This window comes from Lissotriton vulgaris, chromosome 9 (assembly GCF_964263255.1).
Source record: "Lissotriton vulgaris chromosome 9, aLisVul1.2, whole genome shotgun sequence".
NCBI classification, from domain to species: domain Eukaryota; kingdom Metazoa; phylum Chordata; class Amphibia; order Caudata; family Salamandridae; genus Lissotriton; species Lissotriton vulgaris.
The window spans coordinates 1112659456-1112731544 of record NC_141697.1 but is presented as its reverse complement, the minus strand read 5'-3'; the positions used below and the strand labels follow the sequence as shown (position 1 = coordinate 1112731544).

The 72089-nt window shown below is 46.9% G+C and overlaps 1 protein-coding gene across 1 annotated transcript; it reads right to left on the bottom strand.

Annotated features, from left to right (window-relative positions):
• Positions 1-39359: 39359 nt before the first annotated feature.
• On the bottom strand, positions 39360-53733 carry PDE12 (phosphodiesterase 12). Its single transcript, XM_086939113.1, has 3 exons — positions 52392-53733; positions 48560-48638; positions 39360-40136 (listed from the first exon to the last, which is right to left on the bottom strand). Exons 1-3 carry the CDS (start codon positions 53610-53612, stop codon positions 39694-39696), a joined length of 1743 nt encoding a protein of 580 aa, XP_086795239.1. The 5' UTR covers positions 53613-53733; the 3' UTR covers positions 39360-39693.
• Between the last annotated feature and the right edge of the window lie 18356 nt (positions 53734-72089).

The window sequence follows — 72089 nt, the reverse complement described above, 5'->3', positions numbered from 1 at the left end:
AAATAACCCAGGTAGAAAGACAGTGGTCAGTGGGGGGAAGGTTGGAAAGGCAGAAGGACCATTTGTGAGGTTGCAAGTTGATTTCATTCAGTTACTACCATGTAGGGGACTAAAATACATACTAGTCATAGTGTGTTTATTCTCACGATGGGTGGAAACACACCCAACCAGGAGAAATGACAGTATAACAGTTGCCAAATTATTGTTGCCGGAGATCATTCTGCGTTTTGGTTTTCCAGTAACGGTGTACTCAGACAGAGGATCTCACTTTTAATAATGAAATAATTCGAATGATTTGTGAAGCATTTAAGATTGAACAAAAGTAGCACTGTGCTTATTGCCCAGAGGTTTCTGGGATAGAGGAACAATTGAATGGCACGATATAATCAAGATTGGTGAAGGTGTACGTATCCACTTCACTGTATTGGCCAGATGCATTGCCTCTTGTTCTGATCGGACTCCAAAACATTCCTGACAAAAATACCGGGTTGAGTCCCCATGAAGTACTCATGGGAAGAACATTGAGATTAGCTTTCATACCTGGACACAGATTGTTAAGCATAACTGATGATCAGGTATTGGATTATTGTAAAAGATTGGCTGATCGAGTGCATTCTGTCTCTCACCAGGTTGGAGAAGATGCAGAGGCCAGGCAGTCGGATCAAGCACATGATCTAAATCCAAGTGACTGGGTGGTAGTGAAGAATCACACCTGAGAAACGTGTTTCGCACCCAGGTGGAGTACCCCAAAACAGGTCATATTGGTTACAACAACCACAGTGAAATGTGCAGGTTTGCCTAACTGGATACATGCCAGCCATACAAAGAAAGTACCAGCTTCTGATGAAGAAAATCAACAACAAGAAATTTAAGTTGAAGGTGCAGAAGGTTGTACAGCTGAAGAGCCTAGAATAACAAACTCTGAAGTAGCTGATCAAGAACAACCAAGCACTAGTCAGGGGGATTGGGTACCAGCAGTCAATTTACCTGATGCAGAAGTAAGAACAAGGAGAAGAACAAAAGCAGAAAAGTTAGAAGTTGTTAAGGATCAGATAGAATTCAGAAGGTGAAGAAAATCAAGTTGTGCCACAACCAAATACAAATCAAAGAATACTTGAAAGTGACGAGGAGAGTGAAAATACAGTGCAACCCAAAAGAGTCAGAAAAGGTGATAATTGTCCCAGATATGTCAAAAGATTGAGGTATCACCATAAGACTACCGATGAAGAACCTGAACAAGTGAATGAATTAACCAATCAATCGGGACAGAATAGTGAGAAACAAAAGCGAAGAATTCAATGACTAAGAATATTGAATAATAAGTTCAAGGGACCTGAATGGACTTATATTATTCTTGAAGATCTTGAACATTTAGATTTAAATGAAGAAAGTGATGAAGAAATAATTGCAGTTCAAATTAACGAAGGAGAGGTGAGACCTCCTTGAAAACAAACCAATACAATTGTGAATTTCTGAAAGAAAAAAGAGAAATCTCCTTATTATGGATTAAAAAAAAGTTACTGAAAGAACAAAGCGAAATTGTTTACAAAAATGTTTTAGAATATGTATATACTAGCATTCTGGTAGTGATTATAGTATGGTTAGGATTAACCATAGCAATAACATTTTTGATGAGTATAGAAAAGAAAAATGTTACAGTTATAGATGGAAAGCCAGCTAACATAAAGGGAAATAGAGAAGAATTAGAGGCATCAGATGAGTTAGAAATACATCACACAGTAACAGATAATAACACATATCTAAATGTCTTTACAAAATTATTATTTGAATATGTAGATACTATGGTGATTGTTATGTATGCATGAAATTACCAGCTTCAGTAGCAGAAGGAGTCACATATCACCATTTACCGTTAACATATGGCGCATCATGCAGTATACTAACAAGTCTGTTCTATAAAACAAGAAAATTGCAGTATTATTATTTAAATTTAGATGTAATATGTTCAGAAGTTCCTGTTAGAGAGAATATGAATCCAGTACTCACTAGTTTAGCTGAACAGTTTATGATAGAATTTTTCTTAGCACAAAATGCAATAGATATAGCAGAAGCTCATTAGCACAATCTAACATGTTTACTAAAAGAAGAAGAATATATATTTTTGAATTTAGTAGAAGACAGGAGACAGGATTTCCAGAAGAAAAGAAACCCAAAATTCCACCATGGGCGGAGAAAGGACATTAGTATACACCTGGCAAGGCTCAGGCTGCAATGGTACTAGATTTTGAAAAGAAGGGGAAGATTTGTCTCCACAGGTTGAAAACTGACTAGAACAATGTATTTATTGGTTCCAGTGAATGTGAGCATAATGTTTTGATGATGGGGACTAAAAGGAGGAACAGATCCAGTATTCCTGGAATTTATTATATATGTGGGAACAAAGCTTATTTTAAGCTACCTGAAAATTGGTATGGGCGTTGCTATTTTGGAATAGTATTTCCTAAAGTTTACCATGTAAAAAGAAGTACTGGAAGCAATGAAAATAATAATGAACTAATACGTAGTAAAAGAGCTAGTTTTTCAGAAATTGTAGGAGATATATTCAGTGCATTGATACCTTCAGTGGGAGTGATTCTGAATAAACAAAGAATTTGTAAATTATCCACAGTAGTTGAACGCTTATCGAGTGACACTGCTGAAGGGTTTCTAATGATAAATACTGAGATGGTTGCTATCAGATCTATGGTTTTGCAAAATCGACTTGCCCTTGATATATTATTAGCAAAAGAGTGTGGAGTCTGTAAAATGTTGAAAGCGCAACATTTGTTGCACTTACATTCCTGACAAAAGTATAGAAATTGGGAAATATATTAAAAGGATTACTAATTTGGTAGAATAATTAAAAACACTGGAGGTTGATGTTGTATAGAAAAGACTAATGAATAGTTTAACTTCAATAGGGTCTTAGTTTACTAGTTTTGGTAAAGGAGTAATAGCTCAAATAAAACTACCTATACTTGGAATAACATCGATATGTTTTATACTAATGATTTGGTGCAAATGCACTAAAAGGCGAAAAAAATATTAGATAAATAAGCAGGGAAAGAAAAGAAAATATGAAGAAATTAGGCTTGAAGAATTAAAAGGTGAATTATATAAGAAAATAAAGAACATAGAAGAGAAAGAAGAAATAGAAATGGACAAATTAGAGAAGGGAATAGAAATATGCTAAAAGTTGGCATTTGATTTGGGTATGGGTAGTTGTTGATCAGAGAGGGGATTGATGGAGCAAGGATTTGCATATATGCAACTGAATCCTCTCATATAATCATAATAAAGTACTAATTAATGTTTGTTATACTAATTTACATGAAATTCATACACAATGTAGAAGCAGGGGAAGCTTGCTTATGATTGAGACTAAAATGGCCGCTGAAAAACGCGGGAATTGAAGTGTGCGTGCGCCAACTGCATTATGTCATAACGTTTAGAGGGAAAGCTTTGCTTCTGCGCACTGACGTCCAAAATGGCCGCTTCAGAACTCACATACTAAGCATCTGTTCTGCTTGAAACTAAATTGTGTTTTATACTAAGTGCTAATGCATAACGAATTATTTTGATTAAATGGGATTAGAGTAGACATAAGTGGTATACAGTGAAACCATTTTATGTGAATCTAATGTCTTGTCTTTTTGACTTCTCTGTTAGTTCGTACTTGGGCCTAAAATGAGAGATGGGGCTTAAATCCACGTGGGTAATGCGCGCAGTCGCACTAGACAGCAACCCTGGAGTTGTGATCTCAAGTCTTGGAACCTGATCAAGGACGATCTTTCTCATAGGCTGAAAGATGACGGAACATCCTGAAGACTCAATGAACAAATGTATAAATATTATACAAAGTATACAAGTTATTATGAATATGAATGAGAATAAAGTTTAGATGAAACAAATTAATCGGCGGGAACATAAGACAATGCTCTTAAGAAAAGTAATAAACTTAGTATGGTGTGATGATCATTCCCTTGGCTTGTCCAATCAGAATACACAAATAACACAGGTTTGAAACATTTGGAGGTGGAACATGCCACCAGAAGGTATAATTGGGATAGTTAGCTAAATAAAGTAGCCTGGTCGCTGCCAGAACGCTGAAAGATAGAGATGGTGTCTGATTGCTGATTGATTTACTTGAAAGCAGACTTAGAATTTTACAAATAAAATTTAGGAACAAGATTGTGGAAGAGGACTGAGGAGGCAGGGGAACTAGGAATGAGATGCAGAAGATATTAGAGGAGGGAAACTAGTATCAGACAGGGGTTTGACGCTGGCATTAAATCCAGAAGAGGTGACCTGTCCTATCCTAATCCTGTCCTGAACCTGTTAACTGTTATTCCGTGGGGTCCAAACTCTTGGCCAGAGGGGTCTGAACTCACACCATCCTAGGTAAATATAAATGTGTATTGTGTCAATGTGCCTTTTCTCTCTGTCCTCTCTTCTTGACGTACTCATCATTAAAAAATTATAGTCTAATTTAGGTAACTGAATCTTACTTTTTCAGAATGATGGAGTTAACACTGTAATTTGTACTTCATTCACTAAAATAATTCAGATAAAACTTTAAACTTAAAACTATTTCTGCGGTTATTCGATGAAATAAGATAGATAAATGTTTAATTTTGTTAATTACCAACTCTAACTCCACTAAAATAGATCCATGAGTAAGGAAGGGCTTAGTAATTAAATAGGTTGAATTCTTTAGGCAAATGGACATATAGAAAAGCCCTAAATTGATTCCCGGCGGGGTTTTCATCAACCGTATACTGTAAGTGAGAGTGGTTTATGGGCCCGAATGTGTGTATTTTAGTGATACTTGTCTGCAGGTGGTGCCCCCGCTGGATCAAAAGATACCCTGTGTGTTGTGCCCTGATGTGAGGTGGGTTATGTGATACCCACTGTTTAGGAGTTCAAAGATACCCTGTGTGCTGTGCCCTGATGTGAGGCGAGGTGGGGTTTGTGATATCCACTGTTCAAGATTTGAAAGATATTTTGTGAGTAGTTCCCAGAAGTTGCTATTAAGAAGGCAAAATCTGTGTTTTTCGCACAGCGGATTAGGTTGGTAATCAACATCCTGAAAGAACTATTTAATACAGTGCATTCCCTTTTGTCTCCTCCTACACACAACCAGTAGAACATGTGCAATTGTTCTGCAATAGGGTGGCAGAGTTCTTCAAAGATAAGATCATGAAGATATTCGCAGATTTTCCTGTACTTACTACTTATGTGATTTAGGGATGGTAGAAGGTAAGGGGAGGCCCACAATTTCCGGAGTGGAAGGTGCGTCTCCTGAACTGCCAAACCCCAGTTGTTTAACCAGGTTCTTCCCACTGCCTGTGTCTAAAATTAAGACTGTTAAGCGGTATCCGCTCCGGCTCACAGGATGATCCCTGCCCAGGGTCCTCCAGTTGGCCATGGATTTTGTTGCAGAGACCCTTGGGCAGGTTTTTTCTCTGGTTTTGGAATCCAGGATGTACCCCCAGGGCTGAAGGAGGCAGTGGTTATCCTACTGTAGAAAAAGCCGGATGTCGATATCAGCGATCTAAAAAACCTTTCCTTGCTGCTTGCTCCAGCTACAAGCCCAGAGAAGCATATTAACCAGGACCTAGCTCAGTATGTTCTGGATCAAGATCTCCTGGCCCCTTCTCAAAACAGGTTCAGATGGAATCCCAGCACAAAATCTGCGTTTATAGTGACTGATGATTCCATTTGTAGGTTGGTTGACCAGGGAGGTGCGGATATCCTGGTACTGCTAGACCTGTCTGCAGCATTTGACACCATTTAATAATAATAATAATACTGGAGCTTGTATAGCGCAAACAGCTACCTCAACAACAGAAGTGTCCTGGCGCTCTAGCAGCAAGCAATGCATGCAGGGAAGTTTGGGCACTGGGACCAGACCATTTCTCCATTTTGTTGATGCATAGGCTGCACTAGGTTGGGCTGAAGGACGCAGCACTTAACCTGCTGAAGTCCTTCTTTCAGGATAGGACGCTTACTATCAGTTGTGGGGACTTCAGAGCTAACCCATTTCAGCTGCCCTGTGGGGCCCCTCAAGGGTCCTCCTGTAGCCCTACACTATTTCATTTGTACGTCACTTCTCCGGCAAAGCTGGTGCGTTATTTGGATTTCAGGTGTCGTCCTATGCGGATGACACTCAAATCATTATTTCCATCTCCGATGACTGGGAAGAGGTGGTTGACTAGTTTAGGGCTTGTATGGGTTAGATCAGCAGGTGAATGAGAGAGAACTGGATTAAAATGAACAGGGAGAAAACTGAGATTGTGGCATTTGGAATGGATTGTACTATTTGGACCAACTGGTGGTGGCTAGGAACTTGTGGTACTCTTCCTGTTGTGGCAACTGCTGCTAAATCCCTTGGTCTGATTTTTGATAACACCTTGACTTTTGACACCCAGCTTAACAGAACAGTGAGCTCTTGCTTCTGGATAATTAAGATCTTGAAGAAAATGTTGCCTTTTCTCCCAAAAGAGCTTAGGGTGTCAGTGGTCATCTGAGAGTGTCAGTGGTCCTTGCACTCGTCTCTTGCTTAGGCAACTGCAGCACCCTGTACATGAATAGATAAACTAAGCACAACATCCACAAACCAATTAAACAGCTAATACAGAAATGACAGTGGCAATGAATTATACACATTCAGATGATTGGTGAAAGAGTTACCTGTTAATGAATACACAGTGTCAACCATGGGCTCCCTCCTTGATTAAACTAGCGTCTTGGTGGTCACAAAGACTGATAAACATAAATAATGTAAAGAAACATGTGACTGTCTGGAAGATTGATCCAGTAGCAATAACATACAAATTAGGAATGCAAAAGAGTTCACTGAGAGAAATAGTATAGAGGCTTTTAGTACTTTCCACTTTGTTGACATATATTACAAGAGAGAAGATTTCAAAGTGTAAATAGTTTGAGCACAGAGTAGGTAGCACACACTCTTCACCAAGAGCACATCCAAGAAACATGCTCACAAAAATGCCATCATTGGAACTCGTAGGATTCTAGGGAAAGCAATATAATCAATACTAAATCATGCATTATCAAACACCCAGGAGAAGGTAGAATTATCCTGGAGTTCTCTGAAGAAGTTGCAACTAGTTACAGCCAAGAAGAACCTCTATTAAAAACTACTATTAGGGGATGATGGGAAAGAAACAGAAATAACAGAAAGACAGGAGATGGCACAACATCAAACTGTTGAGAAAATACTCCCCAGCACTAACATACCAGAAAGGAACACTAAAAAGGTGATTTAAATATTGCCAATGGGGGTGAAGGAGGGAATACATTGGCCATCGGTTTGAAACACCTACACACCTGGGGATTTCTATTCCCCACTCAAAGATGTCTATTAAAGGCTAGTTTATAAAGCCATGAGTGTTTGTGTTAAGTATTGGGGATCGGTAGGGGAAGGACCAACTCAATACCTAATAACCCGTTTGGTACGCATGGTAAGGTGGTCACAGAGGGCAGCACTCTAGGAGAAATAGGAAATGTGAATATATATGGAAAGACCAACATATCAACCTAAAGTGTTGCATATCTTGTTTTGGAAATAATAGGGTATTAAATTCCTCAATGAAACATAAGATCTGGCAAGCACTCCTATACAAATCCCAACATTATTTGCTTACAAAACATTCACCTCCAATACAAACTTGTGCAATTAATAACACACAGGTTTGACTATGGAGCCTCCACCCATCCTTTGATTGTGTGATTTTTTTAAAACATTTCCTAGATATTGTCTAGGGCCAAATGTGCGAAGTCATTTAGGCCCCAATTACGAGTCTGGCGGTCCAAGGACCACCAGACTCACAGGGTTGCAGCAGTGGCGGTCTACCACACTGCCCTATTATGGGAGGGGTAGTAGAACCGCCACAGCCCACCGCAACCGCCATTCCCTGGCAATGTTGCAGTGGTGTAGAGGCATCCATATGCCTGGTGGGGCAGTCACGATCCTGACAAGCATATTAGGAGTTTCCTCTCCACCAAGGTTTTCATTGCGGTTTCTTCTCCATGAAAAGTATGGCAGAGAAGAAACAAAGGGGGTCCTCTGCGCCTTGTGGATGTAGACAGGAGGCACAGCATGTGCCCCCCTAAGTGCATGCACACCAGTTCCTGCACAGCATGGACTTTTCAGTCTATGCCGTGCAGGAACCGTGTTTGGCGTGAAGAAATCAAAAAAGGTTCCTAGGGGTCCCACTGATACTTGATCCTTTTAAACCAACAAAGAAGAAATTGGCACAGAAGCTGAACCTCAAATGAGTGAGACTACGTCACACAGAAGTCTTAGCAACTGAATGAGGCAGTCTGAGGAGTGCAGGAAACAGAGGTCAGCACAGGAGTCGAATACTATGCAAAACAGCTAACGCCCCCCTGGTGGAACATTTTTCTGAAATGGGACACAACGAGAACGACTTAAAATGGACAATTTTGAGCCCTAAAACTACCACCTCGAGGCGGAGACATTTCCCAGTTATTGAACAGAGAGGAACTAAAGACTATGATACAATTCGACACAATAAGGAATGGCCTCAACAGAGCCGAAGATTGGACTACTCTGTTTTAGCTCTGACTACAAGGTTTATGGTTGAATTGAAACATTGTCCGTTGAGTATATATATACCTGCAGAAGACCTACATTTCTGTGGTTTTAACTAAACTGTTCCTTTTTATCAGTTGCTCTGTACAGTTATTAAGTAACAGCACCTTTTGTCACTTGAGCACGAATCACAATTTCACCTAAACTCCTAAGGCCCACACCCTGAACATGCTCGAAGATGGCGTGCACAATCCCAGCCCCAATGCCCGTTCCAAGATGGCCGACGGAATAATTTATCTGTCCTCTATTTTCTAGACGCTTACTTAAGCCCAAAGGATCTTTACCTGGTCACACTGCAATCTAGGCACCTACAGACGGACCGGACATCGTTCCCGCCCGATGGATAACTTCCCACGGAGTCATAGCACTCCATAGGTAAGCCTCCTCGCTCACCACCAAAACGCAATATCCGTGTTGCCCGTAATTATAAGCGTCCCGGAAACTGGTCCCATAACTCCTGTAATCTTCCACAGAGACACCCTTGGAGGTTTACAAAGCCCCCGGAGACAGACCGAATTGGAACAAACCAGGTATGTCCATGGTCAACTAAGTCGGCTCTCACTTACTCACCCCCCAAAAAATCCCCCGACTTAATAAAGTTCGACTTTCTCCTTTCTGAGAAGTCGAGGTGTCACAGCTAGGATAGTTACCAGGATGCCTAGCACCCGGCCGCCCAGGTAATTTGATAATCTTCACCAACCCTTAAGGACTTTGATGCAATGAATTATTGACACCCCACTTCCGTTCACCCCACAGGTATTACCAAACCGCGGCCCCAACTCTTCCAGCAACCGCTGAATATACCAAACAACCCTGATCACCAAAAACGCTATAGCGGGGTAAGCGAGCCACCCACCCTCACTTATAAACACTGTATGTAAGGGCACGTATGAATGAACACAGAATGGGTCTCCAGTGGAATTTTAATATTTTCAACCAAAGATATCAGAGATGCACCCCTTTACAACCAGAATGAGCGACGCAATCATGCACATGAAAACTGCAATGTTACAATTGAATGAAATGCCATTCTAGCTAGGAACCTTGTGATACACACTTGTCACTCTGCACAAGTTCCGGTATGCTCGGTTTACGCACAAATAGCAAACACCACTTAGAGCACGCTAAGCCTAATCCGAATGAAAATGTATTAATATTGCGTTTGCATATTTCTGTTGAAGGACCAGTCAGTAACTTAGCTCCTGCTTTTCTTTTCCACCTTTTTCCCCCAATTTCTTCCTAAACAGGCGTGTGTAATATTACAGGCAGGCAAATGTTTTCTAAACTTAAGTCCTGATGATGGTCTCATAACATTGAGCATAAGGGACCGAAACGTCGACCCCAAATAGTGCTTTCATAACTATACCATTGTGTTTTATTTTGTTATGTCTAGCACTTTCCTGGCATTTCTTCCATTCAATCACTGATTTACAAGTGGCCAGTTTTGCTCCTTTATTTGCCTGAAAATTTGTCCTTATTTGTTGTTTGTCCTTCTTGAGTAAGGTACAGGATTGTGCCTAAAAATCACTTCTTTTTTCATTTCTTCTAAATAAATGCCCTGTCCGGCTGGACAGAGAACAAAATATAGTCTCCTATCATGGACTATATTTCATTGTTACTATTATTCCTGATAAGCTAAGGACCCTTGTCCCTTAAAGCATAGGGTTACATAGTAAGCATATGACCAACGGGCAGTCCTGGCTCATGTAAGCATGCAAAATGACTAATATGGGTATGCAAGATCTACTTGCTCAACAAAGTGGGAGGAGAGTTACTTCTCCATACAGCAGGAAAAATAGCCTGACAGTTATACTAGAGAAGCAGGTGCATTCTACTAGCTAGGCCCTTCTGGGCATGTGCGAAGATGCTGAATATAGTTTGTCTCTAGGCAGATTTCAAGAGCAGTTAACAGAAAGGTAGGACAGAGCACATGGCGAGTACAAGGCAAACAAAATGGCTGCCAGAAATACAAAATGGCTTTCACAAAGCGGATAAGATGACTTCTAAATACAGGATGGCTTCTGCTAATGCTAACCCATTGCTGCCAATTTACAACAGACGACCGTTTTATCATTAGCTGAAGACATTCCTATGATCCAGTAGGAACATAGAAAATATGTGCTCATTAAGGGCCAGATGTAGGTAATCTCGATTTACCTACTCTTAAATACCGAATCATACCGATTCGGTATTTAAGAGTAGGTAAATGGGATGTAGGTAATTTCACTTTTGAAATTACCGAATCGGAAGGATTCGGTAATTACCGAATCGGTATTTACCGATTCGGTAATTGGCATTGATTCCTATGGGCCTTGAGGCCCATAGGAATCAATGCCAATTACCAAATCGGTAAATACTGATTCGGTAAAATTACCAAATTTGCAAGGGGGACAGGGTGTCACTTTGACACCCTGTTGCACTCCTCAATTGTGCATGGGTGCACATGTTGCTGACATACATGCCCTTAGGGCATGTATGTCTGCAACATGGCACGTTTTTTAAAGCAAAAAAATGCTTTTTGAAGGGTTTTCATTATTTACCACCAACTTCTAGTTGGTGGTAAATAACGAATTCTTAAACCCTTGTAGCACTGATTACAGTGCTACCTACATGTTAAATTACAGAATCGGTAATTTTACCAATTGGGTATTTTACCGAATCGGAAAAATTACAAATTCGGTAAAATTACCGATTCTGTAATTTAACATGCCCCTACATCTCATTATCCAAATACCGGTCGGAAACGGCCTAAAATCGGTATTTTCGGCCGTTTCCGACCGGTATTTGGATACCTACATCTGGCCCTAATTTTCATAAATGTATCAATATCCTAATTCATTGCTAAGTGGGCATTTTCCATTCTAAACATTTCATTAAGCGGGTACATGTAAGGTATAAGCAGGAATACAAAGGGAACGAAGTATTAGGTCATAATAAACATACAGATAGCAGGAGAGAGTAATGACCCCTATCACAAACAGAATTATCATGTTTTAGTCGTAAGCAAAAGCAAATCCTAAAATCATCTAGAAAACATTTTCAGGGCGCCTATGCAATTCAGTGACTATCAATTTCAGTTTCAGAATAGCTAATAGGACATCTTTAATAAAAATATCTTCACTAGACTGTTCCATTTTCTTTTTATGAGAGCTAGAACATCAATTTAATACATGAAAGGAAAGGGCAAAGTCACATTTTTCAATTGCTGAGAAAAATGTTTTTCGTGCATAATAAGTATAACTAATGCAAATATTAAAGCTACTAAACAAATTATTACAAAAACAATCCTGGCTCCAAGGGACCAGGAGGACCACACAGGGCCATAGGAATTAGAACGAAGAGCTGCAAAGGGCTGCTCCTCCTCAAAAATGGGACAACTAAAGGAATACATTATTGAGAAGAAAAAGAAGAAATCCTTGGGAAAATTGAAGTTTCTGTACAACCAAGCCAGAGGGGAGTCTTCTCCCTGTGTCCGTTTGAGCCTCACAGGCAGGCTCTTGTAGTTTCACAGTCCAGTTTCAAGGAAAAAGTCTCTTCTTTCAGGATAGGGCAGTCACCCACCAGGCAAATGCTCTTAGCGATCCCTTCCAGTGTCTCAGGCAGTGCACCAGTTTTCTTCACTTCAATCTAACAGGCACCAGAGACACAGCACCTGTACAGTGGCGTAACGAAACATGAGGGGGCCCCCCTGCAAACTACATGGAGGGGCCCCCCTCCCATCCTCCGTGCCAGTCTAGAGCTCTGAGGCTAGCGACCCGCCATACTGCAGCGGAAGCGGGGCTATTGTTACGCCACTGTCACCAATGCAGCCGTTATAAGTAACACTGGATGGTGGAGTTAAAGGTTGGGCTTAGTCTGCCAGCAGGCTGTCATAGGGGGTGATCCATCCCTTACAGGGCCCCTGCCATCAGTAGGAAGTTTGCCCAATTTTAGGTGGGTTTCCTGATGCAGACTCCTGTCATGATATACAACACCGGGCCCACTTATCGTTCAGTTTTGACAAAAGTGCATCCACTGCTCCTTCTCGTTTCCGTTTAAAAACATTAGACAAAGCGACAATGCAGTATTTCAAAAGCAGATGTAACTACAAAGAGCACATTTTGATAGTACATTTTTATTTTTATTAGACAATAGCAATCTTGAGAGGCATTGCATAGGTTCATACACACTTTGACCCCAATTCCATCACAGTCTCTCTCTCTCTCTCTGTCAGTCAGTATCTCTCTTTCAGTCAGTCAGTCTATCTCTCTGTCATTCAGTCTCTCTTAGTCAGTCACTCTCAGTCAGTCAGTCTCTCTCTCTCTCTCTCTCTGTCTCTCTCTGTCAGTCAGTCAGTCCCTCTCTGTCAGTCAGTCTCTCTCTGTGTCAGTCAGTCTATTACTCTCTGTCATTCAGTCTCTCTCAGTCAGTCTCTCTCAGTCAGTCAGTCAGTCTCTCGCTCTCTCTCTGTCTGTCAGTCAGTCTCTCTCTGTCAGTCTCTCTCAGTCAGTCTCTCTCAGTCAGTCTCTCTTAGTCAGTCTCTCTGTCAGTCCGTCTCTCTCTCTCTGTCAGTCTCAGTCTCTCTCTCTGTCAGTCAGTCTCTCTCTCAGTCAGTCTCTCTCAATCAGTTTCTCTCAATCAGTCTCTCTCAGTCTGTCAGTTTTTCTCTTAGTCAGTCTCTCTGTCAGTCAGTCTCTCTGTCAGTCAGTCAGTCTCTCTCTGTCAGTCAGTCTCTCTCTGTCAGTCTCTCTCTCTCAGTCAGTCTCTGTCAGTCAGTCTCTCTCTCTCTGTTAGCCAGTCTCTCTTTCTCTGTCAGTCTCTCAGTCTCTTTCTCTCTCTGTCAGTCTTTGTCAGTCAGTCTATCTCTCTCAGTCAGTCAATCTCTCTCTGTCAGCCAGTCTCTCTCTCCCAGTCAGCCTCTCTCTCTCCCAGTCAGTCAGTCAGTCTCTCTCAGTCAGTCATTCTCTCTTTACCCCAGTCAGTCAGTCTCTCTCTCTCTCTCTCTGTCAGTCTCTCTCTCAGTCAGTCTCTCTCCAAGTCAGTCTCTCTCCAAGTCAGTCTCTCTCCAAGTCAGTCTCTCTCAGTCAGTCTCTCTCAGTCAGTCTCTCACAGTCAGTCAGTCTCTCTCACAGTCAATCAGTCTATCTCTCTGTCAGTCAGTCTCTGCCTCTCTCTCTCAGTCAGTTTCTCTCTACCTTAGTCAGTCTCTGTCAGTCAGTCAGTCTCACTCTCAACCAGTCTCTCTCTCTCTGTCAGTCAGTCACTCTCTCTCTCAGTCAGTTTCTCAGTCAGTCAGTCTCTCGGTCAGTCAGTATTCAGTCTGAGTCAGTCAGTCTCTACTCTCTCTCCATTCTCTCTCTCAACTCTGTCCACTCTATCTCTGCTGTCTCTCTCTCCACTTTCTCTCTCCACTGTCTCCCTCCACTGTCTCCCTCCACTGTCTCCTTCCACTGTCTCCCTCCACCCTCTCCCCCTTCTCTCTCTACTTTCTCTCCACTCTCTCTCTCCACTCTCTCTCTCCACTCTCTCTCCACTCTCTCTCTCTCCACTCTCTCTCCACTCTCTCTCTCTCCACTCTCTCTCTCTCTGCTGTCTCCCTCCACTGTCTCTCTCTCCACTGTCTCTCTCTCCACTGTCTCTCTACTCTCCACTCTCTCTCCACTCTCCACTCTCCACTCTCTTGCCACTCTCTCTCTCTCTCCACTCTCTCTCTCGACTCTCTCTCTCTCTCCACCCACTCTCCTTCTCTCTCCACTCTCTCTCTCTCCACTCTCTCTCTCTCTCTCTCTCTCTCTCCACACTCTCTCTCTCTCCACACTCTCTCTCTCTCCACTCTCTCTCTCTCTCCACTCTCTCTCTCTCTCCACTCTCCACTCTATCTCTCTCCACTCGGTCTCTCCCCTCTTTCTCTCCACTCTCTCTCTCCACTCGCTCTCTCCACTCGCTCTCTCCACTGTCTCTCTCTCCACTGTCTCTCTCTTCACTGTCTCTCTCTTCACTGTCTCTCTCTCTCTCCACTCTCTCTCTCCACTCTCTCCAGTGTCTCTCCATGCTCTCTCCACTCTCTCTCCACTCTCTTTCTCTCCACTGTCTATCTCCACTGTCTCTCTCCACTCTCTCTCTCTCTAGCTACTCTCTCTCTCCACTGTTTCTCTCCACTGTTTCTCTCCACTCTCTCTCTCTCCACTCTCTCCCACTCTCCCTTACAAAGTAGTGTGCGTTCCATGGTTGTCTGCAGAAACGTTTCCAGGGGGGGCACATTTTTAACTTCATCACCATCCCCCTTGCACCCTTCTCTCCTCTGCCTTGCACCCTTCTTGCCCTCCTTCTTGCACCTTTCCCCCCCTCCCCCTTGCATCCTTCTCCTCCTCCCCTTGTACCCTAGTCCACCTCCACCTTGCACCCTTTTCTACCTTGCACCATTCTCCCTCTGCCTTGCACCCTTCTCCCCTCTGCCTTGCACCATTCTCCCCTCTGCCTTGCACCCTTCTCCCCTCTGCCTTGCACCCTTCTCCCCTCTGCCTTGCACCCTACTCCCCTCTGCCTTGCACCCTTCTCCTCTCTGTCTTGCACCCTATTCCACCCCCGCCTTGCACCCTTCTCTACCTTTGACCCTTCTCCTCTCTGCCTTGCACACCTTCCCCCCTCTGCCTTGCACCCTTCTCTACCTTGCACCCTTCTCCTCTCTTCTTTCCACCATTCTCCTCTCTGCCTTGCACCCTTCTCCCCTCTGCCTTGCACCCTTCTCCCCTCTGCCTTGCACCCTTCTCCCCTCTGCCTTGCACCCTTCTCCCCTTTGCCTTGCACCCTTCTCCCCTTTGCCTTTCACCCTTCTCCCCTTTGCCTTTCACCCTTCTCCTCTCTGCCTTGCACCCTTCTCCTCTCTGCCTTGCACCCTTCTCCCCTCTGCCTTGCACCCTTCTCCCCATCCGCCTTGCACCCTTCTCTACCTTGCACCCTTCTCCTCTCTTCCTTGCACCCTTCTCCCCTCTGCCTTGCACCCTTCTCCCCTCTGCCTTGCACCCTTCTCCCCCTCCACCTTGCACCCTTCTCCCCCTCCGCCTTGCACCCTTCTCTACCTTGCACCCTTATCCCCTCTGCCTTGCACCCTTATCCCCTCTGCCTTGCACCCTTCTCCCCTCCGCCTTGCACCCTTCTCCCCTCCGCCTTGCACCCTTCTCCCCTCGCCTTGCACCCTTCTCCCCTCTGTCTTGCACCCTTCTCTACCTTGCATCCTTCTCCCCCTCTGCCTTGCACCCTTTTCCCCTCTGCCTTGCACCCTTCTCGGCCCCCCTCCTTCCCTCCTGCGGATGCCCATGGTGTGTTCTAACAAGAGGGCTTACCTGAGGGCACCATTTTGCTGCCTCATCCCTTCTCATGTGAGCTTTGCCCTGGAGAATGCTCTCTCTAGGGGCCCCCACTCCCACCCTTGTCAGGGTCCAGAGCACTGCTCTGTGCTGTCTCCTGCTCTTGCTCTCTGAGGCCCCCACCCCATCCTTGTCCCACCCTGTCTCTTCTCTTCTCTTGTGGGGTGGGCTTTGCTTATGGAGAGGAGAGAGTGGGGGCCGGGCTCTGAGCTGCCTCAGAGGAGCAGTGGAGAGCGCTGTCTCTGGGGCCCCCACCCCACCCCATCCTTGTCCCTGTCTCTTCTCTTCTCTTCTCTTGTGGGATGGGGCCCCCAGCCCATCCTTGTCCCTGTCTCTTCTCGGGTGGGGGCCTATCCCTGTCTCTTCTCTTGTGGGATGGGGCCCCCACCCCATCCTTGTCCCTGTCTCTTCTCTTCTCTTGTGGGGTGGGGCCCCCACCCCATCCTTGTCCCTGTCTCTTCTCTTCTCTTGTCCTTGTCCCTGTCTCTTCTCTTCTCTTGTGGGGTGGGGCCCCCACCCCATCCTTGTCCCTGTCTCTTCTCTTCTCTTGTGGGGTGGGGGCCCCACCCAATCCTTGTCCATGTCTCTTCTCTTCTCTTGTGGGGTGGGGCCCCCACCCCACCCTTGTCCCTGTCTCTTCTCGGGTGGGGGCCTTTCACTGTCTCTTCTCTTGTGGGTTGGGGCCCCCACCCAATCCTTGTCCCTGTCTCTTTTCTTCTCTTGTGGGGTGGGGCCCCCACCCCATCCTTGTCCCTGTCTCTTCTCGGGTGGGGGCCTGTCACTGTCTCTTCTCTTGTGGGATGGGGCACCCACCCCATCCTTGTCCCTGTCTCTTCTGTTCTCTTGTGGGGTGGGGCCGGGCCCCCACCCCATCTGTGTCCCTGTCTCTTCTCTTGTGGGGTGCGCTTTGCTTATGGAGAGGAGAGAGTGGGGGCTGGACTCTGTGCTGCCTCAGAGGAGCAGTGGAGGCTGCTGTCTCTGGGGCCCTAGTCCTCTTTCCGGGACTGCCTCTGGCTCTGACAGAAGTGAAACAATGTATATTGATACTTTGTTTCTCTTCAGTCAGAGGGAGGGGGCGAGGGGCTCAGAGCAGGCTGCACCTGCTTCAGACACAGAGGGAGAGAGGCTTGCTTCAGCGCAGGCCTCTCTCACAGCCCTCAGAAGAGCTGAGGGGGCCGGGGTCCCCTGGGGGCCCCCTTCATTAACTGTAGAGAGTGAGGCCCCCCCGCACTGCGGGGGCTGCGGGGGCGTTTGTTACGCCCCTGCACCTGTACCCTAATCTCAAGTCCTTCCCTAACTCCTGTATTGCTCTGCTGGCGCACTGTTCATTCATTGGGGCAAAACATTGCATCCGGTGTGCTGAGGCACCTCTTGACCAACAAACAAAGGAGCAAACTTGTATCAACTTTAGGTCCTGAATTTAAAGGCCTGATGCTAGGATCTCTGAAGCAACGCTTGTTTCAAAAGGGGTCACCTCAAGCAAAGCTTCCTCGCCATTCTGGTCGGTCTATGACTCTCAGCTGGGCATCAAATACAATTTCTCCTTTCTGATTTGTGACTCCGTCTTTCGCCCAAGACAGTGGCAGGGGTACACAATTAATTCCAGGGCTTCCGCCTTCACTGAGGTTCTAGTTGCCAGCAATGCCTGTGCTGGTTACCTTCACTTTGGCTTCAAGCTGGACTGATGCTGACGCTGACTCCCCAGGCTGAATCTGATGTCCGGGACCCTGTGGCAATGATTCTAAAGCAGCAAATATCTATTGGTGGACAGAACAAAAGGTCTTTAGACAAGGCACAGAAACAGTCTATCAACAAAGAGGATAGTTAGAAAATACTTCCAAGTCTTGGGACGCCCCATATATTAGCTAGACACCCAAGAACCACTTTCATCTGATCTATGAGAGAGTAAAAAAACACAGCCTGGACCTATTGGCAAGTATAAAAGGAACTCTTTGGTGAACAAGAGTAATACATCACCCAATCCCAAGCAGCCAAGGAAGTCTGTGTTAATTTACTAAACTCAGAGGAAAACAGCACAGACATACTCTAAATCCTTATATTGGTGTATTACTGTGTACTAATCTGAAAACCCTAAAAAAAAAAAAAATGTTATACACTTTTGCTCATAAACTTTACATTACTTTACAGGACTGCAGACACTTCTAAATTGATTCTTCTTAATAAAAGCTCTTACATACCTACATTGTACGCTTATGACCATGCTCTCATGTTATAGGAGCAGCAGGAAAAATCTAAAACTGCTAATTTCACAGGGGCTCTTATCTATAAAACAACATTTTCTTAAAAATTTTTTTTGCTAAGGATCACATGGGCATCTTCCCTGCATTCTACTTTTCATGATCCAAACTATGCAACATCAGCTCTAATAAGGACTGTCAGTTTATTAACACAGACTAGCTAATAAAAAACTAGCAATGCCCTAGCAAAACTATAATAATGGTGTTATCACCTAAGACTTTTAGAACAAAACTACCCACACCTAGCTCCGCTTAAAGATCAAAATAAGGGAACAGCAATCTAGACTGCTGATCCTGTCGTAATGTCATCAAACAGGATGGGCAGTCATATAACCTATATATTCATTCATTTTATTAATGCTAACACTGTTTAAAACAGTATTACTGAATAGCCAATTAAATGCCTCATTGCTATTTCACAGACAATTTAGACAGGCTAAAAAAAATTGAGAAAGGGAGAGAGCAACATACATATTACCTGGCCTTAATTTGTAGAGGAGCTAGCCTCCTTCCCCCATTTTGACAGTAGGAAACCTGAAACAGGTTTCACTTCTGTCAACACTATCAACCCCTATTTGTAGCAACTGGGCATAAACTTTTTTAGCAAATGTACAAATTTCATTGCCTCATCTTTTAAGCATTAGTGCTGTATAAATATGGCAAAGCTTATCTGTTAATCAAAGTTCACATATACCATTTTCTATCACATGAGTGCATAAAGTGATTGTATTTTGCCCAAAAAAAAGGTAAAACTTCTCCTTTTCCCCTGTCCTCTTTCAAAACATTTCAGAGGTCTAAATGGCAACGCAGACCTTGCTCTGGGAGCCATGCTATGCTTCTAAATATAGAGCTGACATTTAACTCTTCCCAGCTGTCCTATTCTGTGTGCGAATGCAGCTTTCCCTAATTCAAAGTCACTGTTAAAGCAGAAAACTGACCCATTCCCCTGTTTGTCAGTTCAATAACTTCTGCTATGTTTTTTTATACATATTTTCAACTATAAGCAGTGTGCAGTATACTTTTGCAGCAATATAAAGGTCAGCTGTTTGTTTTATACCGAAATGTATGCATTTACTGAAGCCTAAGGCCCTTTAAAAGCTACTGTAAATGGAAAAAATGCTGTTTAAATAGTGCATTTTACCCAATTTCGACTTTGATATTTGGGGCACTTAAAAATGAATATCCTATAATTTCTTTGAATAATATTCATTATCAGAATGTTCATTACATAGCCCAGGAGTTCGAAATTGAAAATAATCATATATACCTTTATAAAAATGAGTTTTTTACGCCTGCGCAGAGTGAAATTCCATATGCAAATATCCTCACTATGCGGTACAACACAACTTAAATTAAATTTTAATGCTAGGAGGTCACAGTATGAGTATTAAGCTTTATAAATATTAAAAAACGAATTTGAAAGCACTTATTTTTTTAAGAATCATTTTTTTCATTATTAATACATTTTTTTATTTTTATAAAACCAATCATTTTGATAATTCCTCATAGGAAAAGCAAGCTGCATCCCTTGCCTATCATTTTTAGACGCATTCATTCACAAGCCTAAGCACAGAAGCCTAACTTGAAACTTAACAAATGTTTGCGCCACTTTTTAAAAGGACAATTATTTGAACATCAGAACCATGAATATGCTTATAAAAAAGCTTTAAGAAAAGGAAATCCTTAATTAAAAATGTTTTTTTTGTAAATGTGTTTATTGGCATTTATATATGGAAAAACATATTAAGCACAAGTACAATCAAAATACTTCTTCCGTTCTACATAGGGGCAATATATCAACAACACGATCCATCAAGAGCGCTATGCCAGTTCATGTTAAGAGTTCGTGGACAGGATATAAGCGTCCAAGTGTGTCTTCTCATTGATAAGCAGAAGTTAACCCGCCCCACCTCTCTACAGGGGAAGGGACAAGCTTGTGCAATCATCCCAACCCCAGATGATAACCATGTTCAATAGAACAAGAACAAAAACAGCTAACTGCGACACTGTCACCAAATTACATTACCGTTTGCCCCAGTTCCCAGCCCCTCCAGCCCAGGTCCTCCCCCCCCCCTACTCCCGCCTATGTGGCTCGCGCAGTTCCGCTGCAGGTGTCACCCCGCCATTGCGTCACCTAATGCGCCAAGGCATGCCTCCGGTGCGGCCGTCGCTGCGCCCCTTTCCATTTCCTCTGTGGTGACTACCTAGTGCCCCGCTACCTCCTCTGTAGAAGCTTCTGCCTCCACCTGCAGAGTGCTTAGCATGTGTTTCCACCTCTCTGCCATAGGTTCCTTACGGAGTCCCAGAGTTTCCTCCCTCTGAATGGCTGTCCACTCCGCACGCGCCCAGGGCGAGAACGACAGAACCCACGCCCTCGTGCTGGGCAAGTCCCTTTCCTTCCATCTCCTAGTAAGAAGTCGTACTGCGTCACCATCCCCAGATCGAGGAACCGAGACGTCGCTTTGTCCTTAGGTGGCCGTTTGAAATGGTGTAGGAGGTACTCTGGCCAATTACAGGGGATGACGCGGCCGATGCCTGGTGCAAGTAATGTATGAATGTCCCTTCAGTAGGCGCCGAGGCCCGGACAGCGCCATAGGGTGTGAAGGAAGTCCGCGTTCACTTCTCCACATCTGGGGCAAGACGCGTCTGTTCTGTGAAAATATTTGTTTATTAGGTCTGGGGTGAGATAGGCTCTGAGCACTATGTATACCTGGATTTGGCGGAACCTCATATTCCTAGGGATTCGTACCGGGCCTCCGAGGACCTTTTCCCACTCCTTGTCTGCCAATTCTCCCGCCTTGTCTCTCTCCCACTTTGCCTGTAACGGAGTTAAGTCCAGTTCCGTATGTGTCCGTAAGGATGCAGCAAACCACCTGACTAAGTGCCTGCCCCTGCCTATTACGTGCAGGTGCTGCACCGTCATATGCTGTGCCGCTCTTCCATCACATCACCCCATTTAGCCACCATGTGTGCTGTTAGGGACCTATGCATGAGGAAACCTCCTGGGGGGAGCCCAGCATCCATGACCAGCGTCTCATAGGGTAGCAGTGGTCCATCTTGGTATAAGTCGCCCAATGTTTGGACTTCCACCTTGTGCCATTGCTCTAGCATGGAATGTGTGAGTGTCCCCCCGCCCCCAGGTGAGCCCTCCAGGGGCACCGCAGGTGCGTACGGGCGCACCCTTCTCGTGAGATAAAAAGCCCTGCGGAAGCACTTGAATGCCACAGCCAACAGTAATGGAGTGGGACGTGCAGGCGTCACCAGCGGGTGAAATAGTGCAGTAATCGCTCTAGTGTGTACGCTGGCTCAGCCGTGGCAGTGTCCTCCCATCCCCTGTCTGCCAGCCAGCGGGCGACCCATTGGAGTTGTGCCACCAAGTAGCACTGCTCAAAGCAGGGGGCGGCTAGTCCGCCCCTATCTGTGGGTAGGAACAGCTTCCCGAGCGCTAGGCGGTGCCTAGATGCACCCCAAATAAAGTTGTGTAGAATCTTGTTGAGGTTGGAGAAGAAGGACGCGGGCAGGAAGAGTGGTAGGTTCGCAAAATAGTAGAGGAGGCGAGGGAGCATCACCATTTTAGCAAGGGCCACTCTGCCTGTGGGCCAGAGCGGGAGTGTGGACCAGAAACCAATTTGGGCCCTGAGCGCCGTCACCGCTCTGCCCAGGTTCCCATCTAATAAATCCGCTTGCTGGCGGTATGTCTGGATCCCCAGATATTTGAAGGTGTCCGCCTGCCAAGCGACTCTCGTACCATGGAGACTGTACTCCGGGTCCGCCACCCCATTTCCAAACGCATAGAGACACGATTTGCCTGCATTGACTCGGAGCCCCGAGAGGTCAGCGAATCGGCTCAGCAAGGGGGCCAGTTGCTCCGGCATGCGGCTCACATCTCGGACGAAGACTAGCAAGTCATCCGCGTACAATGACACCTGATGAACCCCGTCACCCAGCATAATGCCATCTGCCAGGTGTTGCCTCAGAGCCGCAGCCAAGGGCTCCATGGCCAGCGCAAAAAGCAGCGGTGACAGAGGGCAACCCTCCCGGGTGCCTATACCGACCGCCACTGCCTCCGAGACATATGGCCCTAGTCGGACGCGGACCACGGGGCCATCATACAGGAGTCCAACCATCTGCAGGAAGCCGCCATCTATCCCGTACGCCTCCAACAGTGTCAGCAGGTATCCCCATTCCAGGCAATCAAAAGCCTTTTCTAGGTCAAGCACCAGGCATCCCGCCCTGGGCCAGACCGACGTTGCCTCCGCTGCTACCCGGAAGAACCTCCTGAGGTTCAGGGATGTGGATCTCGCTGGCACAAAACCGTTCTGATCCGGGTGCACTAAATGCGGGACCACTGGCGCGAGCCGCTCTGCCAGGAGCTTGGCGAATATCTTATAATCGGTATTCAGCATCGGCAGTGGGCGGTAGGCGGTAGGAGCCTAAGGACATGGGGCTTGGGTAGGGACACTAGAAACGCTTCCCTCAGAGAGGGCGGGAGCCGGCCAGCGTCCATCGATGTTCTGTACATCCGTAGGTGCTAGAATGTCCCTGTTTGCCTTATAATATTCGGCCGGCAGGCCATCCAGTCCAGGTGCCTTCCCAGACGCTAGCGCTTTGATTGCATCCCCCACTTCCTCCAATGTCAGTGGAGCACTGAGCTCCACGTTTTAACTTTCCGTGACAGTAGGCAAATCGACCGACTCGAGAAACCCCGTCAGCAGGTGTAGGTAGCCAGCGCCTCACGACCTGTAAAGTTCCCGGTAGTGGTCTGTCAGCGTCCGGTGGATTTCGCGCTGTGTGTACACCACTGTCCCATTGTTGGAATGGATGGCACCGATCGGGGTCGTGCGCTCTGTCCTTCGGGTTAACCAGGCGAGCAAGCGGCCAGCCCTGTCTGCCTTCGAGTGCGTCCTGGCCGTGTGCGCCGCATAATTGTGGCACCTTAGTCTTTCGAGTAGAGCTGGGTGCAACCCTCGGAGTTCCCTAAGTCTTCGTGCACGCTCACCCGTGCCTTCCCCCTCCCTTTCATGCTGCAGCAACTCCGCCTCTATGCGGGTTAGTGAGTTGGACACCTGCGTGCGGATATTCCATGTGGCACCTATGCAGTGCCCACGGATGGTCACCTTTTTGGGTGTCCCATTCCACCCCTGAGTCGCTCGCCGTGCCCTCGTTTTCTGCAAAGTAAGATAGGATGGCTGTGCCCAGAGATGACCAGAACTCAGCATCTTCTAATGCTGCAGTTTGTAGTCGCCATGTGGGCACCGGAGGCCTATCCACCTCCCAACTGAGATGGAAGCAGAGAGGGTTATGGTCCGAATGCGTCTTGCCCAGGTACTCTGTCCTGGACAGCAACGGGAGTAAGGACTGGGAGCCCACTATACAGTTCAGGCGGACATGGAGGTCATGCACAGCCGAGTAATACGAGTAGATCTTATCCGCAGGGTGCTGTGTGCGCCAAAGATCATGTATGTCCCAGTGCAGTAACCAGTTCCTAAAGGCCTACGCTGCTGATGCAGTTGCCGCTGCGCGTAGGGGTGGGAAGGAGCGGACCAGGCGCCTGTCCAGGACCATGTTAAATTCGCCGCCTAACAACCAGGGGAGCCTTGCATGTCGTTGGAGGATGGAATTTAGGGACGCCAGAAAAGCGGCTTGGTCCGTGTTAGGGGCATAGATGGAACCCAGCAGTATCTCCTGCCCGTTAAGCCTCCCCCTAACAAAGGAGTACCTCCCTTCAGCATCTGTGTGAGCATCCAAACAAGTAAAGGGGACGCCAGCTCTCACCCATATCAGGGCGCTGCGCGCTTGTGATGAGTAAGCCGTGCTGTGTATCTGCCCCCTCCATCTTCTGCACAGCCTTTCCAGCTCTACTTGGGACATATGAGTTTCCTGGAGAAGCGCAATCCACACCTTGTGGCTCTGCATGTAGGCGAAGATAGAGTACCTACGCGACGGGGTTTGCATGCCGCGGATGTTCCATGTCATAATAGTGGTGGACGCCATGGCGTGTGTTGTAATGCAGTCGCCTGGGGAGCTGAGGGGGTCACCCCTCTGGGTCGGGGGCCAGGCTGTTGCAGGATGTTCGCTGAGTGCCGCTTCTGTAATGTATAAACCAATAGTAACATTGTAACTTGACGGGCGTCTTCCCAACGGGGCAAGCGTCCAAACTTAGTAAGGCAATTACTCCTCAAGGTAACGTGTCCACAATTTAGGGGTGTGTGGGGAAGCGCGCAGTCGGTGGTATATCGTGGTGTTCCCTCTCTTAGGGCCCTTAAGGTTGTGGAGGTGGATACGAAGCATCCAAGCAGTGATGCACGTCAAATTGATGTGAGTGAGCCACTCGGGAGAATCGCACGCATAGCGCCCCACCCTTCCCCTACGCCGGGCGCGGTTATGTGTCTGCAGTGTGCTGCGCACTAGGCACCGGGCCCGCTATCCATGTCAGCAGTACAATGGGCAATCAATGAAAGGATACATTATGCAATATGCTCAGTTCAGTCTATGTATCAGGGTGTCCCTCCATGTGTACTCATTAAGTGACTGAATGCCAACTCGTTCAGTCACTTAATGAGTACACATGGAGGCACATAGTAAAATGTCCCATCCAAGCATGGACGCGTAATGTAATACAGAGCAAGTCCTCCTCTAGTCATTATGAGATCAGTCATGCACGTATTCACTAATGTCTCAGAGAAGGAATAACGAGCATGCATCGACGCACAGTATATTACAGAGCTAGTAGGCTTTCAGTTATCCAGTAATTTTGGGTGTAACACTATTGCCATAGCACCAAAGTATACTGTTTGGAGACACTAGTTGTCACGTAATGCTAGTATTAGCTGAAATCCTCAGAGAGTGACATATGTGATCAGTGTGACCTTTTGACTGTGAAACCACCTAATGGGTAGGTGATATTAGAGATTGACACGCCCCTCCTCTTTTTACAGAATAGACGATTTTACCGCGACTTCAGGTGATACTCTTACACTTGGAATCTAGGGTGAGTATGCACACCGCCCTTGCAAGTTGTGAAATCACTTATTCAAAAATCCCCCTCTGATAAAAGTATTTTTTACCCATTTGCAGACTGTCGTGCACATATTCGTCTTGATAAAGACCCGCCGCGACCAACAAGTTGGCGCTTGACAGGGTCGAAACGTCGACACTTCCTACAGGCCCCTTAACTCTAGAACTCCAATGAAATAAAAGAAATTAAAAGGGTTCAAGAAGTTTACACCAGTGGATGGCCTTTGAAAAACAAGAATTTTTGTACATTATTGTATAGATTGTCGAATTGAATGCATTAATTGTGTATATATTGTCTTTTGTATTATTGTGTTGTTCTGTGATCACTATTCATTATTTTCACTCCGTTTTGCACTATATTGGAGATATTGACAGTCTTTGTACAGTCAAAATTATTTTGTAAGAGTGTGATTCATTTAATATAAAGAGAACATAGAGTCTCTTGTAGGCTATTCTTTCATTGATTGTAAGAAGTTGCCCTTTTTCTTTCAGAGGGGGTACCAGTTATTCAGGTGGTATTGTATTTTGGTTTACAAGACCACGCAAAAATCAAATAATAACGTTGAAAATAAGTGTTGTTCGTACCCAACAGAACCAACTTTTCTTTTGAACTATCAATCACCCAGGTTCTGAGGGACACAGAGTCAACCCCGTTTTTGTTTATAAATTGCACCTAGTTCGTCAGCCTGACTCATTTCCCTTCGGCAGCCACCAAACTCACCTGCAGAGTTCCACAAAGATCTTGCTCAGTCCTACGCTGTTAAGCGCCTACATGGCCCCCTTGCAGGCATCATTCACACCCATGGAATCAATGTTATATCCTATACAGATAACACCCAGCTCATCCTCTCCAACAAAACTTCAAACACCTGAACCAACTTCTCCGCCTGCATGTCCGAAATTTCCAGATGGATAAAAAAACAAATGCCTTAAATTCATACAGACAAAAAAGTATACATTTGCAGTAAAAACACCTACCTATGCGACCACCTGGTAGCCTGCTGGTTTCAGACCCACATCCAGCCAACCACCCATGCGAACAACCTCTGAATAATAGTCAACAACCAGCTTGCTATGACAGACTACGTGAATAGAGTATCCGCCTTCTGTTTCTGCAAACTCATGATTGTCAAGTGGCTTCCCTTCAACACCTGCAATACTGTCACCCACATCCTCATCACCAGCAAATTAGACTATGGCAACACATTCTACGTAGGAATCAATGAGCAATTGACCAGAATACTCCACACATTATAGATTTCAGTTGCCAGACTCCCACTTAGACTTACCCTCATCCCCTCCGCATCCACATCACTCTGCTCCCCAGCCACATATGGGCACTCTTCAAATTCCTCACGCATACACATCAGCCCCACCTACCTCAACAATCGCATTAACTTACACATACCTATCCAACAGCTCCCTCAGCCTAACTTCTATTCGCACCCATCCGCCACATAAGAAGAACGATTTCCCGAAGTCAGGCCTTGTCCTACCTCGCTCCTAGGGCCTGAATGGGCCTATTCCTGCACATCAGAGCTGCCTCTTTAGTTCCTGGATTTTGCAAGAAACTGAAGACATGGTCCTTAACCTAAACGCAGCTCTGGTTTGGCCCACGTCGCGTGTGTTTTTTGGAAAAGTCGTCCTCTACGAAAACCCATAGCATCAAAATGTGAGACGACTTATTAGCACATAGGCCACTTCGCAAAATTCAATACTGTTTGCAAAAATACTGGTTGCCTAATAGGGCCAGTATTTTGTGACCTGACATCCAACAGAGGTCTATGATTTATGGAAAATACGGATGCAAATTAATAACTGCTTTTGAATAGGAAATAGTACAATAGCAACAGAGAATTAATATGGTGCAGTTTTGGATTATAATGAATTATTATGCTTTTCGTTTGAACAGGAGCTATTAAACCAGACAAACTACAGTGCTCTGCAGATTCTGTTGAAGTAAGCAGACATTTTATTCATCATGGCCACTTGCAACTTTAAAAAGTATACCTTTTAGTAAAGCGAACGAAAGCGGTTTGCAGATTGTCAAAGAAAGCAACAATGCATGCTTCATATACTTTTTTCTGTAACTACGTATGGAAATCACGATTGGAAGATCAAACCTTAAACCAGCATTTCTTTTGCCGCAAAATCAATTATTGAAATTCGTCAAACCGATGTTCTGGCCATTGTGTTGCAAAGTAACAGACAGTAGATTCAAATTCACATACCGAGGTTTGGTTCCAGCCACTTACACACTTGTTGCAATGTTGTTCTGAACATTGCATTTCTGTAAAATATTTGCATGAAGTAAATAAGTCCCTTTTGTGTCGACTGATTTGTGAACGAATACTGTTCCCACTGGCCACCGGGATACCTACTTTAATGTTTCAATTTTTTTTTTTATTGGGGTGGATCTTTAGAGTATTTCTAAGAAACATGCTCATTTCTTGGTCTTTTTGTAAGGCCATTTGTCCATGGTCTTTGATCATGGCTTTTTATTCCTGGGTTTGGGTCCTAGCCTTTGGAGACTGCGGGCTCTGGCCTTTGGAGGCTTGGGTCTGTGAGACTACCACATGGAAGAGATGGAGTGTGCAGAGCAAAGGAGATGAACAGAAAAATGCATTCAATAATACGAGCTATGAAAACAGATTATTATAGTGGGAAAGTGGTTTCAAGACAGCTAGCTCTCTCTTACAGAACGATATAGAAACTTACACATGTCACTGTTTCCTCAAAAGAGTGAACATTTAAGTATCACATGCATAAAAGACACATACAAAAAATTACCCTGAATGTGCTGTTGGGAATTTTTGTTTGTCTAAAAGACCCAGGTAATCGAGACTGTCCACTGCTTCACTCTTTTTAAATAATAAAAAGTCTGCTTTTCCTTCATGCACACATCCCAACATTCCTAGAAGTTAGGTTAAAAGCTAATATAATATTCTGTAAGCAAGGTTCTTGCATTCATTGTTCCACCGCGAGCTAAAAAAAAAATAAAAAAAATTTAAAAAAAAAAAAAAAAAAAAAGAAGAGACGTCTTCTGGTGGTATGTTCAACAAAATGCATGCTACTTACCGATGATATTTTATTAACTCTTACATTTTAAAAGAGGTCCATTTCAGAAATGTTAATGGCAGTGGAAGAATACAGGACTATATTGTGCCTTAAAGTAAACTTTGTAAAATCGGAAAGGAAGCTTAACTCAGGCTCTCAGACACTTCGAAATAGTCTCACTTTTCTGCTGGACTATGAGGGAAAATTAAATATTTAGGGACTTTTATCACCCTAACAAGCCATAGCCTGTATAAAGCACTTCATCCACCATTGTTCACAGACATTAAACAAGCATTGGAAATGCAATAGGTCTCGCATTAGGAAAGTTTGAGCAATTGGTATTGTAAATGACACTTTTTTTATTTATGTGTTGGTTTTGAAACTAGCAAAAGTAATAGCTTTGTCAGTTACAATGTCAATAGTTTTAACTTTCGCAAATGTGACACCTATAGCATTTGTAATGCAATGTGTGTTGTCTTTACGTGACTTGGATGTATTGATATTGCAAATAACAATGGCTTTTAATTTTGTAAATAATTAATACTTAAATAAAATTTATTGTAATTTATAAATGGCAATAGCTTAAACGTTTGTCATTTAATTTTGTGAAGATTATGTTCAGTGTATTTTATTGTGACGAAAATCCAAGAACATTGCATTTGCACCTGGTGGTGGATGTGGTGGTGGTGGTGGATGTGGTGGTGGTGGATGCGGTGGAAGTGGTGGTGGATGTGGTGGTGGTGGTGGATGTGGTGGTGGTGGTGGGTGTGGTGGTGGTGGTGGTGGTGGTGGTGGTGGTGGATGTGGCGGTGGTGGATGTGGCGGTGGTGGATGTGGCGGTGGTGGATGTGGTGGTGGTGGATGTGGCGGTGGATTTCATGGTGGATGTGGAGGTGATGGTGGATGTGGTGGTGGATGTGGTGGTGGATGTGGTGGTGGATGTGGTGGTGGATGCGGTGGTGGATGCGGTGGTGGATGCGGTGGTGGATGCGGATGTGGTGGTGGATGAAGTGGTGGTGGGTGTGGTGGTGGTGGTGCATGCGGTGGTGGTGGATGTGGTGGTGGTGGATGTGGCGGTGGATGTCACGGTGGATGTGGAGGTGGATGTCGTGGTGGATGTGGAGGTGATGGTGGAGATGATGATGGATGTGGTGGACAGTGCACACAGTCAAAGCAGCGTGCACCAAAAACAAACACAGCCCATACAAAACCGAAACAGCATGTATCAAATGCAGAGACGGTTCACACAGAACATGAGCACCGTGCACCTAAAGAACACACAGCCTATGCACAACTGAAGCAGCATGAGAGGAGAGGGCATTGGAAGTCGTGGGAGTGGGACATCTGTACGCATATGCCCTCTGCACAGCAACCCCACACAGGACAACGAGACAGTAAAACCGAGGGACTCTGCAGTGGCACCTACGCCTCTTAATCACTTCACGAGTGCTTACCTGAAACTGATTTGGAGGCAGGTTTGGGAGTTTGTTCAACCGCTGTGTAAGAGATGGGTCTGCACTGTAAGAATGTCCGCTGTATCTGACCGTATACGTAATTACACTAATGATTTGGAAAGTAACTTACCAATTTATTTTGTATTTAATAGCGCAGCGCTAGTACTAGTCCCACTGGAGTGTGTTGGAGCGGCAGCGCTATGCATCAAACACACAGACATAGAGAATGAATCATGCAACCAAACGTGGTTGCCGTGATAAAAAATAAAGCGCCGTCCGTTTTTTAAATATGAATGCGTGCGGCAATATCAACCCTCTGAAGCATATGGCAGGCTGGAATTGCTTGGCAGCCTATAATAATGAGCATGACTGGAAAAGAAGAAAGTTTACCGACTAGAATGCTCTGAATTTCCAGCGGCTCACAAAGGCAGGTGATTGTCATCACAGCACGGTCCTGCAAAGCTGGCAACTGATCCCTTGTCTTCTGCGGAAAATACGGGCAAGCCTTTTTAAGGTGTGCATGCATGCAATGGCAGGGTGTAATGGAAATAAGCAGCGCCATGCTCAAATACAGCACGGACCCCGTGTTTAACAAGTATGAAAACAAGAATATTGATAAAAGGGGAGGGGAGGACGGAGAGATGGGAAAAGAACGGAGAGAGAGGGATAGAGAGGAGGCGGCGAGGTAGCGAGACTTGGAAGTGTAGTTAGGACACTAATGGGGGTGGGGCAGTGGGGAGATTAAGTGGCAGTGAAAGAAGTGTAATTAGGGGGAGGAGAAGTGAGGCCGGGTGTGCTGGAGAAGCAAGACGGAGGGAAGAGAGAGAGGGGGAGGAGAAATGCGACACGGCGGGCAGGGGAGGGGGCGGAGCGGGGAGAGGGTGTGAAAGCTGCAGGGGCCTGAGTGCGGCTGAGGGAACTGATGTGCACGCGCTTTTAAGCTCAATGCGCATGCGCATTGAGCTTAAAAGTCACGGGCACTGCAAGGAATCGCCACGATTCCTTGCAAGTTAGTTAAAGAGTGGTTAAGCCCCCATAGTCTCACAAGCTCGATGCGCATGCGCATCGACAGGCGAGACCTAAAAAGACCTAACCATATGACAACATATATTATTATACAGGCTAGGTAGGGTGGAAATAATCAAAATTAATACATCTAAATCATATTTATTTCAATATCAGTTGAGGTACCCGAATCAGAACTGAAAAGACTGCAACAAATCTGCGACTCATATATTAGGATTGGAGGGTATTTAGAAAGATAATGTATGCTAAAAAGAGTGAGAGAGGTCTAGCATTGCCCAATATTGAAAATTAATATATCACTGCACAACAGAGAATTGCCGTTGAGTGGTCTTTGAGAGGCAGACAAACATTGCGCCCATACTAAACAGGCTTTACTGTGCAGACCAATTTGGAACTTCAATGGCTTCCTAAACAGCACACATCAGAAGTGGCATAGTAGCAGAGGTAAAACACCCACTCATGGAGGTACTAGACAGAAGCTCTAAAAGGGCTGGTGTGACTACATTTCCAGCCCCCTTTATCCCACTACATTATAATCCGGATTTTAGACTGACATTGCTAGGGGAAGGTTTTAAGAAATGGAGTGATGGTGGCTATAGAACCTTGAGGGACCTCTTTCACCATAGTAAAATTTTAGTTTTCTCACCTCTAAAAATGAATTTTTATTAGATGAATCAGAGAGACTCTTTTGTGCAATTAAGATATTATCTCCAATTAACGAGGAACCAGGTTCTAGCGATCTAACACCATCCGAAACATTCACAACATAGAAATAAGCGAAAGACATAAATATTAACGTATGTGACATGCTTTTTATGGTTCAGGATCAATTTGCAGTCTTTTGCAAATAAGTGGGCAAAACCAAAAGGAAAGAAATCTCAGAAAAACTATCAATTACCACAAAAAGGCAAAACTCATTTAACCCGCAGCATGCAAAATCGTGTAACAGCACAAGATAATGTACAACTGGTATACAATGTCATCTAAATTTAAACTCTTACATCCCAACAAAAAGGGGAAATAATATGATAGAGGCTATGTGTAATGTTCGGGGACAAACGCATACTTGGTGGCCTTGCACTAACCAGCAATTTTATTGGAAAGAGATATTAAGTACATTAGGATGACATTAGAATACTCAACATTGAATTAATTAGTAGTAACTGTATTGGGATTAGATCCGGATAACATTGGCAATGTTGTAAAACAAAAAACAATTGGACTCTGGCAACATAAAAGTTAACGTTTATGCAGGTCTTTGGAGTCGATAGGAGAAAAAAACCTCCATTCCTATGGAAGACGGCTGGTCCAGGAAATGGTCAGCTACGATAGATATCGACCTGCGATTTGAGAAGAAAGATACATTTTGAATGGCTTGGAAACTTCTCCCTTATAAACTACCAAATGGAGTGCCATCCCCAAAGTCCCAAAATGTTAAAGGTTTTAACAAGCCTTTGTGATCCTTAAGTTGAAGAGAAGGACTGGTATGCTGGACTTAGACTAGGACCCAATCAAATATTTGAGTGAAAACTGGTATGAGGGATCAAAGTCCATGATCTCTAGCCTATACAATTGTGAGCACTATATTTACATATTATATTTTTCTTTTGTTGTCTTACTTTACCTTTGAGGCCCTGGTTGGGGAAGTGTGGCGACTCTGGTGCCACAGGTCCTATATCCCCTCTATGGGGGTACAGTTGACTTTTGAAAGTGTACTGGAGGATCTATGATTTCTGTTGTTCCGCAACCATAAGAAGTAAAAAGAAAAAAAACTATCTGAGGTCAGTTTTGATATGTTCTACCAGATGAGGATGATACCTCGACTATCATCTGCTCCCAGAAAGGTTGGATCAGAGTACGTTCCCACACTATAGGATAAATGTCTGCATTCTCAGACCTACATCAAGTACACGTTTTTTATTTTATTTTATTTTTTAGGTTTTTATAGAGCGCGTAGTCACCCTCGAGTATCCCAGCGCTGAAACCTCAGACTCCTAAGGGGGGGGGGGGGGTCACAGGGAAGCTTCGAGTAAATCAGGGGAAAAGGAGGGTTTTGAGGGACTTCCTAAATCGTAGGAGATTTGGTTCAGCTCTGAGGTTCGGGGGGAGAGCGTTCCATTTTCTGGCCGTATTTACCGAGAATCTGCGGCCGCCGATGCGGGTTTTCTTCACCCTAGGGACAACGATAAGGTTTCCCTGTTCAGACCGTTCCAGAGTAAGAACCATAAATTGTGTAGTCAGGGTTGTGTCAATTACATGTAATGCACTTAGCAGACCTTCATCACTTTAAACCTGACATGGTGAGATCAGAATACCACTATATTGTCCCACGCTTCATCTGCGAACTTTCCCCTCATGTCCGTGGACCACACTTGTATCAGTAAGCAATTATTTGAACCCGGTCAGTTTTGGAAGCAAGTTTAATATTATAATTTCTCAGTTCTAGGGAGTTATATGACTGTATGGCTTTGGGATTTTTTTCCTAAAAAGGACAAAGGTCCTCACTCACTGAAGTGGTATGCATAATCATTGGGCTCCTCCTCACCTCAAACCCTTCACTTAATGAATGCAGTAAGCTCCACCCAGAGTTCTTTACGGGATTGCATTCTTTTTTGTTTAAATACCTTCACATAGGTCAAGAGAACCATAGCAATTTTAGCGCTATAAGTTCTCTGGTGGTCTATGGTGTTATATAAGTATATGGTTCACTTGACCCATTGGAAGGTGTTCAAACTAAAATATAACAGCTTTTTAAAGAACTCTGTGGGTGTCATGGGGAGCTGCACTTCAATATTGTCTAAAGAAAAGCAAGTGTTGACCAGCTAACAAAAAAAAGTCAGAACGAAAGTGAGCAGAGTGGTTAACAAATCATCAATCACTAACTCCCATCATCATGTTGGTCCTTACAAGTTGTTTGAGGGAAGCAGAACATCGCTATGGGAGCCAACATGCCCTCTCATCAGGACCACTGCAATCTGAGTGTTTGCTCACTGTTCAAGATAGGAGACTGCAATCATTATAGGAATGCTCCCAAGGTCACCTTTCAGACTTATTAGCAGTAATACACAACAGCTGAACCAATCACGTTGCTGAACTAGAGTTCTCAGATACTTCGGATTTTGTTTAAAATGTGCCAAACTTACTAGTCAGGACAGGGGTCACAGCACGCTGATTGGATTTTAATCTGACCATTACCTCGATTTTTGTTTATTTTGAGGTTGATCTATACGGCCTTCTCGTCACATCATCTGCTCCCTGTCTGGTGTGATCTCACCTCCTACTGCACCACTAGACTTCCAATTGGCTGCCACCAAAAGCTCCGCCTAATCCCAAGCTGACTTCGCCTTAATGAACTAATGAGTTGCTCCACTGCTACCACCTTCAATTTAGGTTGGGAAAATATGCTCTATATTGGCATGTCACAGAACACTCTCTATATGTTCACAAATGGGCAAAATAGTAAAGATCATAACTTGTGCATTCTTGTGTACTGGTTAAACAACCTGTTGTGGCCTGTGTAATGTGTGGTCACGGTTCCAGCATGCTGGCCATCATGGGCTGAGGAGAAACACTCGGAGGCAGCAGTAGCATCTGCATCTTTTGAGCCTGTTCCACTGGAAATAACTTCAGTCTCTTGCATTTCATTTTATTACTAAGCTCTTCTTCCAGAAAATGATCCATGCTCATGTCCTCTACGCACTTACACGGGGCCGATTATTTTGCTCCACCCTGAGCCAAGAGCCACACCCACTCCTCTAGGTATTGAAGTTGTTTGAGCTCCAAACACTGGGCTCTACCACCATTCACTCTATCCGTAACCATGAGCATGTCTGTTCCTAGCATCCCAACTTTGATACTCATAATATCCCCATTTATGTTGTCAGTTCTTCTTGTGTCTTGAATCATCTGTAGAATTTGATCCAGCTTGTTCAGCATCTTAGGCGCAGGGGTATCCCCCTTCACGTTCACAGTTCTTGGGTCTTGAATCATCTGTAGAATTTGATCCAGCTTGTTCAGCATCTTGGGTGCAAGGGTACCCACCCCAGGGCTCCCACCCATTTAAGGCCACCCATGCCTCAGATCCTAGGTGGTTCCCGGCCCTACTAACCTCAGTTAGAGGCTATGGTGGGATACTGGTTAGGCTACCAACAGAGTGGGTTGTAAGGGATCACACCACAGGGTCCACAGACACCACAATCACAGATCTGCCTGCAACAGAGGAGGGGTCACATGTCTACTTCTCCCATTAATAGGACAATAGATTTGCAAGGTTGTGTATACAAATGGCAGGTAAATGGAACCTTTGACCTCAGCACAAATTAGTGATCTGTGATGAATGGATGGCACTCCGCCAACTCAGCACAATGTCTGTTCTTCCGATTTTGAAGTAAAGTAGTGTGTGTGTTACAGTAGTGGTATCAGACAATGTCGCTAATATACCTAGTAGAACATTCCCTTACATCAGTTGTGAATTTACTGAGCCTGCATTTATTAGAGTGACCTTAAATATTTTGCAGGTTGGGTTGTAAGGTCTAGTGTGTGGATATTAATTTGGTGGGGGTGTACTGTCAGCAGTGAAAATGTGTATAGGTAGTTAGTTTAGGAGCTCAGCTATTTACAACTGGATGGTAGTTGGCAACAAGCTACACTGTAATTCTAACAGGTTGCCACCAGGAGTTCATCAGCAGGTGTCTCCTATGCCCTTTAAACAGTTTGACTCACTGGTGTCTTTTGAAGTGCAGATAACTGAATTCTTCACAGGGAAGAGCGGAGAGCTTTCCAACGCACTGGACTTTATATTAGGCAGAACATGTTCAGGTATTTTTCATCTTAAACTCAGGCTGGAAGATTGTCCGATCAAAAGTTCCTCATTAACATGTAGTTGTGTGCCAACTTCTTATTGCCACTGCCCTTAATCCAGTAGGTTTTAAGCATTATATGTAGAAATTTGAACTTACCCCTGCACTATAGTCTAAGCCACAAAAGTCTCTTCAAAGCAGGTTCTGCTTGATCATTTATTCCGATTACAGTACAGCCACTTGGTTTCACAAATGTGGAGGTGTTTTTTTCTCTTCACAAAAATAAAAAGAAAGGCAGGGGAGCTAACACTTCAGGAGCCCAGAAGCAATCATGATAGCTCAACTCAGTCCTTGGTTTGTAAAACTTATACTCTCGGATTGTGACAACGAGTTAGAAGATCGCAACTGAATGTTTTACTTGGTGTTAGGTTGAAGTTTTCTTTCAATCCTGAAGTGTTTTCTAGCGATACACAAAGAATGTAATCCTTCGAGGCATACAAAAACTCAACTAGGCAACTGTGCAACAAACCAAAAGGATGAAAGTCACTTTCTATTTTAGATTATTGGTCTTTCTATTGTCCTATATATTTGTTTTATACTCCAGAAAGGGGAAAGGGAGAATTCCCATTCCTGCACCCATACATTTTATTTTTGACTTTCATCTAAAACATTACGGTGGTATGCGGCTGCTGCAAAGGCAATTGCTCAAACAAGCCAATAGGTCGAAAAGGTAAATCTCAACGTCAGAAATCAAAATTGGCAGAGCATTTTACTTACTTCAAAACAGATTTTCTTTTTTTTTTTTTTACAAATAATGATCACAATTTGAAATTATTTATTATTGTTTGAATGTTAATCTCATTCCAGGAATTAATGAAGGGTTTTGCCATGGAAACAAGTTTTGTTCAAAACTGTTGTTGAAAATTACTTTTTTCTGCCCATCTGCTACAATCTAGAGTTTTAAATTAAATTTATTGGACTTCAATACCTAACAGACAACCAAATGCAGGGTATTGTACCATCTTTTCCTAACACTATAATTTCTGCTTTTACACCCCTGGCACAGGATACAAGTTCCAAAGACAAGTATTCAAAGTTGTCCAAGACCTTAGCTATATTGTCCTGCTTACTCCTAATTTGTTTTGTAGGCAGACTGCCTAATACTGCTCAAGTACACCATACAGCATGAAATGCTCACCATAAAGTGCCTAAAAAAGCCAAGATTGGTGAGGTTTCAAAAAGGTAATCACTTTTTGTTACGTGAACAATGGTACTTGTTCCAAGGCGAATGCAATAATTCTCTACAGCAGAACCATATACTGTTTGTCACGCAACATATCATTCAAAATGCACCAGAGCTGTCTTGTGGCCGTTTTCTAGTGTGTTCAGATCGGTCAACACTAGAAATGTACGATTGTCCAAGTGGTCAACTTTTGTGTGTTCAGATTCACATATGAATTGCATTAGCCTTCATACGTAAATTTGCCAGATGAAACAAGTGACTAGGACAAATGGGCATTTTAGTCCATCTAACTTGGGGTGTCCACAAGACGCATCAAAGAGAACTTACAATTCCTACAATCTGCAAGACATACTACAACAGATTTTGGACACACTTGGTAAAGTAGAACAGTACAACAAAGTGACAACACTTGGAATCAATCAGACTCAGCACCTCAAAATGGTAGTCCAGATGAACCAAATCAGGTATAACTGCAATCTGTGGCATTAGTGTGCAAAAGTCTGATATTTAGATTCCAAAAAATACACAACACAACAAGAATAAAACACTAACAGATATAAACTCATGTGCCCTTTGCCAAACATTCATTATCTTCCTATACACTAGGGTACTTCAATACAAGCCAAATTAATAACTTAAACAGTGTTAATAGTGCAGATGTTCAAGGAGACAAGATAACTTACTCCTCCAAGGAACCAATGCACTCGCCGATATAAAATTGTGTTTATACCAATGGTTAAGATACTTGGAACTTAGGTACATGTTTGCAGCAATACGGATTTTAAAATCTTAAATTGTTTCAGTTAGGTACCTATGAACTTCAAGGGTTTGTTTTACTCTCTTGACTCCAGATTCTTGATCAAAGTTCACATAATTTGTTTACCACGTTTAGACTATGCTGTTTAGCTTATAGTCTTATAACCCTACATGAGACAAAATACACATGTGTTGGTCCTAACCGAGGAGTTTTTTGACAATATTAAAAAGGCACAAAGCAGACCACAAAAGGCCTCCACGTAGTCACAATCTTCGAGGTGACAATATTTTAAAAATATGATACATGGTTTACCTGCATTCCACTAATTTCCTACACCCTCCTTTATTTTGGCTTCGCGATTCTCCTTTTCACTGCATTTACTTTGAGAATTTGTTTTATATTCTTGCTCTAAACCCCCTCCCCCCAGTCTTAATTGTTTTTTATCTACCAAATAAGTTCTGCACAGTTCCATCGAGCTGCTCTGGGATTTTCTGTTGAAGAATCAGTTCTTAGTTTCTTTTTTCCCCAATAAAGTTCCTCAAGAGAACACAGCACAGATAACTTCACTCCGTATGTTTTGTTAGCACTCTTACACCACCTTAGCATTATCAACCAAACCGGATAAAGCACTTTGGATTGTCTGAATATTGTTTGGTTGATGCAGGGTTGAGGGTAGTCTGTAGAGTGTTAGTGCTGAGGTGTCATGCACCATCTGCAATCTACCTCGCACAGGAAAGAGGGCTGTTGCAACACCTGAACATAAATTGCTACATCAAACTAATGAACGCATTTTCAAACGATGGGCACAAAAACACAGGCAGTACTTAAAGCTGTGAGTTACAAGGCCCAATACCCATTGTCAACACTGTATGCCAATCCACCAAGCACAAGGGAGTGATTAAAAACTAGGAAATTGGGCTATTGTGATAAAATTGCTACATAACATAAAAGGTGTGCTCTATGAAGTCTGAATGTGCTTGTGCTAAAAAATTACACTGCATGACATCACAGAAAGATTAAAGACTACCATATATTCTAAATGTGAAAAAATGTACATGGGATTCGAAGACAAACTCTCAAAGAAGAGAAATTCACTTTCGAATAGAGTATGGTTTTAGTCTGATTGCACATCAATAGTTGACACAGCCAGAGCCAACATGAACTAAAACAAACATTTTATGTACACATTTTGGAAGTGTGTACTTAAAATTGTTTATGTTTTTATTGGAACAAAAAGCAACGGTGTCACAAAACACGTGTTGGCTGTGCCAACTATTGATGTGAAAGTTGAATAAAAAATGTACATTATTCAGAAGTCAATTGATTTTCTTTGAGAGTATGTCCTCGAATCAAATGTACATTTTTCCAGATGGATTTATTACCGGTTGGTCAACTGGTAATCTGAGTTTAATCGCCAAGCAGACTATCCTGTAACCCACATGGTGTTTTGAATATAGTTTAAATGTATTAACCTACAATAATGAAGGGCTTTTTTCAAGGCAAATTCAATTAGGGCTGAAGCGTTCAATTTTATTTGCCCACTTCAATAACCGGTCAGCTTCCTCAGCGTTCAATTTAAATGCACATTTATTTAGATGCATCCTATACATCTTTAATAAAATACTCTTATAATCATAAAAATGATTTTAAAAATGTATGATACTCTAGAAATAATTGTCAGTTTCATAAATATATTCAATTTTCAAAGTATTAGGGTAACAGGCAAATATGATAAAGATCTCTGCAACTGAGTTTCAAGATGCATATAGTTCAAAATATTTAATCAAGTTCATATCTGTACAAGAATATTCAAAGCAAAAAGTACATGTTAAATCCTCAAAGAGAAAAGCACTTTCAAATAAGTTTTAGTGTTTGAAATTCGAATCAAAAATCCACTAATGGACAGTCTCGCTCTGCACCAGTACATCCAAAACCGTAAACATTGTGCTTCACAGTTGATGAAGGCTCATATACATTGGCGTCAATGTAGAATGGCCAAAGGATTTTTCCACTGTGGCAAAGCGTCTCTTTGTTGCATCCTTGGTGATAATTATATTGACACCAGTTTAAAAATGTGCAATAAATATATTTTCAAACACTACTTCCACTTCAAGTCACAAACAAGTGCTATGTGATCAGAGGGATGAGACACGCTAGGCAATGCCTGGTGTGTAGTCACTTCTTCGTGACTTGGCAAAGGGATTACTTGCTCAACCTCCAAAGCATCAGAGTCAATAAAAATGTAATCCAAGCACCCATGAAACCCACCCACATAATTGGTGTAAGCAGGTTCCCCACAAGCACTTTTCAGTTTGAATGAATGAGCGAGGGACATGTTACACCTCTCGTCCTCTCCATTGGACGTCCAATCTTCATGATCCTCAGGTACGCACCCATTTCTGAAAAAATTATACATTCCAGATGATGGTATACTGTTGAAATCCCCACAGAAAATTATAGGTATTCCAGGATACAACTCAGATGCAACATTCTTGATGTGGGTAAGAGCTATGGCACTTTGAAGGAGGCGTATGTTACCACCTAGGAACATAGAAAAGCAATAGATTAATATCATAAGATTACTGGTATTATTCCTTATGTATAAATAGAACACCGCACTCCCTTTGAGCCACATCCCAGTTTTTTACATATGATTTCAACAAGACAAAGTAGTGGGGATCCTGTAAACAAATGCAGCATTAGCAAATATGGAATTGATTCAGCACAAAAACAGTCACTAGAGAATAAAGGCTACATTCGTTCTTAAATTACTCTCAAGTTAACTAAGTAAATTGTATGCATTAATAGAGTTTAAACTGCCATTATAAATTAGTAAAAGCATTGATAATATGCAATCACAACTAAAAACAAAATATGAACTGGAAAATAAAACGCAGAATTTGTGATATTTTGATATAGCGTACAATTTGAAAAAAGGCATTATTAGATCTGCTTTTCAAAAATGATTATCTAAAATCGATAGTACCTCCTTAGCTTTCGGTAGTTAATTTAGGATCAAAAAGCCAGCAAAGGCATTGGCCTAAGCAATTTAATACCTGCCAGTAGAATATCACAAAATAAACCTAATTCAAACAACATTTCATGAAGACTGATCTCGCATACGCATTTCATAAATCCTTAAAATAATGCTAAAGCTTACAAGCAACCATAATTGCTCTACAATAATTTCAATGTATGTGTGCTCAGACCTGTAAACCCTATAACTAACCTGAACATTCCCAATGTGGTGAACCACTAGTTTATCAAATTTGAACTTTGAGAAAAGTGTCATCATTCCATTGGAGGTCAAGTATCAATCTAACCCCGCTGCAATCCCATTGTTCCACCTTAAAATCAGTCCCAACAATTTGCACTAAACTATGGGGAAACTGCAATTGCAGTCCGAGCTTTCAGGGTTCTTAGTATGATGTACATGGGTTTTTTAAAAAGGTTTTAAAAAAGGTATAAGACTATTCCCATAACTTTTTTAAATATAGGATTTTCCGTAGGGGATTTTCTCAAGAAACTCTCTGAAACCACTTAACTCCAAATAGCACAGCAGATTTTCTGTCATTTGGTGCCGTCTCTAGATTTGGTGAATTTTCATTTTGCTTTTTAGAGACCCAACGCAAAATTTGACGGTCCAAAAAACCTTTACCATCTATGTACCAACCAAATAAAAAAAAGAAAAGTCATCACTCAAACTCCCTCTACCATGGCCATTGGGAGTAATACAAATAAAAATTAATGCTGCTCAGCCTCACCAAATAGAAGGAGAGGATTGGAGATTTAGGGAGAGTGACTGGGGGATACCGGCGGTGAGCACAAGTCTGGAAGATGCGGGCGAGCCACCAAGAGTCCATGACATTCCACTAGTCACGTGGTAAGTCTACATGAGTTTGGTAGCAGACGCAGGTGCTTCTCGGTTTGGGTGGTTGAGTCAAATCTCTGCTTCCACAGGTCGCAACAGACTATGGTTCACTGTTGCACGCTGCTCCAGGGTGACACCGCTTAGTCTTCACTAGGGCCTCCCACTGGCATACAGCGTTTGCAAAGAACGGCACACAGGGCGACAGCTCTCCAAATGGCGAAGGCCCTCTTCTGTCACAGTGATGCGCAAGGACGACAGCCCCTAATCTTCACCACCTCCATCTGGGATACGTGGGTCTCAAAAATCGCCAGACAACCAGCGTTCCAGACGTGGACCAGAATCTCAATCTTCTTCAGGGATCCACTCAACAGGCTTCACACTGGACCTCACTTCCTTATGGCACCCTCCGCCCTCATAGGTTCCTCTGGTTTCGGCAGGATGCTCCAGGGCAAGTAGTCTTGATTCTCCAGCAAGGGTGGCACACCTTAGCCCATAATTCTAGTCACAACAGGCTGAAGTCAAGCTGTGCTTCTCAAGAGTGATGTACAGCTACAGTCTGACAAATTTTTGAGGAGGTTGACACTCCCCCTTTAATAATCCATATCCATTTCCAGACACAAGTGATTTAGTGTCTAGCTTCTGTTGTGTCGGGGCTACCCACTTTGAAATGCCCCTTCTATTGCCCGGACCTTTGCCCAGGAAGCAGTCTGTCACAGCAGTAGCAACTCCACTCTTGATAGTCCCACAACACAGGCCATTGGAGTGTCTAGAGCATCACATCTGGTGGTCAGCCACACTGATATCTAGAGCATCACATCTGGAGGTCAGGCACACAGATATGTGCCTACCAAAATGTTATAAAGGCCCTCACCCCTATTCTTTACGATTCTCTTACAAACCCCCATTCCTTCCTAAGGTGTACCCAGCACCCTCACCCCACTGATCAGCGAGTTTTTCAGAGTCAAAGAACCCTTTTGGAGGTACAAAAGAAAGCCTGGCTGTCCCTTTCTCTGGTGTGTATCCCACCCAATTCCCAGGAATGCAGGCAATCCACAAATCTGCCTGTGACAGTTCCATCCACATGCTTTGCCAAAGCCCTGAGCTTCCAATGGGGAACCCACAGACCTCCATGTACTGTATCACACAAAGGCATACATTCACTACAGCAGCACATGTAAACACATGTAGGCTGCATAATAACACGATACAGACCAATGAAGAGTTATGTACACAGCAGTGGCGGTAGGCCTTACTCCACTTGCACAGGTAACTCTACTAATCTCCATTACAAAAACAGTATAATGCAACCACAGCACTCTTGCTACGAGTCCTAAATGTGGTCGCTCAATCTTCTACCAACCCCACCCGCAGTCTATTCAGTACCCTAGAGGGTAGATAACTTTTTCAATTGTCCCCTACCAATGCATATTATGGGTCATCTTTTGACTCCTGTTGCCCCTCTGGTTGCTCATTGGCCTGAGAGAGGCCAACTTATGAACTTGTGGAACCCACAGACCTCCATGTAATGTACCACACACAGGCATACATACATTACAGCAGCACATGTAAACACACGTAGGCTGAATAATAACATGATACAGACCAGGGAATAGTTAGGTACATAGCAGCGGCGGTGGGTCTTACTCCATTTAAACATCTACATGGCCTCCATCGCCGCCATCGTCAGACAACATGGACTCCGCATCGTATCCTACACTGACGACACTCAGCTCATCCTCTCCCTCACAAAGAATCTAGAAGACACCAGACTCTGCTTCCAGTAAGGAATGAAGAATGTAGCAGCCTGGATGAGGGACAGCTATGTGAAGCTCAACTCTGAGAAGACCGAGATCCTCATCCTCGGACCCTGCTCTACCGCCTGAGACGACAACTGGTGGCCGCCCGCCCGCCCTCGGGATATCACCCACCCACACCGACCACGCCTGGAACCTCGGCATCATCCTCGACTCCTCCCTATGCATGAACCTCCAAGTCAAAGCCGTCGCCTCCACCAGTTTCAACTGCCTCCGGATCCTCCATAGGCCTTTCAAATGGATCCCCTTCGACTCCAGAAGGACCGGCACCCACGCACTCATAACCAGCAGACTTGATAACGGCAACGCCCTCTATGCCGAAATCAACAAAACTCTCCTACACAGACTCCAAACAATCCGGAACACTGCAGCCAGACTAGTACTCTGAACTCCGAGGTACAAGCACATTACCCAACACATACGCGGCCTTCACTAGCTCCCTGTCGAGTTAGTATCTGTACTAAAATAAAAAGCTACAATGTACATTTTTTTTTATTTAAAAGTCACTTTCAAACTCCTCATCCATGCCTACAAAGCCCTCAACAACATCGGACCCAAATACCTCAACGAGAGTCTCCTTCCACGCACCCTATGCTCTGCCGACCTCGCCCTGGCAGAGGTCCCGCATCTGCAGAAACAAGCCTGGAGGAAGAGCCTTCTCATACATCGCAGCAGAGACCTGAAACGAGCTCCCGGTGAACATCAGACGCTCCCCAACCCTGCACGCGTTCAGGAAGACCCTCAAGACCTGGCTCTTCGACTGATCCGGAGCAGTCTTTTCTCACCCCCCCCCCCCCCCCCCCCCCCCCCCCCCAAGCGCTTTGAGACCCTCTCGGGTGAGTAGCAAGCTATATAAATCCCCTGATTGATTGAGGTAACGCTACTAATCTCCATTACAAAACCAGTATACTGCAACCACAGCACTCTTGCTACGAATAAATGCCGTCGCTAACTCTTCCACCAACCCCACCCACAGCCTATTAAGCACCCTAGAGGGTAGATAACTTTTTCAATTCTCCCCTACCCATGCACATTATGGGTCATCTCTGGACTCCTGTTGCCACTCTGGTTGCTCATTGCCCTGAGAGAGGCCATCTTACAAACTTGTTATCAGTAGGCAAATCTTTTCCGCCCATACTTCCAGGTCATCCTTGGCATTCTCGCCCCTCCGCGCTTCACTCACGCATCCCTTCTCAGGACTTACCCAAGCCAAAATATCACTCATTCGGGACTGAACCCTGAGAACTCTGGAATCAAGCCAATGAGTGGCTATTCTTTTAGCGAACAACAGTCCCACAGATGCTAATTGACTTTTGATTTTGTGTTGCTTCTTTGGCTTGGGTAGTAAGACCAATAGGCAAGGTTTAACAAACAGCCACGAGTCGCACCACAAGGTCTAGCCTCTATCAACGTCCAGTAATAAGCAACCTGCTGGCAGGACCACGTCATGTGTTACAAAGGATGCATCGGCTACACTACATCTCAAGCAAGCAGCCGATCTGGCCGGGTATACGCGCTTAAATCTTAGTGGAGTAAAGTAGGTGTGGTGTAAGTAAAAAAAAATGACAATTTATGCCTGGCATTACTAGCCACATTCTGCACCAACGCACAGGCCTTGCTCCATTCATTCTCAGCCAGGTTTCAGTGGGGCATCATCCCACTGTAGTTGAGCCATTAGTGGTATTTTCTTAATGTCTCTTCTCAAAGTATTACATAGGCACAAGATCGGATTCTTATAAGACCGCTTACCTTTTAGTCAGTTATGAGTTTTGTGAACGGGTAGCGATATCACAGATGCAATCTAGAAAAGCAAGATTACTGTAAATGAATTAAAACTATTGAGAACTGCAAACCAATACCTCAACATGTTGTTATGAGTTCTGTTTGCAGAAACCTTTAAAGTAAGCCACTACGGCACTGATTCAGAGTTTGTCAGAATCCAGGTGCTTTTTAATCGCACCAGATAAATAATGAAACTCAGATACTTTATCGGGTGCAATAAATTGCACCTTTTATGAGTTTTTGGGGAATAATGTGCCGATTTTTATGCTCACCGGACCAAAATCTGCACTGCACAGTAAATACTGGACACCTGTTTTCAAGTTAAATTCCAGCAGGGTTAACCGGCCAAACAAGAACTAAGATATTTAATGCATCCAGTAATTACTGGATGCGGTAAATACCATGCACCTCATAATTCCAATCCCGGCGCAACCAGGGGTGAATGCAGGTGTCAAAAAACATCTACCAACTTGTAATCAGGCCATGTGTACTTCAATGGACAAATAAATGTACCACTGCGGTTAGAAGTAAACTTACAGGGGGAAAAAAAGAGAAGATTTTTTTTTAAACATAAAATCTAACCCTTCCCCCTTATTGGTGCACCTGACATATGAACTGATGGGGAGTTCACTCGGAATAGGGTTAATAAAACTTTAACAATATAAAAGGGGTCATGACCTTGGGAGAACAGTGTGAACGTTTGCAAATTTAAAAATCAGATTCGGAATTGGGTGAACAACTTAACAAGGTGCAATCATCAGTTACCTACACTTTGGTCTAACACAGTGTTTCCCAAACTGGGATCCGCGGACCCCCAGGAGTCCCGGACACATTCCTAGGTGGTCCTCAGGCAGAAGTTTTAAAAGCAATGCAAAGTTCCTTATAGAATAGGCAGTTTTTGAGCAACAATAAAAGTGTCAAGATAACGCCAGTGATTAATGCTGGAGAGAGATGAGAGTTGTGTCCAGTGGCGTCTTTGACTTATCTAATGTAGCACAGAGGGTAAATATGCCTACTGCAAAGAAAGTGTACCATTCATATTAAAAAACAGTATTTTATGTGCATAGGTCAGTGGGTTACTGCTTTTGTCACAGAGATTCTTTTGTTAGTGTGCAGTTCATAAGTGACAATCGTAGTGTAGCACAGTAACCGATAAACTATCATCAAAGAGCTGCTTGCAAACTGCATGGTACAAGCTAGTAACTTATGTTTTTCCCAGTCTTTCATTATCCTGATGTTGCTAAAAAGGGTTATTTGGGTGGAAATACATTTGTATTGTTAAAGTCAATGCTAACCACTGTGTTATGTTCTGAATCGTGGGTTTGTGAGTCTCCATACCAAGCACTCTTTACAACTACCTAACAGTATGAATGACTTGTGAATCCTACACCTTGTAGTCCCCTTTGCATTATGTAACAGTCAGTCAGTCAAAATCACTTTAATCAGTTATTCAAAACCATAAAAGCAGGTTAAAATAACCATCACATAGAACCAAATATTACACAAATCCATCATAGGTACAGTACAGATATAGAATACATATTAAAAAGAGGAGTCAAGTATAAATTAAAAAAGAAATGCCAGAAATAACTATTATAAAATACACATAGTATAAAAAGACTCATTACCGAATTTTAAGATAATAACAAATCGAAACCCATAAGCCCGCACTTTTTCCTTGCTCTAAGTACAGCATCTAAAAAACTAGCGATGTTAAAAATTTCCCTAGGGCTATTCGAACATCTGCAGATAGGTTAGGGCCGGCCTGACCTGCATTAAGGTCAGTAGAATAAAGCGCTTGCGAATCTGCAGATAGTGGTCGCAGTACATGACAAAGAGCAAAGTATCTTGCCTCAAGAAATTATCGCAAGATTTATTGCCTTATGTAACATGTTCTATACACTGATTTACACGTATGATTCATGGTCTCTATGTGTGTGATGTAAAGTGCTCTGACATGCTACAATGGTATGAGAGATGCTATAAAACAAATGAAATACATGTGACGGAGGGGATATGGAGAGATGAGAGGCACAGTTGGAAGGTGGTAATAAGGGAACCATTGAAGAACCCCAACAAATATTAGTCATATCCTGGTGCATATTAAGGTCATAATTTACTACTCTTTAAAAGCGAATACAATTCAATATAAAATGATACATGTGTTGTAGAATGCACCATTGTTTCCTAAATTTTCTTGGGGGGGCGGGGGGGGGGGGGGGGGGAGAGAGCCCCCCAAAGCCCCCTTTGTAGTAGTTAGGCTCACTCACTGCACTTGGTGTGCACTCTATGGGGACTAGTCTGAAAACATTTGACATGGTTACTTTGGGTTTCTAGTCTGGCCCTGGCAGGAGCAGGAGCCTCGTACTGTGTGAAATAAAATAAACCATTTAAAAGTTAGTCACGGAGAAGCAGCACCAACCTTCCCATTGTTTGCAAATTCTTTCAAATACATAACACAAAAATTCTTAGTAACTCGAGTATTTGTTTTCTATGCACACGTGTTCATTTTTTTAAAATACCGTTTTAATGTTTGAAATTTAATCGTGCAAATTGCTTGGGGGGGTCCCCGGCTTCCAGTGGTCACTCAATGGGGGTCCTCAGGAGTCAAAAGTTTGGGAACCACTGGACTCTAACAGAAAAAATGCTGCACGTGAGGCCCACATTGAAAAAATGTGGTTTGCTATTACAATAGGCTGCAAATAAATCCTTACCTTCTGCCTGGCTTTAAAATATATATATTTTTAAACAATACGGTATTAATGTCTGAGTAACTTAAAAACTATGCCAAAGAGTCAGATAAGCTGCACACCAATGGATATTTCTGCAGGGGGGTCCTCACCTGACATCCCTGCAAGGAGCTCCCCTTTTACACTTAAAATGGTGTCACACAGAGTCCAGTAACTGCGAAATAAAACAAGCATTTGCAATGCAATAGGTCTCACATTTATGAGAGTTTGAGCTATTGGCATTGTAAATGACAATGCCTTTCATTTACAATGCCAATAGCTTAAGCTCTCGCAAATGCGAGACCAATTGCATTGCAAATGAAAGCTATACATTTTTGTATCCGCGTTAGGTGAGCACATGTGCGGGCAAGACAAAGCTATGTGAGAAAACAGTGCTTGGAGGCTGTAATTAAACAACACAGATAACTGGGGGTGAGGGGGGTTGCCATGAGAGGTTACGAAATGAGACAAGGCAGGACTACTAAGCCTTTTGACCATTGAACAGCCACAGTTTACAGTGGACAATGACACTAGCCAATGGAAAATGTGGGCGGACCTTTAAGCTCTTACCTCAATACAGCATGCCTCACAGAGCAGCGCATGCGTTGCCCAGGCTCGACCTAAAAAAATAGTATTGCCATGATGTGCACTAACCAAGCATTTGTTTTGAACAGGATATTGAAGCCGTTTGAGACTAGCTTCTGGACCCAAGATTCAGATACAATAGATATTAAAAATATAAAGCATTAGCAGATACCAGAAAATTACCTTTCGGATGAAAGTATAGGTGAGTGTTTGCAACACATATCTTTCTAGAAGGATCCTTTGTCGACTGAAAAACAGACACCTGCAAGACAATTTCAAATATATTAAGAAAAAGTATTAAGAAAATGCATACAATACGATAATGTCCTCAGAATAGAGTGTACCCTCATTCTACAAAGCAAGGTCAATAGGACGGAAATATCTACCTTTGTTAGAAAATCGAAACTGCCATCCATAACATATTTCAAGGGCTATATGTTGGAGGTAAAATTGGAATGTTATTTATGCCAAAAGGTAAAATAAAGTACACTATCTTTTTAATCCGGTCACTACTTTTTTCCATATTTATCATCCGTTTTTCTTTTCCTTGAGCTCACTAAAACCGAACTTCAGAGGCTTCTGGGCATATTCACTTCAAACCTTGTAGGCACAAACGTTAATCTATCAAACACACAAAATATAATGGGAGGAATGCCTGCAATGTGCCTAACCACTAGCAATAGTTTGGGATAGCATTCCAACCCTTCCTTCTTTTGCTCACATGGCCACCTTAGTTTTGATCCAGCCATATGAAAAATCGGTCTTGCTTCCTTCTCCAATAGGAACAGTAAAGCCCGAAATGCCAGGGCCTCCCTGAACCACAACACAAGCAACCCAAGACAGGCCTAGCTGTTCAAGCTGGACTGGTCCTATTAGAGCAGGGTCAAGGCTGATTTGCATACTGCTGGGTCCAAACAGAGGTTGACACCACCTTAACTTAAATTCTGGTAGCGATACTTGTTTTGGTCTTGTCTTAAGCAGCAGTAGTCTAGGGAACCGCCATCATAGTTGTGAGGTTATGTTTGTGACCAACTCAATTGCAGCTTAGTCATATAAAGTAACTGGAGGCACTGAAGAGGAAGGGCCATGCATCGGCCACTTTGCCCTATCTGACTTCTTCTGCACTATAGGTCTGCTGCAGCAGCTTTTCTATGTTGTTTATCAGCACACAACAAATTATAATGCATGTGAGTATGGCAGTGTTTTTGTTGGGTGCTTTGTAGAGCAGGACAGTGTAGCCTTTTGTTCATCCTAACGCTCCAGCCAACTAGACGGATAACAAACAGAAAGGCATACAGAGTTATCGTGAAGGCTCCAGTGGCTTAGAGAGCTCAGGACCCACATCTGGGCATACCCGTCCCACTCAGGGTGGCAAATGCAAAAAAGAACAATTGATGGACAGAATGCAAACAAGGTCACACATTCACCCCAGTACAGAGATCTGGGCCTAAATCTATTGTTTTATTGCTCACCATGCCATTCCAGTTTAAACCCAGCCATATGCAAATCAGTCTCGACCCTGTGCCCAATGGGAACAGTCCAGCCTGAACTGCCTGGCCAGGTCCTCCTTGGACTGGAAACAAACATCCTGGGACCAGTTTCGGGGTTTCACCCCTCGTCAGCCAGGATAGCTTCACTCCAGAAGCAAGGAGAGCACCTTTCCCGCATCTGGGCGTACACATCCCACTCGGGGTGACAAATTCAAAATGAACAATTGATGGACAGAATGGAGAACAATGTCACACACTCACCCCAGTACAGAAATCTGGGCCTAAATCCATCGGTTTTTTTTTATCACCATGCCATTCTAGTTTGAACCCAGCCATATGCAAATCAGTCTTGACCACGTGCCCAATTGGAAAAGTCCCAAAGAATGATGATAAATTAAACCCAGATCTGCCACGGGGGGAGGGGGTCTGGAAAGTTCCAGTGCTCTGTCCATCACCTCCTTGTGTTTGCTGTGTATATATAATAAAGAATTACAACATGCAACCTTAGGTTTCCTGGTTTCTTGCTTTTGTACATCTCATTTTGTCATGGAGGGAAGTACGAGGTGGTAATGCCTCAATTACTTACTGGTAATTTCATTACTCATAGCCCTGTCTCCTCACTTCCATCCATTTCCCTTCCTCCCACCCAGTCCATTCTGGGGCAACTGGTATGGTGGTATCTTATGCCTTGGTATTAACAGGACAAGATAAGGGGGTGACTTTATTTCGCCAAACTATGCTGGGATTGTGTCTATGAAGGCATACCTGCCTCATTCTGTAATAGATAGAAGCGAGGGAGCAAGGCCGAATAATACACTTAGCCAGGGCTTTAAGTGAGATGAAAAACCTGGGGGACCTCTCAAAGGTGCGTGGCCGATGTAATTATGGGTGTGGCTTAAAAACACGCAAGCTAAAAATCTGTGGTTAGCATAGTGTGTCGCCCGACTGGTAGTTTGTTGCTTCCGTCATTGCATCCAGATATATAATACAACAAGTAACATTACACCTACAAAAAGTCTCACGGTTGGCTTTGTCAATGGTTCTTAGGAGCAGGAGATAAATAAGAAACAACTACAGCTTCATTGTATTTAGTCAGGGCCATTGTAATTATATGATTGTGCGGCTGTGACGATTTTCGCATTATTATGGGTTTGACGAATTTACCACATAATCAACTGCTGTAAAATCTGTAGTTTTGTTTTGTTTCTAGCTGAAACGGTTCAAAAGCTACTAAAAGCGCAGTGGACACATGGCAGAAGGCCCTTTGCAAAGTTGGACTGGTCACCTTTATGTTGCTTATTGATTGTATTTGAATATTAAATTGATACTAATGATGTGCAACCAATGCCCAGGGAGTAACTAACAAGTATAAAAACAAAATATGGCACATAATTTTATTTTCTTGGCGCATAATTTACTCGACCCTGCCACATAATTTGGCCATCTGCTGCCACATAAATCCAGTAGCCCTGTATATAATATTGAAAATACTTCCGTTCTGACATGATGAACCTGTGAAAGATTTATAACGAGCATGGTTGAAGTTACATTAAAGTCAGTGAAGGATGGTATTGGTGCAGAGTTCAGATTTGTTTTCACCCCGACGGTGCGGCCCGTCTCAGCGCCTGTTTTTTGGAACTGACAGTGATGAGCACCGGCAGGGCCCGACCCACTTAAATCCCTACATTCAGCGGTTACTAATTGAAGCATTTCCACACAACAGTTTGACGCGTCACTTTCCTACACCATTGTTACTGGTTGCTGTCCACTGACTCCCATGCTTTGGTTATTTGCATCAGCAGTTGCTTATGTTATTTGGGACTGCCAACCAGGTTGGGATTTGTATAGCACTGTTGTATCATTAATTGTCATTTGCAAAGTGTTTGGTTGTAGATTATAGTATGTTTTCCTTTTCCATGGTCTGACATCATTCGGTGTCACCATGGAATCTTCAACACGTATTTATGTGACGTCACGTTAGCTATCTGACACTTGACAGATGACTCCGGTGGCGTATATGTTGTTCTTATCCCCGCTCCTGCGGGCCCTTTTATACAGATAATAAATTAACCTTGACAACACCTTTTTATTGTCGTGATTCCACACTACAAGCACAAACTTGGTTCATAAGCAGACAAAAGTTGGGATTGGGGGGGGGGGGGGGGGGGGGGGGGGTCACGACTGTTCGTCACAAAAGGGAGGCAGCAACACGTTTCATAATTATGTCAAATGCCCAAAGGCACACGAAATGATGCGGTTTGCCCATCACAGGCATATGAACACTTGTGATGATGCCAGAAGGCAAGTGGCGCAGAGATGGGAACAAGATCCAATCATTCACATCGGTCACTAGGCAACACCTCAAAACAACAACATATAATGCCAAGGCCGGCTGCCCGTGGCCTAATTGGTACCAATAGGACGCCCAACGCCTCGTCAAGGGTAGTATGCAGTATGATTGCGGTCGCAGCAGACCTGTGCAGATTAGCCCCAGAGATGCAACAGTCGCCCCACCCCTCGCTCACCTGTAAGGCAGTGGCCTTCTGCAACAGCTGCCCCTTGGCCGCCCCGTAGTCCGACAGCTTCTCTAGCAGCTCGGCGTGCATGGGCTCGGCCAGCAAAGCATCGCTGAGGCAGATGTCATGCTGGCTGAGCAGGGTGAGCTTGTCCGGCCGGTAGAAGGTGGCGAGGCCCTCGTGCTGCTTCTCCTTCAGCTTGAAGAGGCCCTGCAAGCCGAAAGCATCCAGGGCTGGGCAGAGACTGTCCGTGAAGACAGGGCAGTCCACCTCTTGCAGGCAGAGCAGGTCCGCGTTGTAGCCGCTGAGCTCCTTGCGCAGTAGGGTCTGCCGGTAGTCCATGTCCAGGGCGTAGGGCGCACAGTAGGGGTAGAGAACGACCCGGGAATGCTCGGTCTGCGCGTACGTGTCCGCCAAGATGTTATAGGAGACTGTGCGGAGCAGCGGCTCGGCGCTCACCCGCTGCGTGTACAGGTGCCGCTGTTCAAAGGCGCATACCCCGGGCCCGGCCTCCACCGTGCAGCCGGCCTCCACCTCCCAGGCGGCGCCGTACCGCGGCGGGTCCACGCTGCCCGGAGTGCAGTGCAGCTTCAGCCGCAGCCCGATGTCCGGGTTGGTCGGCGTGTAGACCCGCTGGCTGCCCACGGGGGCCCAGCCTCCGTTCTCCTCTGGCGCCTCCTTGAACCAGCGGAAGAGCGAGGCCTCCAGCTGCCCGAACTCGATATGCAGAGCGGGGCAGATGGGGAAGCCGGCCATGATGTGGCGGGGAAGCTGCGCCTGGCGGAAGGAGGGCGGGTTGCGCTCCACCGTATAGCGGGCATCCCCCACATGCAGAACGGCGCCGTCCCGCCAGGCCTCGGCGTTGAGCAGCTCGTCTGGCAGCTGCTGCTCCTGGTAGTAGAGGCGCACGGACGGCTCTGCAGGGGAGGCGGACGGGGAGGCCTTCCCGCCGCGCTTGAATTTCTTGGCCTTGCTGCTCTGGGCTGCCTTCACGGCGTTGGTTGCGATGCGGGCCAGCGCCCGGCCCAGAGGCTCCGACTGGTCCCGCTGCATGTGCTTCTGACTGCCGTCAAGAGTAAAGGAGAGGGTCAGCTTGGGCTCCGAAGGCACACAGCGCACCACCGCCTTCTCCATCCCGCGAGTTGTGCTACAAGTGCTGGAGCAGGCGTAGGGCCGGAGCGGGTAACCCGGGACACACCGCAGTAACTTCCAGGCCGAGAGCCTCAGCATCAACCCGGCGCCCGGTACACAAGGCCGGTGAGGATTCTAGCTAACGGGACAAGGTAGAAGAGCCATTCATTACCGGCTTCCGGGAATCGCAGTTTACACCGGCATAGACACAGAAAAAAGACTGAATGTACACCCGTGGGAAAGACGAGTAGGCTGAAAATATTCTACAGGCGTGAAGTACGACCAAGACCAGTTTGGAAAGGTGTCAGCCTGCCTTATGTTCAGTTTCAATCTGGAGAAATAGCCAGTATATGTAGACTACTTTGAAAACAAAGCACAAATCAGTTGAGCAAAATATATATATATATATATGTTTGTGCGTATATATATTATATATATATTGGTACACACTTTTATATAAGCAGCAGTATTGAGACTCTTTATTCTAGATATTTAGGTAGTGTCGGATCAGTGTGAGATATATCATAACATATGAACATTATTGCAATGTTAAGATGGCCGCCGCCTTCACGAGGTCTGGGCAGAGATTCGTGATGTGTGTCTGTTTTCTATTTCGATTACCTGTCACATTATGCGAGTCTATTTCTCTTACGTACAACATCCGATCTCTGCAAGAAACGTAGTACGAAACGCGACTTTCAAATTTGGATGCCTGGACTCGCACGTGTACGTAATATACAGGTGGACATGCAAGGGAGTAAAATGTCCTATTTTGCATCTCAGAGAGAATTATGCATTCCTTCTTTTATATAATCAGTACCCCAGTAAACAGGCATTGGAAATGCAATAGGTCTCGCATTAGGAAAGTTTGCGCTATTGGTCTTATAAATTGTGGTGCGCTAGGTCTGGGCCTCGCACGTGGCGTGGAGCACGCAATGACTGGACACGCACACAGGTTAGAGGGTATGCTGGAAAGACCCCGAGCGGTCTTCCGCGCTTTTAATATATACCTCGGGGCGTGCCCGTCCCGAGGGTGAAGGCGTGCTTGTGTGTGTGTTGCTACAATGTTGGTGAGAGGCCGGGTGGCTCTCTACATCCCTCCTTCAATTTAGTTCACATGTAAACTGTCCAAACACAATGGCTACGGGGAAGTGCATATAAAGTCTCGGAGTCTTTGGCTCGGCCCAGGATTGGGCCGCAGGTGGTATCTGTGGTTGGACCGGGTAGGAGACTCAACAGCCCCAGCCGGGGTTGTTGCTTCATCTCGGGAGGAAGAGGTGCACCCTGTTGTTTCACTTCGGGGCCCACCAAGGTGACGCCTATCTTCTTCTGGCTGGTCACGGCTCTGTAAGGGCGCGGAGTTTTGGGCCCCCGCTCTTCCATCATCCGGACCATCTGCGCCGTCATCGATGGCTTCGTCGGCCTCCTGGGGAATGCCATCCGACACTCCTATTCTCTTGAAACAGGATACATTTCGTGTGACAGTCTGTTGGCCGAGGCGGGCAGTCACCATTGTTCCTCGAATTTTCTCCACGATCCATCGCTCTGGTTCAAATGGGGTTCTAAATTTCCACCCAGGGTGCCGATCTCGTACCACGACGGTGTCTCCTTCTTGCAACCCGGGGTGTCTCGCATGTCTTCTTTCGCTTGCTTTCTGGTTCGTGACAGTCCTCCGTGCTTGGATGGCATCACTATCTCTCTCTTCAGGGGTCCATGTGGAGGACGCAGGGATGTTGCCTCTTGGTGCCCTTTTGAATAGGACATGCGCCGGCGTGCAATGAGTGGTGCTATGAGGGGTTTGTCGGTATGCACTCAGGAATTGATCCAACGCAGTTTCTGGGTCCTTGCCATCGTTAACAGCGATGCGGAGCGCCCTGTTGAGAGTCCGCATGAGCCTCTCCACTTCGCCGTTTGCTTGCGGCCACAGTGGTGTGATCTTGCGGTGTTTGATCCCCAGGCCATCTAGGTATGCTTGGAACTCTCGCCCTTGAAAAAGGGGTCCATTGTCCGATTTCACCTCTTCTGGGAGTCCCATAGTGGCAAAGATGTGGTCCAATGCTTTCTTGACTGGTCCAAACGCTGTGGACGAGAGCAGCTCCACGACGGGGAACTTCGAAAAGGAGTCCACGACTACCAGCGTGTGTCGACCGTCTGGGAAGCTCCCGAAGTCTACGCTCATCTGAGTCCAGGGTGTTGTCGCCGGTTCTTCAGTAATGACTGGGGCTGGGGCTGGATCTGACCCCGTGATGGTGCAGGCATGACAGGAACGCACCATCTCATCCACCATGCGATCCATGGCCGGGAACCACACCTTGTTGCGTAGCCTGGCCTTCGTCTTGGCTGTTCCTTGGTGGCCCGTGTGGGCGATCGCAAGAGTCTGTTGTTGGAGGTTCTCCGGCACCACGATGAGATGTCCTCGCAGTATAATGCCTTCATCGCCGACGCTCAGTTCATGGCGGATCTGCCATAGCTGTTGTCGGGCATGGCTTATCTCCGGACGAAGTCCTTGTGCTTCTTCCAAAAACCTTGTCCAGCTTCCGGTATCCAGGGCATTCTTGACACGGGTCAGAGTCTCATCTTCAGCGGTGGCTTTTCCGATCTCTGGCAGGGTGAGGGTCTCCGGGCAGGCAGCCACGGATACCATGTGGACGAATTCCTCCACTAATGGACCATCAGCCAGCGGGGTTGCTTTTCTGGTTACATCGGGATGTCTGGAAAGATAATCCGCTGGATTATGGGCGCCGGGCCGGAAAACCAGGGTAAAGTTGTAGCCTTGTAGCTGGACAGCCCATCGTTCAATTCGCGGTGGGGCGAGCCTGGAGGATCCGGTAAACAGAGGCAGGAGTGGCTTGTGGTCGGTCACAATGGTGAAGGGCTGGCCACAGAGATATAAGTGAAAGTGGTGACAGGCCCACTTGATGGCCAACGCTTCTCGCTCGATTTTAGCATACAGTGTTTCGGTGTCCGTGAGGGCCTTGCTTGCATATGCGACGGGTTTCCAGTCATTTTGGCCATATTCCTGCAGTAGCACTGCGCCGAGGCCTACGGGGCTGGCGTCCACGACCAATTCAGTCTTCCTGCGGGGTTGGAAGTAGGCCATTGTGGCCTTGTCCAGAAGGCTCGCCTTGATTTCCTGGAAGGCTTGGTTCGCTGCGCCTGTCCATTCCCACTCACGGTCCTGTCTAGTGAGTGTGCGAAGGGGCTCGGCCAGGTTGGGTATGAATGGGCCACAGTACGTGGCCATCCCGAGGAAGCTTCTCACCTCGGTGGGATTTCTGGGTGTGCTGGCATTCTGGATGGCTTCTGCCTTCTTTGGGTCAACCCGGAGGCCTTCGCGTGTGAATCGGTAGCCGAAGAAGTCTACTGCTTCTTGGTAGAATGAGCACTTTTCTCTGTGGAGGGTTAGTCCATGTTCAAATAGTCTTTGTAGGGTGGCCTTAAGATGTGTATGGTGTTCCTCCAGCGTGTTTGAATAGATCAGAATGTCATCGCTCAAGTTGATGACCCCACTCAGCCCAGACAGAACTTCCTTTATTGCATTCTGAAACACTTCGGCCGCCGATGACACTCCGAAGCTTAGCCGCTTGTATCGCCGGAGCCCAACATGGGTGGAGAAAGTCGTGATGTATCGGCTGTTCTGATCAAGTTCCAACTGGTGGTAGCCCGCGTTGAGATCAAGTTTAGAGAACCACTTCGCCCCGTCGAGGTCGGCGACGATGTCGTCCATGGTGGGCGTGATGTGGCGCTCCCGTTTCACAGCCGTATTCGGTAGTCTCATATCGACGCACAGCCTGATGGCGCCAGGCTGTTTGGGTTTGGGGGCAACCACCAGTGGAGACACCCATGGGGTCGGTCCTGACACTTTCTCGATTACATCGAGAGCTTCGAGCTTATTCAGCTCCTCTTCAACCTGAGGACGGAGGTTAAAAGGCACTCTTCTGTGTCGCAGGGCGACAGGGCGGATGGAGGTGTCTATATGCAGTTTGACTTTCTTGCCTTTAAGCTTTCCGAGGCCACTGAAGAGTGCAGGGAATTCTTCTAGCAGGGTATCGGCGTGCGACTGGTGGACTTGGTTGGCGAAGAAAACCAGCCCTAGGTCTTCCGCTGTGTTGCAGCTGAGCAGTGTGCCTTTCTTCCCTTCAGTTATGTGGAACCGGGCCTCTGTTGTGTACTCTCCATTTCGAATGGTGGTGCTGATTACGCCGCGTAGGGGCATGGGTTCGGTGCCCCCATATGTGTATATTCGAGCGGTCGTCGGGGCCAGTGTGGGTTTGGGCGACATCTGTTCATACTGGTCCGAGTCCATGACATTCACGGAGGTTCCGGTGTCGATCAGTGCTCTGATTTCTGATCCTTCCACAGAGATTGTGCACATGGGTGGTGGTCTCTTCCGGGTGGCTACCCTGCTGACATAGGATATTACATACACCTCGTCATCCTCTTCATCTTCGTAGTACGGTTTCCGGCCTTGGGCCTGCGTGTCCGGCGGTGGGTGTTCTTGCTCTAGCGACAGTTGTCTCACTCTGGATGTCATCGATCGAGATCCGTATCCTCCTCGCGACTTTTGTGCATTGGGTCTGTATCGTCCTCCTTGGCACACCGCGGCAAAATGGTTTAGTCTGCCGCACTTTGAGCACGTCTTTCCTTTTGCGTTGCACACAGCGGTCGCTGCTTGGTCTCCCCCACAGTATGCACATTGAGCGTCTCGAGCTTGCCACTGTCGAGCTCTTCCGCCCGTCGGTCTCCTCTGTATCGCGTCGACGGTCTCTTCCTTGATGGGCGCCATTTTGGGTGCTGCTTGCTGGGCTATGGGGGACCGGAGCGCCAGCTCCATTTCATCCGCTCTGGAGTCTGACAGCTCATGGGAGCGAGCGAGGACAAGAATGGCATCCAACGTGATACCCGGTTGCCTGAGGATAAGCTTCCGAAGCAGTTTCGACTTGCACCCGACGATGATTTGGTCTCTGATTTCCTCACGCGGTTCGGCAAACGGGCAGCTGCTGGCCAGCCGGCGCAGCCTCGCATAATACATGTCCACAGATTCACTCTCAGTCTGCCACGCCCGTTTAAACTTGAACTTCTCGTAGTCGGTGTTGACCTGTGGGTCAAAGTGAGTATTCAACGCGGTCACCGCCGCGTCATAGTCGTCGTCCTCACCGGTGTTTGGGAGAGATTCGAAAAGGTCGTAGATTTCTGGGCCGCCATACAGGAGTAACAGCGATCACTTCACGGTGCTGTCGGTCTCTCTGGTCCCCTTAAAGTAAAGGTTCAAGCGCCCCAACCATGCCTTCCAGCGCGGCGCCGCGGTCGCGGGGTCCGCAGTCTCGCTGAACGGCGGAAGTGGGGCTACCCCAGTGTGTGCATGGCTGACCACGTGCGTTTCAGCTCCGCGCCGCGGAGGGGGGCGTGGCGTAGCGGCAGACGTGGCTGGCGCCGTGGGGGCACCCCCTGTAGGGGCGTCGTTCATGTCGGGATATCTCCTCTGGCGCGCACCCCAGCCGTGCAGGCAGCGCTGTGTCGAATGGAGCAGGACAGTGGGACTGAGGCGGTCAGGTCACTGTGCAGGTGGATCCCTAGAAAGGCAGTGCTTGGATGAGCCAGTGTTTGTTTGCTGTGTCCTCTGTGAGGCTTTGTGGTGACCCTCTCTCCCTCCGGGACTTTAGCCAGTCGTGGCCACGGAGCGGGGAGCAGACGGCAGAAGAAACAGGACCGTGCCTGATTTGTAGTCCCCAACTCTGCTTGAGCCAGGGAAGACTTCAGCTCCCAGGGCCGAAGGAAGCGAGCCCACGGAGCGGGGTGCCACGCACAAGAGCGGAGAGCAGGGCAGGCGTAGGAGGCGCCGTCTGGTAGGGCCTCGGGGCTGACGTGCCGCGTCTCCCTTCTTCGCCCCTCCCCCGCCGGGGCAGCGCGCCACAGGGAACGCTCTCGCGCTGAGAGCGCCGCGGGGCGAGCCCCCAGACAACAGCGCACACAGCGCGGGGCGCCGGACAGGGTCGCGGGGGTGGAATCAACTCACCAGGCGGCCCCCGCCAGCTGAACACGCTCCGACCTCGGAGGCGCGTGGGCGGGGAGCCGACTTGAGCACAGGCGGCAGGCCGGCGGACGGGCTCCGCGGCCACGAAGACGCTGGGCAGTCACCAGCAGGCATCGGAGCAGGCAGCTCCTCTGGTCGGCCAGGCACGCGCGGGGCGGAACCGGCCTCGTCGCCAATGTGGTGCGCTAGGTCTGGGCCTCGCACGTGGCGTGGAGCACGCAATGACTGGACACGCACACAGGTTAGAGGGTATGCCGGAAAGACCCCGAGCGGTCTTCCGCGCTTTTAATATATACCTCGGGGCGTGCCCGTCCCGAGGGTGAAGGCGTGCGTGTGTGTGTGTTGCTACAATGTTGGTGAGAGGCCGGGTGGCTCTCTACATAAATGACATTTTTTTATGTATGTGTTTGTTAAAATAGCTAAATTAATAGCTTTGTTATTTACAATGCCAATAGTTATAACTTTCGCAAATGTGACACCTATAGCATTTGTAATGCAACATGTTTTTTATTTACGTGACTTAGATATATTGATATTACAAATAACAATGGCTTTTATTTTTTTTTTATTAATTGTTAAATAATTTATTTAATTTGTAATGACAATAGCTTAAACTTTTGTAAATACCTTTTGTGAAGATTATATTCAGTGTTTTTTATTGTGATGAAAATCCAAGAACAGAAGTGAAATATTAACATCTTTTTTGTGATTTGTAATAAAGCTTGAAAGCTTGAAAACAGCTTGAAACATTGAAAGAACATATTTGAACCAGTGATGCTGTAGTGGTGCTGAGTGATGCTGTAGTTGCGCTGAGTGATGCTGTAGTTGCGCTGAGTGATGCTGTAGTTGCGCTGAGTGATGCTGTGGTGGTGCTGAGTGATGCCGGGCTGGTGCTGAGTGATAATGTGGTGGTGCTGAGTGATGCTGGGGTAGCGCTGAGTGATGATGTGGTGATGCTGAGTGGTGCTGTTGTGGTGCTGAGTGATGCTGAGTGATGATGTGGTGATGGTGAGTGGTGCTGAGTGATGCTGTGGTGTTGCTGAGTGATGCTGTGGTGTTGCTGAGTGATGCTGTGGTGGTGCTGAGTGGTGCTGTGGTGGTTATGTGGTGGTGCTGAGTGATGCTGTGGTGGTGCTGAGTGGTGGTGCTGTGGTGGTGCTGAGTGATGCTGTAGTGGTGCTGTGGTGGTGCTGAGTGGTGCTATGGTGGTGCTGGGTGAGTCTGTGGTGGTGCTGAGTGATGCTGTTGTGGTGCTGAGTGATGCTGTTGTGGTTCTGAGTGGTGATGTGGTGGTGCTGAGTGATGCTGGGGTAGCGTTGAGTGATCCTGGGGTAGTGCTGAGGGATGATGTGGTGGTGCTGAGTGATGCTGGAGTGGCACTGAGTGATGGGTGGCGCTGAGTGATGCCGTGGTGGAAAGCCATGCCAAGTTCTCAAATAGGGGGCGCAAAGGGAATGCTAGAGGGCTGATTCCACTGCTTGTGTAACTGTTATGGGTTTTCAAAATCTTGGCTACCCAGATGCCTGCAAGCTTTATTGTTGTGTATAAAATAATTTGGATCGATTATTCGCCTTACGAGACATTAGTAGTCAAATAGCATTACAGTGTTTGCACGAAATCCGCATCGGTTATTCAATTTGAATATGCTTAGCTCACAATAGGTTGTGCAATGCAGATAATATTTAAAACTCAATCCCAGCACAGTTATCTATCCCAATTCCTTCATCCCTTCCCTGCCTCTTGAATTTCCCCACATAATATGGTAACAAGAATATTTTCCTACAGCGCGGGTGGCTCTAAGGTTATGCACTTTGAATATGCCTAGTCTAAAATAGGTCGCAGTCGTGCTCGTGCAATACAGATAATATGTTTAACTCAATCGCGGTTGTGAAGGAAGTCCGGCCTCACTTGTTTTTCTTCCCCGGAATCCTGCTCAGTGTGTATGCAACTGTCGGGGGGGGGGTCAGAAGACGGTATCTCACACTTGTTCTCGTTCCACAGGCTACTGTGGTGTAGCACAGCAGAATGCTATGGATGGACCTGTCTAAGGCGACAGGGGAGGCGATGAGCACTGGGGGAGAACGGTCTCCCCTGGCCGCGACTGCACAAAACTCTGAATAACACTCCATCCCAAACATAAACTGTTTGGGAGTCACCACAGTAACACTTGGCTAACAAACAGAAGGACGGATAGACGGATCTCCGGCTCCGGGTGAATACATTTCTTTCAGTGTCTGTGTGCTTCTGTCGATAAAAAACAATGCTTAGAACTAAGTCTCTGCCTCGAGGCAGTGTTGAGCCATACCAGCGGCGACAGAGGCCAAAGCTAAATTGGTCTTTAAGGCGCATTCGCCCACAAATATGACAAACATCTGTCAAAATAATCCAGCCCTCCGCAGAAAGTGTGAGAGCTGAGCAGCATTCCAGCTGCTAGGCAGTCGGTGAGACTTCAGTGAAATGGTGCACTCCTGAGAGTTTGTTAGAGAACAACACAATACAAATCAACATGGCACATTTAACGGAAACAGGGGTGTTTTCACAAATTCATACTTTGTTAGGGCTTCAGTATAACACGGGTGTTCTTAAACCACTATTATTTGATGCATGCGCCTTCTTCTAAATAACAGGCTGGTAACGAGCTGATGCAGACGGAGAGCATTGCTGTAGGGAGGGGGGAGGAGAAATGCGACACGGCCGCAGCAGGGGGCGGAGCGGGGAGAACGGCGATGAGGGAGAGACACGGCCTAGTAGTCAAATAGCATTACAGTGTTTGCACGGAATCCGCATCGGTTATGCAATTTGAATATGCTTAGCTCACAATAGGTCGTGCAATACAGATAGTATTTAAAACTCAATCCCAGTGGGGCGTGGCTAAGATGGCGGCTCGGTAGGACGTGTTCCGCGGTGGCCCCCCAGACCCGATCCCCCGCCAGGGATTTTTGCGGACCATCGCCCCGACTGAGCTGGCCATCGTCAGCGGACAGGGTCCTAGCAAGCTTCTGAGGCCAAGGAGCCGGTGCAGAGGCTCAGGGACGGCGAGAGGCGCCGAGGAACGGGGACGTCTGGCCTCCGCCGGCAGGCGCGAAAAGCATTGACCCGGGCCCCGGTGTTTGGCGGCCCGGCGTGGCCCCCCCCAGCATCGCGGATACGGGAGAGGTGGAATCGGGGGCTCCTGTGGCATCTGCGAGGGCAGAGGAGCGACGTCCTGCAGCACCAGTCGGTGAGCCTGGCGGATCGGAGTCGAACGGTGCAGTGCCGGGTCCGCCGGCCGCCAGAACTACTCGAGGCCCCGGCGTGGGCCTGGTGGAGGAAGACGCGGCCTGGGCACATTGACGGCAGGAGCGGCCGGTCGGCAGCACAGAGCGAGGCCCGGTGGGTGGCCACAGCAACGGGTGGACACATCGGCGGGCGGGGGCTGGGAGAACGTGTGGACACACAGGCGGGGGCCGGGAGAGAGGACGCCCCCCCGCGACGCAACAACAGCCCACGAGGCCCAGGTAGAGGACGGGGGTCACCAGGCTGCGGCTGGGCCTTGCAATCTCGGGAGCGGAGGAGAGAGGTGAACGGAGGGCAGCCTGGGAGTAGCTGGGGGTGCGATTGGGTGCCCCCCCCGCAAGAGAGGCGCGCCCTACGACGGGAGTCCCCACGTGGCTCCACACAGAGTGAACTCGCAGGCAGCAGCGGCCACCTGGGGGACCAGCAACGCGGTGCAGAAGGGGGACGGAGGCCCCAGGAGTGGGAGCGCAGACTGCCGGTGGGTCCGCACGGGATTGGGGCCTCGGCCGGCAGCGGAACACTTGGCCCACCCCAGGACATAACAGCACCCGGAGCCGGGAGGGGAGCGCAGAGGCCCAGACCAGGGACGCCCAGGACATCAGGATAGGCCACAGCTGAGCCTCGGGGAAGGTTCGAGGAGGCGGCAGGCCCCGGGAGGTGGAGGCCCGGGCAGACGGACAGGGGCCGGGTGATCGACCACGTGTGGCGAGACCTGCAAAGCGCACAAGAGGGGGCAGCAGCATAAGGGCCTTTGGCACAGGCTTCAGGGACACGGAACCTGACAGGGCGCAGTACCAAGGCGCGGAACGAGTAAGGGTGATCCCTCCCGCCATACGACTCGAGCACACCGAGGAGTTCTGCGGTGGCACCCTGGGCCCCGACCGGACTGAGGTCTACAGCTGGGACTGGGACCGCTATGGCGACCAACAGCCGCAAAGGGAACCGCAACATCTCAGAGATGCTGGCCAAAGGACCCCCCAAAACTGACAAAAGCCCAGACAAGTCGACATCGGGGCCCCCCCCAAGGGGAAGGACTTCCCAGAAGGCGAGACGCCGGCGACTAAGGCATTTATGGAGGCCCTCTTCGCCTCCCTGAAAGAAGACATCCAAACCTTCCGGCAGGAAATGACTGGGGAATACAAGGAGCTCCGGCAAGATGTCGACGATCTGGGGGAGAGAGTGGCTGCCAACGAGCTCTCAGGTCAGGCCAGAAGTGAGGAAATAGAACTCCTCCGGCAGGAGATCGTCCGCCTCCACGACCAGCAGATGGACCTCCAGACCCATACGGAGGACCTGGAGAACCGCTCCAGGCGAAATAACATTCGAGTCCGGAACGTGCCGCTCAAGGCAGAGGGGGACGACATTGCGGGGTACCTACAAGCGCTCTTCCGGATGGTGCTGGGGGAGGAAGATGACTTTGTGATTCGCATTGACAGAGCCCATCGGGTGGGCCTGGCCCACCGGTCCCAAGGCCCTCCACCAGACATCCTGGCCTTTCTGCCGGACTACCCCTTGAAGGAGCGCATATTGATAGAGGCACGTCGCAAGCAGCCCCTTCGTTTCCAAGACCACAATGTGGAACTTTTTCAGGACTTGGCAGCGACCACCCTACAGAAACGGAGGGCGTTTAGGGTTGCCACCGCCTTTCTACGTAAGGAGGGGGTCCCCTATTCCTGGGGGCACCCTTTTCGTCTCGTCTTTAAGTGGAATGGCACCCTCCACCAGTTGCGTTCCCTGCGAGACACCTGTGCAGTATTGGGCATTCCCCACGAGGAGCCGCTCCAGGATGACACAGATGAACGACGGTCCTCTGGGGCCGCGTCTGGCTCCCCTGGGACGACGGGGGACGGCTGGCAGAAAGTGCGTCGAGACAGGCAGCGGAAGAAGAATCTCAAGCCCGACCCGGACACGGTGGCCCAGGAACAGGCAGCAGCGATCCACGTAGTATCTAAAGACACCGGCGCCGATTCCTGAGTCTACTATAGTGAAGGTCGTCATCAGCTAAGTTTTGACTCCTGGTCGGGGGGGAATCGGGGGGCCTAGAGCCGCCATTGCCACACACCCACTCATTGACTCATTTACCACAGGCGTAGACTGTCTAATGATTGGCCTGGGACTATGTTCACCAGTTGGGGGGGCAGGGGCGAAGGTTGGGGGGGGGGAGTTGGGGCTGGGGAGGGCAAGGGGGGGGGAGCTCGGTGTGTTCAATCTGGACTAGCGACAGGAACTCGGGGTAGGGTTGGCTTGGGGCTCGAGTTAGGGCGGGCGGGACGCTCATATACCCATGGCTGTTGACAGCATACGTATCCTCTCCCTTAATGTAAAGGGACTCAATAACCCTATCAAAAGGAGGGCAGTTCTCTCATTCCTTGAGCGCTCTCAGGCCGAAATCTGTCTGTTACAAGAAACGCACCTGTTAGCGAAAGACAGGCATCGCATGAAAGCAAGAGCCTTCCCCCACCAATTTTACTCCACGACCACTGAGAAAAAAGCGGGCGTAGCTATACTGGTGGCCAGACACATTAGAGGGCGGGTGGGGAGTAAGGTGGCTGAGATCAGGGGCAGACTCCTAGCGCACACGATACATATAGGCACTTCTTCCTTCACGTTAGGTTCCATTTACGCACCCAACACTAAACAAGAGGTCTTTTTGAAGGGAGCGCTGTCTGAAGCGCTGTTGGGCAATATGAGGCTTGTGCTGGTGGGAGGGGACATGAACCTGGTCATGGACAATGAGTTGGATAGGTCCGGGAAGAGGTTTGGGGACACAGGGGCACTGTCGGCGACCGGGAAGCAGTGGCTGAGGGACAGAGGGCTGATTGACATATGGCGGGACTTGCATCTTACCGCCCCGGGATACAACTTTTATTCACCTGTGCACCACACATACGCCAGAATAGACCACTTCCTGGGCTCCACAGACGTGGTCCCCATGGTTCAGGACATTGACATAACGCCAGCGACACTTTTCCTTCAACTGACAGTCCCGCGCACACCCCCGCATAGGGGCAGGTGGCGACTCAGGGAAAGTCTACTCTCCCGCAAGGGGGTGGTACAACAACTGTCCCAAAGCATTACCACTTACCTGGATCATAACGACACCGGGGAGGTGGCCCAGGCGACACTGTGGGGGGCGCTTAAGGCAGTCATTAGGGGCGAAATTATGGCAATCGCGGCGGCGGACAATAGGGAGCGTAAGGAACAGAGGTGGGAATTAGACACGCAGGTGCTGGAGCTGGAGCAGGTTCACTGCCGGACGGGCGCCCCCCGGATTTGGCGCAAACTGAAAGCGGCTAGGGCACAATTGGCGAGTCTGGACCTGGACAGGGCAGAATATGCGGCGCTCCGCCTTCGCCACACGTACTACGTAGGGGGAGACAAGACGGGTCGCTTGCTGGCTAGCAAACTTAAGGCCAAAACTGTCCGCTCCCAGATCCCGGTGATACGCGGAGACGACGGCGACGAGGTCCGGGAGGATGACCGCATAGCGGAGGCATTCCGAGCCTTCTACGCGCAGCTATATGCCGCAGGCCAGGCCGGCGGGGAGGGCCTACCTGGAGACTATGGAGGTCACTGCTCTTAATGAAACAAACTCTAAAGCGCTGGACGCCCCTTTCCGCCTGGAAGAAGTCATAGCGGCCATTGCCCGTCTCAAGCCCTTGAAAGCCCCGGGCCCAGACGGCTTCTCCGCGGGCTTTTACAAGACCTTTTGCTCTCTCCTGGCGCCGGTCCTCACGAAACTGTTTAACTCGTTCGGGGGCCCAGGCTCGATCCCGAAGGAGATGTTAGAGGCAGAGGTCATAGTCCTTCCGAAGCCGGGCAAAGACCCCTCGCGCTGCGCGGCGTACAGGCCGATTTCGCTCCTCAACCTCGACCTTAAGCTCTTCACGGGCATTCTGGCCTCCCGTCTGGGCCCGTGCCTGCCAGGCATCATCGAACCGGACTAGGCGGGCTTCGTCCCTTCCCGGCAGTGCGCAGACAACACTAAGCGCATAATGCATGTCATAGATAAAGCTAATTTCAACGCCTCTGACGCAGCACTGCTCTCGGTGGATGCCGAGAAGGCGTTCGACAGGGATGACTGGAGATTCCTGGAACACACGTTGACTAAGTTCGGCGTGGGTCCCCGTTTCCGCTCATGGGTGGCAGGATGCTATACATCCCCAATGGCGACCATCAAAGTCAATGGGGTTAGCTCCAAGCCATTCGACATCCAAAGAGGCACACGACAGGGCTGCCCGCTCTCACCGCTCCTGTTCGCTCTCTATATTGAGCCGTTTGCCCAGCGTGTTCGGGACAATGATGCCATTACCGGGATCAGGTTCGGGGGCGTGGAGCAAACCATAAGCCTCTACGCGGACGATATCCTTGTGGCGGTGGATAGCTCGAGAGTCTCCTTGCCGGCCTTCCTGTCGGAAATGAACGCATTCGGAGAGGTGTCGGGCTTCAAAATGAATATACAAAAGTCCGTTGTCCTGCCGTTAGGTAGCAACGCCCGGCCAGCTAACAGGGCATCGCTGCACATAGGGGGGCTCGAGGTCGGCACCACCATACAGTATCTGGGGATTGACCTGACGCCGGCGACTACCCAAACGGTCGACCTTAACTACACTAAACTCCTGTCACGCGTTCAGGGGGACATAGCGGAGTGGAAACAACAGCCGCTCTCGTGGCTGGGGCGAGTGGCAGCCATAAAAATGTCCCTTTTGCCCAAGATCCTCTACGTATTCCAGACTATCCCAGTCACCCCCCCACTGGGGATGCTGAAGAAGCTACAGGACACCCTGAACCACTATGTTTGGGCAAATAAACGATCCAGGCTGCGGCGCGACTTGGTCACGAGGGTAACGGCTGAGGGGGGCTTAGGGGTCCCGGACTTGAGGCGCTACTTCCAGGCATCCCAGCTCGGATTCCTCTTGGAGTGGTCTAGGCCGACTTCGGAAAATCACTGGTTATTCCAGGACAGGGCCATGGCGGGCCTGCCCCTTTGGAAAGTTCCCTTCCTGGCGCGTCCCGACAGACCGCCATACCTCAAGAAATCCCCTATCACCAGGACTCTTTTACAAGTATGGGATGCAACCGCGGTCCCGAGGGGCCTGACGACCTTTCCTTCCCCCATGACACCTCTGTTAGACAACCCGGCGTTCCCCCCAGGCAGGTCTCCGAGCTCGTTCCCTCAGTGGCGACAGTCCGAATGCCGCTCCGCAGGCCACTTGTTCGACACGGAAGGCTTTTTGACCTGGGACATAGTGACAGCGGACTACACACTTGATAAGCCACTCCGATACCAGTACTTCCAGCTTAGGCACTGGCTAACGCACGCCGATGTGGCGCCTCTAGCCAGTCGTCCCCTTACCCCCTATGAGCGATGGATCATGACCAAAACATTGGACACAAGGTCCATCACTGAATTATATCTAATGCTGTCCCCGCCTCCCCCTACAGAGAAATCAGCCGGGCAGAGGCGCTGGGAGAAGGAACTAGGGCGCACTCTTTCTGATAAAGAATTGAAAGACATATACTACCGTGCTCACCACACGGCCAGAAATACAGCTAGCAAAGAGGCGGCAGTAAAGATCGCCTATTACTGGCACTTGACGCCTGAACGCCTACACCAGGGAAACCCAAGCAAAGACCCCAAATGCTGAAGAGGGTGTGGACACACGGGGACCATGCTATACATTCTGTGGGAATGCATCGAGGTACAGGAATATTGGGAGGCTGTACTTAAAGACATAGACACCCACTTTGACACCGACATTCCACGCTTCCCGGCTTATGCGATACTTGGACTCCCAAACAACCTAACGTTCCCACTCAAGTCTATACGGGGAAAACAGATGGGATTGGCGATGGGGGCAGCAACCCAACATATCCTGTCGCTATGGGGGACCACGAGGAAGCCCACACACACGGGGTGGCTACACAGATTGTGGTATGTCATGGGGATGGAGAAGATACAGGCCTCGCTCACACAGACATCCGAAACTTTCAGAGAAGTATGGCAGCCACTCATCTCTCTGCTCTCCCAAGAATTTACGGAGCTTACATGTCCGAAGTACCTCAGGGTTCTGAAACTGGCGGAAGGGTTTCGAGACGAGACAGCCAAAGTGGAACACAAGGTCTAGCCTGAACCCCGAATAGTCACCTCTAAGCGCTACAAGGAACACACCGGGCGGGGAGGGGGGGGTTGAAGAAGGGGAGGGTAGGACACAGTTGGGGTAGGTTGGGGCGGGCGGGTCTATTGGGTGGTTGGTGGAAAAGAGTTCTGGTGGACACCGTGGGGCATGCCCCCCACCATGCGAGCATACATGAACACCCGGTTACGCCTCGCTTAATGGATGTACGGTTGGGTTCTGTGCAGCATCGGGGACGGGTGCAGCAGCTTTGCCCCCTGTTTTTTGTTCAATGTATGTATGATATCGCTTTGTGGAACTCAATAAAATATATTGATCAAAAAACTCAATCCCAGCACAGTTATCTATCCCAATTCCTTCATCCCTTCCCTGCCTCTTGAATTTCCCCACTTAATATGGTAACAAGTATATTTTCCTACAGCGCGGTTGGCTCTAAGGTTATGCACTTTGAATATGCATAGTCTACAATAGGTCGCCGTCGTGCTCGTGCAATACAGATAATATGTTTAACTCAATCGCGGTTGTGAAGGAAGTCCGGCCTCACTTGTGTTGTCTTCCCCGGAATCCTGCTCAGTGTGTATGCAACTGTCGGGGGGGGGGGTCAGAAGACGGTATCTCATACTTGTTCTCGTTCCACAGGCGTCTGTTGTGTACCACGGCAGAATGCTATGGATGACACTGTCTAAGGCGACAGGGGAGGCGACGAGCACTGGGAGAGAACGGTCTCCCCTGGCCGCGACTGCACAACACTCTGAATAACACTCCATCCCAAACTGTTTGGGAGTCACCACAGTAACACTTGGCTAACAAACAGAAGGACGGATAGACGGATCTCCGGCTCCGAGTGAATACATTTCTTTCAGTGTCTGTGTGCTTCTGTCGATAAAAAACAACGCTGTACAGTAGTGCTTAGAACTAAGCCTCTGCCTCGAGGCAGTGTCAAGCCATGCCAGCAGCGACAGAGGCCAAAGCTAAATTGGTCTTTAAGGCGCAGTCGCCCACAAATATGACAAACATCTGTCAAAATAATCCAGCCCTCCGCAGAAAGCGTGAGAGCTGAGCTGCATTCCAGCTGCTAGGCAGTCGGTGAGACTTCACTGAAATGGTGCACTCCTGACATGTAGTATAGATCGGTGCAGAGTACTAACAGTGATCAAGATAGTAGTTCAGGTGTATTTAGCCATGAGGATAGCTTTTACTTCATTTTTAAAGAGTGTGGTGGAAGAGATAAGCCTGGTTTCGGCCGGGAGAGAATTACAGATCCTAGGCGCCATTCCCAGAAGGAGCGCTTATATGTTTTTTCCTTCCGGAATCTTCGAGGTTTCAGCAGCAGATTGTTTGTGCCTCTGGTGTTTCTAGCTCCTCCAGAGATTGTCAGTTTCTGAGCGAGGTATACGGGTGAGTTTAGATGTACCGCCTTGTGTGTCATGCAGGCGATTTTCAGATGTATTCTAGCTTCAAATGGCAGCCAGTTCAGGGCTTTCAAGTCAGGGGTAATATGGGAGTGTTTTTTTGACCCAGTGATGAGTCTCGCTGCAGCATTTAGAGAAGCTCTTAGGGGTGCGGTTGTAGTTAGGGGGAGTCCGCAGAGGGCGATGCTGCCGTATTCAATTTGAGGGATGACTAGTGCTTGTACTGCGGTTTGGAAGTCTTTGGCTGGGAGGTAAGGTTTAAGTTTCCTCAGAGTGTTGATCTGGAAGTTTGCTCCCTTTGTTGCCTTGCTGATATGTTGCTGCATGTTCAGATTGGTGTCAAGTGTTATGCCTAGGGATTTTGCTGAGTCCACGATGGTGGGTTGGATATTGAGTGCAGTTAGGTCTTTAAGCCAAATTTGAGTGGGGGAGACCTTCGCTGGAGGTGAGATCAGAAGGAACTCTGTTTTCAGGGCATTGAGTTTGAGATGATTAATCTTCCAGCCAGGATTGGGTGCTTCTGATCGTTGAGTTCAGGAGCAAGATGTCCTTGGGGGACTGTAATTTGAGGTAAAGTTGTGTGTCATCTGCGTACATGTGAAAGTGTACATTGGATGCTTGTAGCAAGGTAGTGAGCGGTTCCATGACTAGGTTGAACAGTGTTGGGGAAAGAGAGGATCCTTGGGGGGCACCTAGTGTTACGGGTATTGGCGAGGACATCAGGTTGTTGCTCTTGAATTTCTGCGCCCTGTTGTGAAGAAAGGAGGTGAACCACCGGAGAACAGTTCCAGATAAGCCCATTCTAGTGTTTAGAAGCTCTAGTAGATTCTCATGTTTAACAGTATCGAATGCCGAGGAGAGATCAAGGAGGATGAGGAGGCAGGTGTCGTTTTGGTCTAGCATTTGAAGCGCGTCGTCAATTATGTGAGTCATAGCCGTTTCTGTACTGTGCCCTGCTCGGAAGCCTGACTGGTGCGGGTTGAGGAGCTCGAATTGTTCAATGTGTTTAGTCAATTGTAGTTGTGCGCATTTTTCCAGCAGTTTGGCGAGAGTGGGAATATTGGTAATGGGACGGTAATTGTTGAGATCAGATGGGTCGGCTGTAGGTTTCTTTAGGAGAGGTGTGACCTGACCAACTTTTAGTGAGTCAGGTATGCTTCCTTGTTGGAGAGAGCTGTTGATAATTTTAGTCCAGAGAGGGATAAGCACAGGGGTGAAGTCTTTTACTGCTGCAGCAGGTAGGGGGTCCGTGAGGTGATTGGATGGTTTCAGGGTGCTGAGCAGTTTGCCAATTTCTTCTTCTGAGTATGTGCCAAAGGTTGACCATGTGGCATTGTTTTTAGGTTCAGTGGCTGCTAGGCACTGTGGTTTGGAGTAGAGGTTCCAAAGGGTTTGCTCGTAGTCCTCCTAGAACAGTCCTTAAACTTTAACTTTGCAACCGCGACTTTCCCATAGAGGTGTACGGAGCACGCGGTCGTGTTTCCTCACTGCACCCATCCTCTGTGGGCTCCGTGTGTCATCACCTTGGGTGGTTCCCTGGGGTTCCAGTGATTCTACGTGCACTATGCACTGTCTCTAGTCAAGTCGTGATTGGTATACCACTATTTTAGTTTATGGTTTGGTCTCCCCCTGGAGCCCACTGTGTATTGTGCTACTTACAACTGTTCTATTGATCTCGTATTGTGTGCTTTGTGTTCTATCCTCGTGTAGAGGATAG

What these genes read in the sequence shown, in the direction of transcription:
- PDE12 (XM_086939113.1), bottom strand. Translation starts at nt 53,612, where the DNA reads ATGCTGAGGCTCTCGGCCTGGAAGTTACTGCGGTGTGTCCCGGGTTAC. An exon ending in AGAAGGCCACTGCCTTACAG is followed by an intron (nt 48,639 to 52,391) that starts GTGAGCGAGGGG and finishes ATTGTCTTGCAG; the next exon opens with GTGTCTGTTTTTCAGTCGAC. An exon ending in CCTATACTTTCATCCGAAAG is followed by an intron (nt 40,137 to 48,559) that starts GTAATTTTCTGG and finishes CTATGTTCCTAG; the next exon opens with GTGGTAACATACGCCTCCTT.